Raw genomic sequence first — 60,948 nt, 5'->3', positions numbered from 1 at the left:
GAATGTCCAGTTATTTATGGTCTCCACAAATTTATAGACTACATTTTTGTTTATTTTCCTTTTTTGCTGTTTTCTTTTGTGATGTTGATTCCAGATGTATCTCCTAGTAAGGATAGTGAAGGGCACAGTGGGATGTTGTGATTTAGAAAATGAAATAGTTCCTAAGTGATTTTAGTCCAGAAGTGTGTAACTGTTATGCAGTCCCATGGGGCATATATGTAATCATCTTGCGCATTTTGCGTGCACTGCATGCAGATGTTGGTTTAAAATGGCTAAATAACTCAAACTAACATAATAATATTTAATCATGAATCCTACCTGTCTCAATGAATCAGGACATTGAGACAGTGAAATGTGAGAGTGGCACATTCTGTCTGAGAGTCTGTCTCTCTGTGAGGTATCCCATCACCTCTTCAGAGTGGTACATCTTTTTTTTTTTCTTTGGTCTAACAGTGTTCTCCCCTGGTCTAATACCACATAAACACCCTTGATTGTGAGAAAGAGACACTGGAGGCAGAGGTGGTGACTTGCAGAACTTTTTATTTTATATTATATCTTAAATTAAATGAGTGCTTTACCTGACCAGCAAAGCCAATATCTGACAAATTACAAATGCAAAATTGCAAGACCAAAAGGTTGAAAGCATTGTTAGTTCACTTTCTTGAGGGGGGCTCATTCTTATATTTTCAGGTTGTCCATCCATCTATCTGACCATATACCTGTCTAAGATTCTCGTTAGTGAGATCATTCAAGAACAAGTGTTTGGTTCATAGGATTTATACTTATTGTTGTCATCAGCAGATAGACTGATTCGCTTTTGAAATTGAGCTTAACAGGGTCAAGGTCACAGCAAGGTCTTGTGTTTCATCAGCACATGGCTTTGTCCTGACTACTGTGATTAAGGCACTTGTGCAATTACAATCTGTTTTCTTACAAGCTAATAAAGTTGGCAGGCATTCAATGTTGGCACAGATGGGTTAACTTATTTATAGTCTTTCAGGTCACAGTAGTTTTTTTTTTTTTCCCCCTTATCATCAAGAAATTCAAATTTGTTTCATGTAGCAGTAAACTGTTTCATAATTTGCACAGAATAAACATGTTCCATCAGACAGAGTCCTGGTCATTCAGAGTATTATTTGTCTTCTATTTATAAAATTAGCAAATATATTTTTTTCCATTTGTATGTGAAAAGACAATGGCACTATTTGTTCAATATTGTATAGTTTATGTTCCTGAGTGCTGCTAACTTTGTCAAACAGCTGATGTCATTAACTGCCTTTTAGTTCTCTGCTTCTGGGTCAAAGGTAAGTTGCTTGGAGGACTGCAAAGTTGACACCAGCGCTGTGGAAAGAAGCAAAGTGTTGTTTTATTTTTATGTAGTAATTCGCTACATCATTCCAGAAACAGAGTAATAAAATATCCCTTGCGAACAGATCTGCACACCTATTCAACCAAGAATCATGCACAACTCATCCAAGCAGCACACAACATACACACACACACACTTTTTTTCTCTACCCAAAAATAAAGTGAACCTAAATTTTCACTGAACATACTGTAGTTTATTCTGCTTTTTGTACCAGTTACACACTGGTCAAAACCATGCACCAGAGTTTTTTTTTTTTTAACCTTTTTCTCCTGGTCAGTGTTACGGTGGCCCTCTGCCAACTACCACCTTGTTGTTGTGGAGGGCCTTGTGTGTCTTGATAAAACTGAGAGCTATTGCTCCTGGTAGGGTCACCCAAGCCAGACAGGTCAAAGGGAAGAGGCCAGATGAAGGAGTAGTCCAAGCTTACCCCTGTCCATGACAGCTGGCCAGGACACCCCATGGCTGGGTATTAAGGTGGCAGCCCCACCACCTGTCTAGTCTGCGTCGGGTTAACACCCCAGCCAGATGAACCTTCCCTGTTATGACACCTACCAGAGATAACAGGACTGAGCTTCAACAGAATCAACCCTTGTCTCTTAACAACAGACTACAATTCATGGATCTACGACACACCATCCGCATCGCAACTTTGAACATCTTCAGCCTTCTCCATACTGGTGCAGCCACCCTTCTATTCCATGAGCTCTCCATCTACATCACCACCTTTGCCGGTCTCTGTGAGGTTCACTGGACGGATAGCGACGAGTGTACAGCTGGTGACCACATCTTCCTCTGGAGCGGACCACTCGATGGGAGGGGACATGGCGGAGTAACACTGGCCCTACCTAGAACTGCACACCACTCCCTGATTAGCTGGGAGCCTATGAATGACTGTTGTCATCACTGTTGCCTATGCTCTAACCAACACTGCAGATGACCAGGAGAAGGACACCTTCTACAATCAACTTCACTCCATTCTTGAGTGTGTTCCTCCACATGACTTCTCCATTCTCCTCACTGACACCAATGCTACCCTTGGCTCTCACACTTGAAATTACTCCTCCACTGTTGGTACCAACTTTGTGGACCCTGCCACCAATGCCTCCAGCTCTTCACTGACACTAACATGTCTGTTGCATACTCATGGTTCCCAAGGAAGTGTATACACCACTGAACTTGGTATAGCAATGACAGAGTGATGCGACAAGCTCTGGACCACGTCCTGATCAGTCACTGTTGGCAATCCAGCATTACCATCTGTCGCATTTATTGTGGCACTCAGCCCGGCAACACTGATCACTGCCTCCTTGTTGCCCATCTGAGATCACACCTGAAGGCCAACCCTGTCAATAGGCACCAACCTTGAGCCAACTCATCCTGGCTTCATGGCCCAACCATTCATATTCAGTACAACTGCTCCATTTCCAACAGATACATCGCGTTGGCTGCTGAAGTTATTACTGACTGGTCTAGCTTACTCAGTTAACAAGGTGACCACCATGAACACTGGCTGCCCTACCACCACTGCTCAGCGGCCCTGGATCTCCAACAACACCCTCATCATCATTGAAGAACATAATGCTGCCCGTCTTCATGGTGATCAGCCCGAGTATCATTGACTGAACATGACCCATAACATTGCCATAAAGATCGACCGTGAGAGATACTGGAACATCAAGGGGGCAAGGCTGGAAGATGCCACCCACTGCAATGATCAGAGATTGGTCTACCATTTCCTTCATGATGCTTGTAGTGGTCCTCGCAAGAAGGTCACCCATATGAAGTCCAAAGATGATGACATCATGACTATTGAACATGTCTGTCTTGCCCAGTGGGTTGAGCACTTTCAGGAGCACTTCCAGCAACCTCTTCCACCACCCCATCCAGACCTTCACGCTGCTGCTGCCTCCACTACCAATTATAGCCATGACTGCCACACCAACCTGGTCTGCAGACACGAGGTAGTGAAGGCCCTCCACAAGCTCAAGAACAATAAAGCCCCAGGTATCTGCAGCATCACTGCTGAATTCCTCAAGGAGAGCGGGGAATGCATGATCAACTGGCTGGTCACTATCAACAACCATGTGTGGGTGATGGAGGAGCTGCCAGACAACTGGCAGCATGGTGCTATCCTCCCATTTTGGAAGAGGAAAGGTGACCCTCTCGTATACAACCACCACAGAGGAATCAATTTACTTTTTGAGGGTATTTTCTGGCATTCTAATGATTTTGGCATCCATACCCGCCCATAGCCCTCCCACCAAAGCTAATCACACTCTTCATGATGCTCTATGACGGCACTGAGAACTGTGTTCAGATCAACGGTAAGGATTCTGACTGGTTCCCAATTTCTGCCGGAGTTCACCAGGGCAGTGTGGCCGCCCCCTGACTTGTTCAACTGCATCATATACCACCTGATGACTGTAGTCTACAACTGCTTCCCAGGTGTCCAGCTCAGAGACTACCGCCTGACGGACTTGGATTATGCCAATGACACAACGTTGTTCTGCTGCTCGTTGGCAGAATTGAATGGAGCACTTCATGCTTTCAGTGAGGAGGCATCCAGGCTTGGGCTACGTGTCAACTGGTCCAAGACCAAGCTGATGCATATAGGTGACAGTTCTGACCCACCATCCATAGTCATTGGCACCGATCACATTGCATTCGTCACGTCATTTTCTTTTTTTTTTTACCTGCAATCGGAAGTCGCTAACAATGGCAACCTTCTCACTGAGATCAATAGGCGATGTGGACTGCATCATGAGAAGCCTTTGGAAACCACTCTGGAGACGACGTGATATCTCCTGACACACCAAGCTACGGGTCTACAATGCTGCAGTTTTGTCTGTGCTGCTCTACGGCACTGAAACTTGGCCTCTCAGCAAGACCATGGCCACCCATGTTCTCGGTGTCGAGACCCATGCCCTCAGGACCATTGAGGGGGTCCGTTGGTATGACCGTGTCTCCGACAAGGAGCTCCACCGGAGGACTAACCAATCAAATATCCTCTGTACCATCTCACAGCACCATGTTCGTTGGCTCAGACATGTCCTGTGCTGCACAGATGACCACCCCACAAGAGCCATTTATGAGTTTGATCCGCCAATGGTGGGATGGAGATGCCCTCGCAGCTGACCACACACCCATTGTAATGATGCCATTTGCCAAGACCTTCAGCAGATTAATTTGAGGCTGGAGGACATCCTGGCACTCAGGCAAAACCATAAGAGATGGCAGAGTTCATGGCACTAAGGGGCTCAACGCCATGCTGGCATGAGGATTAGGAGGGAGGAGTGTTATGGTGGATCTGGAGATTCTCTCAAGAAAACTGGAAAAAGTCAAGAATACAGTTCACTGCTGAGCAGCATGCAAATACACACATTCACACACACATTCAGAGCTTGGAGCAATTTAGCCAATTTATCTACTGGGATGTTTTATGAGGTAGAAGGAAAATAGAGAACCCATAGAAAACCAAAATAGACACTGTAAAACTGTGAGACAGCAACACTATGATATACAATACACAACTAAGATGATGTGAACTATAACATGAAAGCAAAAAGCATAATACCAGACTCATCATAATATTTTTGCAATCTAGGTGCTGTGTTTCACTACAAACAATGGGCTATGCAATATGTTAAATTTGCATCCAATAATTCTGGGTAAAATTAGTGAGAATTTTCTCCAGGCCTGAAAAACTGATTTTTTTTCCCTTCTCAAAATATATAGTCAATGCCAAACAGGGTAAAGGTGTAAGTTGCTTGAACTTTACAGGCCTGAGGAAAGTGTAAAATTCAAGTGGTGAGCAACATATAAGGAAGGGAAGAGAAGTTATGTGGCTATTCTCACCTGCCTGAGGTTGCCTTTTGCTTTCCATAAGCAGCCCAATGCCCATGCAGGAACCAGCAGGATGGAGGAGAGGACCATCAGCCAGCCCAACCCATATGCCCAGGCTGGGTACACATACCAGCGGTTAAACGTCAGAGGCTGGTACTCCACCAAAGAATATATGAAAGATACCTTGGGTAAAAGGAAGAGAGAGTGTTAGTCAACAGTAAAGCCCACAAATAGTAGCAGGTAGCAGCAATGTTGTATTTGTGTGAAGAGGACACATTTTTCATTCACGAGGAAAGGACATGAAAATGAGTTCTGTAACTGATATGTGGAGAAAATACTATGAGATATCCAATCCAATATCCAATAATTGTTTAGGTTCTTCTCTAATAATTAAATCAATTATTATTTGCATTATTCAGATTATCTGAAATGACTTTATCTACTGGTCATTTGAGGCACTATAAAATATTAGTTAATCTAATAAGAGTAAGGTTCTTTTTGTTAAAGACAATAGTGTAAAAACCAAACAGAAGCTTACCAGAAAAAGAAATGGGGTAATGTATTTCCAGCACAGCCTAAAGATGACATGGGGGTATGATCCTGTCATGTCTTCAATGACTTCAGACATTCGTTCAGCCCCTGAAAAAGTAGTGTAGGCATGTATTAAAGTTTTAATGAGGTCTTTAATGGAAATTTAATGGGTTCCTACAGTACCAATCAAAAGTTTGGACACCCCTACTTATTCATAGGTCTTTTTTTCCTGTATTTTGACTAGTTTCTCCATTGTAGAACAATACTGAAGAAATCAAAGCTATGAAATAACATATGGAACCATGTAGTAAACAAAAATTGTTAAAGATAAATGTTTCATATTTTAGATTCTTCAAAGTATTCACTGTTTACCTTAATGATGTTTTGCACACAATTGGCATTATCTTAACCAGCTTCATGAGGTAGTCACCTGGAATACTTTTCAATTTGTGGGTGTGCCTCGTCAAAAGCTGATTAGTGCAATTTCTGGCCTTCTTAATGTGTTTAAGATCAAACAGTAAATAGTAACTAGCCCTATTCCACAATTGTACTAATCCATATTATGTCAAGAACCACTCAACTAAGTAAAGAGAAATGACAGTCCATTATTACTTTAAGACATGAAGTGACCTTTAATTAAAGCAAAACCATTGAATCAGAGGGTGTGTCCAAAATCTTGAGTTGTATTGTGTTTACCTATAGAAAATAATTTACAGGGCATCATGGCTCAGGTGGATAAGGCGCCATACCATAAATCTGGGGACCTGGGTTTGATTCCGATCTGAGGTCATTTCCTGATTTCTCCCACTCATTTCTTGTCTCTACACTGTCCTATCCAATAAAGGTGGAAAAAGCCCAACAAAATATCTTTAAAAAGAAAATAATTTACATTTACCGATACGCTCAGCTAAGGGTCCCAGGCTTAAAGGCATAATATAGTAAATTTGTCTCCACTTCTCAATGTGAGGCAGGATGCTATATTTATAATGCAATGAGTGAATAACTATACAAGATAATCTTACTTATTTTGTTTTTTGACTCTGTACTCCAGCATTTTAAAGGAATTTATATCAAAACTGTTTGCAACATGAAGGAATCACAGCCATTATTATAGATAGTTGTTCTTAATGCAGGACACCTTAATATTCAGACAAATCAACATGATCGTAATTAAAATGATCATCTTCGGTACAACTGTAATAACCAGCCTGGACATTCCCACTCCAGACCACCAGTGGGTACCCTCCTGAGTTTTGAACCTCTTTTTTTTTTATTTGCAGTTTCTGTTTATCCATCATATAGAAGCGCATGGATGTATGGTAGAAGTGAGTAGCTAACTATCCAATTAACTATAGTCTCCTAAAATGTGTGGACTACGTATAAGCAGATTGTGAATACAAATTTACAAATGAATTTGAGAATGCAGTTAATATGTGAGGTGTTTGTGACCCACCAAAGGCCCAGCCCACAGCCAGAGACTGAAACACAGAAAGGAAGAAGATGCAGGCTCCATTACAGGCATAGTAGTCAAACAGCTGAAACACGTACATACCACCCTGCAAGATAGAATCACAAATTAAATTTCAGATCCAAGTAAAAATAATGATGCTTTCCTAGTTTCAAAACTGGAAGAAAAAAAACAGGCTTTGGGAGAGAAAGGTGTAGTCGCACATTATAAAACCGATGGATGTGTTGGAGGGACTTGATGTCCCTGTCAATATTGTACAATTTCCTGAGACCTTGATGTACAAAGCTTTGAAATAATTCAATAAACTCTGCTTTCAAAGGAAAGAAACCCAGTGAACCTTGCTTTTGTATTTGCTTATAGCCGTATTGTTCTCTCAAATAATATGTAAATCTATTAATGTAAATATTATGTCAATATATGAAACTCTTGCTTTATTTGTCCGCTGAATCTCGGAGTTAAAAAAGCCAAACTTCTAATGCTGTTCAGCAAACCCTGCCAGAAGAAAACCAGAAACCACACATCCTGACTTAACTGAGACTCAAATTAAACATTTCACAGCATTTTAGAGAAATTATTTCTGTTTCTCTTGTGTGTTCTCATTGCTTCATACTATGTTAAGATCCTACAAGGGCTATTACCAGCTTAGCGTCTTTTAACATACATGGTTTTGACTGCAGTGACTGGCAAGCTTCATCATTTCTACCCTCTTTTTTTTGTATTATCCCCACCTCTGTGACCATGATCAATTGACCGAAGAAGCAGACAATACAGAAAAGAAGCAGGAAGATTTCTCGGCATCCAGTTCTACGTAGCACTTTTGGAAACACGTCAGTCACTGATGTAACGATGACCTCCATTGCAAGAAACTGGAACACAATACAAGTACAGCAATATACTTAACAGTTTAACTGTTCAAACTTATTTCTAAAGATCAAAACAATTTAGGTTGGCTCTTTTGATATGATGAAATGGAAAAATCAAGCAAAAGTCACAAGGTAAAGGAGAGGTGGCCAAGAAACCAAAGAGGTACAAGACAATGCGTCACTGAAGAGACATGCACAAACATCACTGACCATGTCTTCATTCATGACAAGACAATAACACAATTCAAAGCACCATGATAGAGATCACTGGCATCTATAATGCATGACAACCATTCTTACCTATGGCACTCACACTGCAGATTTGTGCCTATGGCTAAAATTACAGCCATGCCGATATTCAGTATAACCACACTCTTGCTTGAGCGATACTGCTTAATTATTTCAGCTATTATTTTAAAACCCTAAACAGTGTCTCTGGGTGTGTGTACATGCACCTGTGTATCCAGACCAAGCAGAATAATCATAATGAAGAAGCACACAGCCCACAGCTGAGGCAAAGGCATCAACGCCACAGCTTGAGGATAAGCTACAAAAGCTAGGCCAGGACCTGGGGGGGATGAAATTGGAATAAGAAATTTATATACACAAGGTGTAGTTATTGAATAATAAGACTAATGCTGTAATTCAATTTTAATGAAGAAAAATTACATTTAAATTCCTTCCCCCTTTAATATATTCCCCCTTCTGCAACTACGCACCACTGCATTCCGGTCTTCCACTGATCATAGCGGTATCCAGTTATTTAGCACAAAAGTCTTTCAGCACAAATCCAAAGTGTTTTAGCACACATTCTAAAGTCTCTTAGCACAACTCTGGATTATGGTCACAATAATCGGAAAAAAACCCTCATTGATATAGGAAGGTGTTTATTATAATTGATTAGGGACTGGAAGCTGGAATTTCTACTGCTGTGCATGTTAAGGATCAGTTGTTGATCCCTGAAACGTGGACTGAAAATCCAATTCTTTGGTGTCTTTGGATATTTTTAGTTAAGCCATAACAAACCTTGAATTGTGGGTACCTTCATAGATAACTTCAGTCACTTCTGATCATATCACAAATTCAACTGACTGTCAATAATTACGCTTTTGCTGCATTAATTAACTGGGGGATTATGTCTCTTGCCGTGCTTGACAACATGTGTTTTGCCAACTAAGAAGTAACCAACGGTTGCGATATGTAAACAAATGAAAGAAACTTCCACTAAAGTATCCTAGAATGAGATCGGAATCTCAGTAACTTTCATTAAAAAAATCCATCAAAAGTACATGAGCACATGAGTAAGTATTCATAATAAACATTGTGTTCTTGGAGCTTATGCTAGAGAACAGAGTTGTGCTAAGAGACTTTAGAACTTGTGCTAAAAGACTTTTGTGCTAAATAACCGTAAACCATCAAAGCAGTGCAGTAGGTCTTCTTCTGTTAGTGGTCTCAGAAATGCCATCCTTTTCTTCTTCACTTTTTGAACAGCCTCAAACCAGGTTCCCTTGAGTGCAGGCTTGATTTTAGGGGAAAGAACAAATTCAAGCAGTCAAGTACTGCAATGTGTTTCTCGGCCAAAAACTACTTCACTGAGAACACAATGTACAAGAAAACACCCTTCTCACCCAAGATGAAGAAAGCCCAACAAAGCAAGCCCAAGTTCCAGACCATGTTCATTGTTTTCTTTGACATTAAGGGCATAATTATGGAGAATTGGGTTCCATATTGAGTAACAGTGAACTAACACTACAAATGGATTCTAGAAACTTTGCAAGAAATGGTCAGAAGAAAGAGGCCACAACTGTGGGATCATAGTTCTATCCTTCATCAGGACAATGCATGAGCATACCCAGTACTCTTAATGAAGTTGAAATCCATTGCAGTACATTTTTTTCTTTTCCCTACAAATCAAGTCTGCACTCAAGGGAAAGTGTTTCAAGTCTGTTCAAGAAGTTTTTAAGAAAAAAAATGGAGTTTCTGAGACAACTAATGGAATAAGACCTACTGCACTGCTTTGATTAGTAGAAGACCAGAATGCAGCAATGTGTAGTTGCAGAAGGTGAATATATTAAAGGGGAAAGGAATTGAAATGTATATTTTCTTCATTAAAATTAGTATGAAATATTGGCCATTTTGGGACAATATGACTGATCATGCAGATTTTTTTTTTTAGAGGACAGTGGTCAGGTGAAGCCATTTATCACATAATTGTGTGTGCCCTTTTTATTTATCATTATTATTTAAAATCAACCAAATGGGCCAAATCAAAAGTTGATATACTATTGAATGTTTTGCCTCATAATATACACACAAATTAACATGCACAGGTTTAAAAGGCTATAAGAATGTGCGTCTTTTCCCTGGTTTCCACACCTGTGACTTGTTTGTTTGTCATTAGTGTGTATGTATAAATAGTCAGTGACTTTCATAGCGGGTGGCACGGTGGTGTAGTGGTTAGCGCTGCCGCCTCACAGCAAGAAGGTCCGAGTTCGAGTGTGTGGAGTTTCTTTCTGTGTGGAGTTTGCATGTTCTCCCCGTGTCCGCGTGGGTTTCCTCCGGGTGCTCCGGTTTCCCCCACAGTCCAAAGACATGCAGGTTAGGTTAACTGGTGACTCTAAATTGACCGTAGGTGTGAATGTGAGTGTGAATGGTTGTCTGTGTCTAGACAACCTTAGAGGTGTGTGTGTGTGTGTGCGCGCGCGCGCGTGTGTCTTTTCCCTGGTTTACAAAGTTCAGCAACCTTTTATTGCCTTTTCACAATTTTTTCGTCTTTCCCCACAGCTCACTAACAGTCAGTGCAGACCTGGATGAAATGTGCAGTGTCTTTCAAGAGATAATAAACTCATTAACAATACACAGACACAAATTAATCAGTCAAGTCACAGATGTGGAAACTGGCACTTAATAGCCATTTAAACATGTGGGTCAACTTCTGTGTGCATGTTATCAGGCCAAATATTCAAGGGCATGTAAACTTTTTTTATGAAAAGGGACATTTGGGTGATTTCAGTAATCATTGTGATTTAAAAAGGAAACACACTTGGGTGATGATAAACGAATTCACCTGAACACTATCTCTAAATCAAAAAGGTTATCTGCTTAGTTGTTTTCCAAAAAATGGCCAATAATTCACAAATTCTGCCAGAGTATGTCAACTTAAGTAAATCTCACCCTCTCTATATACAACCCCGATTCCAAAAAAGTTGGGACAAAGTACAAATTGTAAATAAAAATGGAATGCAATAATTTACAAATCTCAAAAACTGATCTTGTATTCACAATAGACCATAGACAAGATATCAAATATCGAAAGTGAGACATTTTGAAATTTCATGCCAAATACTGGCTCATTTGAAATTTCATGACAGCAACACCTCAAAAAAGTTGGGACAGGGGCAATAAGAGGCTGGAAAAGTTAAAGGTACAAAAAAGGAACAGCTGAAGGACCAAATTGCAGCTCATTAGGTCAATTGGCAATAGGTGATTAACATGACTGGGTATAAAAAGAGCATCTTGGAGTGGCAGCAGCTCTCAGAAGTAAAGATGGGAAGAGGATCACCAATCCCCCTAATTCTGCGCTGACAAATAGTGGAGCAATATCAGAAAGGAGTTCGACAGTGTAAAATTGCAAAGAGTTTGAACATAATCATCATCTACAGTGCATAATATCATCAAAAGATTCAGAGAATCTGGAAGAATCTCTGTGTGTAAGGGTCAAGGCCAGAAAACCATACTGGGTGCCCGTGATCTTCGGGCCCTTAGACGGCACTGCATCACATACAGACATGCTTCTGTATTGGAAATCACAAAATGGGCTCAGGAATATGGCCCAGACGTCTTCTCTGGGCCAAGGCTCATTTAAAATGGACTGTGGCAAAGTGGAAAACTGTTCTGTGGTCAGACGAATCAAAATTTGAAGTTCTTTATGGAAATCAGGGATGCCGTGTCATTCAGACTAAAGAGGAGAAGGACAACCCAGGTTATCAGTGCTCAGTTCAGAAGCCTGCATCTCTAATGGTATGGGGTTGCATTAGTGCATGTGGCATGGGCAGCTTACACATCTGGAAAGACACCATCAATGCTGAAAGGTATATCCAGGTTCTAGAGCAACATATGCTCCCATCCAGACGACATCTCTTTCAGGGAAGACCTTGCATTTTCCAACATGACAATGCCAAACCACATATTGCATCAATTACAGCATCATGGCTGCGTAGAAGAAGGGTCCGGGTACTGAACTGGCCAGCCTGCAGTCCAGATCTTTCACCCATAGAAAACATTTGGCGCATCATAAAACGGAAGATACGACAAAAAAGACCTAAGACAGTTGAGCAACTAGAATCCTACATTAGACAAGAATGGGTTAACATTCCTATCCCTAAACTTGAGCAACTTGTCTCCTCAGTCCCCAGACATTTACAGACTGTTGTAAAGAGAAAAGGGGATGTCTCACAGTGGTAAACATGGCTTTGTCCCAACTTTTTTGAGAATGTGTTGTCATGAAATTTAAAATCACCTAATTTTTCTCTTTAAATGATAAATTTTCTCAGTTTAAACATTTGATATGTCATCTGTGTTCTATTCTGAATAAAATATGGAATTTTGAAACTTCCACATCACTGCATTCTGTTTTTATTTACAATTTGTACTTTGTCCCAACTTTTTTGGAATCGGGGTTGTATATATACATATAAAGAAGGTGAGATATATGAATGACACTTTATCCATTCTTTTTCATTTTTCACACAAGTTATACCTGACTCTGCCACATCCTCAATCGGAACACCTTGCACATGAGCCATGAAACCCAGAACTGAGAACACTGCAAAGCCTGCTACAAAACTGGTACCACTGTTTAGCAGACACAGCCAAAAGCAGTCCCTAAAACACATTTACATAATTACATTACACTCAAATGAGGCATAATATCTATGATATTCTTGCTGAAATCTTATTTTCATTGCAACTATGAGACCATTTTTGGATCAAATAATGGTTAACATTATTTTATTGATTCTTCTACTTTCAGAAGGTTTATGCCCAGTGACTACCTAGGTGTGGTTGAGAAGTTCCTTATGACCAGATAGGGTTTTTTGTTTGTTTTCTTTTTCCCACATGACAGCAGCATTGCTGCTGTGAAAATGCAATAAATTTGCCTTGTTTTGACTAAGGTATGATTTGCAAGACAAATGCACTACTCAGAGCAAGCAACTGAGGTCTTTTAATGGTTTTGTCTAGATTAATCACATTGTTCTTGTGATGACCACAAAAGTGTCGCATTTGTGTTTTGAGAAATGAGAATATTCAGACTTATTGTCTTTTATTTGAATACAATTTAATGTACTTTATTTTGGAAAAATGTATCCCCAAGGTTTTTGCATTCCAATATGGTCTTCCTCCTTTGAAGTGAATTGTGCACGGGCGATTGCTCTAAGACAACGAGGGAGGCTCAGCCTCCTCTAAAAATGACAAACATCGTGTAGGATGAATTGCGCTAGGCTTATGTTATAGCCGACCTTATAACATTGCTATTTCAGATCCAGAATCATAGAAATATATGTGCTCAACCCAACTACAGTGCGAAATCATTCCGTTATAACTTTCCCCAGTTCGCCTAATGTGTGCGTGAGTTTTTCCCCCTCGTGACAGCGCGATGCAGCCCAGCCTCAGTGGATTGGGAGCTCTGTGCTTGTCAATCTCAAAATGCAAGACAATTATTGGACAAATACTGTGAAAATGCCCGCCCACGGAGTCTCATGGACTCCCAGCCTCAGTGGACTTCAACGGCATTTGGGAGCTATGCACTTTTCAATCTCAAAATGCAAGACGGTTATTGGACAAATACTGCGAAAATGCCCGCCCACGGACTCCGAGCCTCACATGGGAGGGACATGGCAGTTTCCGCGAGGAGACTGGTGATTGGTGAAAGCGGCCGGATATTTTCTTTGATTGACAGCTCGTTTCAACTATAGACAGGCAGCGGTACAGTGTTGCCAGATTGGATGGTTTTAAGTGCATTTTGGCGGGTTTTGAACATATTTTGGGCTGGATAACATCAGCAGTATCTGGCAACATCAGTTCAGTCCCATGGGATTCACAAGTGCTGTGGTGTATTGTAAGAGATCGGCTTACATTTCGATTTCATTCATTACATACGGTTTCTACCAGCGTTTTTAGTTTGTATATATTTTCATTGTAAATAAAGTGTAAATAGTGTTGTCAAGTTTGCTATCTTAGTTCCAGAAATTTCGTTTATTTGAGTGACTGAACTTGAATTTGAGGGGGCTAGTCAGCTAGCAAGAAAGCTGCGCATGGATGACAAGCATTGCTGATTTAATTTTGGTGAAGCCATTTGCCAGTCTTCCTTTCAAGGAAAAAATTAAAATTAAAGAGGAGGGTAGACCAACACCTCAAATTGACTTGGTGAAAAAGGTAGGGAATAATACTCATTCCTTTCAGCTCTCCTGGTACGAGAAAGTGAATTGGCTAACAGCAAGTGACCCACATCAACAACAGTAAATAGGCTACTTTAGTAATATGTCATGGATGGACCAAAAATATAGAATCTATTTAAAATGTTTATGCTGAGTATATTATATTGGAATATATGTTTTTCTGGATATGAATTAAACACAGCTACAATTTGGAAAACATTTTTAAACAAAAACACAGCCGAGGTAAATTTTTAAACAACATGCCACAATTTTAAAATATAAAATGTTAAAATATACCCCCCCCCCAACACCACCATCATGTATATTGGACAGTAGGCTAATGGGCCAAAAGAACCTGTTATTTCACAGTTTGTGACCCTGCCAACAATCAGCCAGATCAGAGGCAAGAGTATGGGCAAAACTGATGTGTTTTTTCTTTTAAAATCTGGAAATATCGTAACCGACCAGCCTCCCGTTTGAAAGACTACCAGCCGCCACTGGAATTGTGGTGTATTTGCTCCGGGCCAGCAGGGGGCAGGATCGGGTGGCGGGTTTAGCTGTGTGCATTGTTGGTTTTCCTCATTGCTGCAGACAGCTTGAACCTGACACGCTGTCTCCTCATTTCCCTCCTGTATTACAGGAGTATATCTGTTCACGCACAGTGCCATTGCCACGGTACCCGTTACATTATTCTCTTTTGCATAGCTGAATGCAAGATAGCTTAGGGTTGAATATGTGTATCACTCTCAAAGGAAGTGTAGATTTGTATAAATAATTTAGCAGTGATTTTCATTAAAGGGTACAGGACACTAACGTTTGCTGCATGGGCTTTAGCATTAACACAATTTTATAGATAAGGCAGTAGCCTAATTAACCCGCATGGCAGCACTGTGGCGCCATCTGTTCTTTTGGTAAACCTGATGTTTGTCCATCACGGGACACTGTAGTTGTGCAGGATGCCATCTTGGTTAAATGTTTTTATATATGGATCTGAAAGGGTGACGGAGCCAGCAGCCAATAAAGTGTCAACAAGTCTCAGCCACAATCCAGGACCTCTGTCTCCGGTGCTTCATTCTCTTCTCAATCATCACCCCATCACAACAACAAAACACAACGTAGAGTGTGTTTTAGCCTCCCTAACCTGGGTGTGTAGGGAGGCTTCAGCACGTCAGAGAGGGTTACATCTTTGGTGCCGTGACCCAGATTGTGGTGCGTTGAGACCAAAGAGATAAAGAAAGTGAGGGCAGCATCCCTAACTACGCTGCTGTATTGAACTGTGTTGCTGTCAGTGAGTGGACAGTGTGTTGGACTGACCTACTATCACCTGCGCATCTGTGTTGGCAAGGTACTCACCTTCTCCAGCATATCCTTTTAAGACCGGAGTGAAACTTCTTGTATTGTGCTTTCATTTGAAGACTTTTCATGATACCCTGTCAAACTGAACTGCTAACTGAATTGAGTATATCTTGTGAGAGATTCTGGAACATGTTCAAAGACATGCGGTTAGGTTAATATGGGATGGCCTTGGGCTGAGGTGCCCTTGAGCAAGGCACCCAACTCCCAACTGCTCCCCGGGAGCTGTTAGCATGGCTGCCCACTGCTCTGGGTATGTGTGTGTGCTCATTGCTCACGCGTGTGTGCATGTTCACTGCTTCAGATGGGTAAAATGCAGAGAGGAAATTTCACAAGTGTGTGATGACTAAAGTTGCACTTTCTTTTTCTTTCACTGTGTTTGATATTAAGCTAGAGTTACTGATCATTCACAATCATGTTTTTTGGGGTTAGGCTAAGAGTTGTGTTTTGACAATGTGAATGTAATTTAAGTTTAATGTGAGTTTCATGTTGATCCATGTTTGTCATTGCACATTACTGAAAAAAGCACAGTTTTACACACACAGCCTAATGTATTACATCAACACATACTTGTACAAAACAATTGATACACACTGTTTTCCACTTTGTCACTCACTAACAGTTACACTAGTTAATGTAATTTTGAAAAAAAAATCAGAATGTTGAATGACTATGCAGATTATCAATTACAGCTAGAAGGTGCCTCTGCTACAATACCAGGCATCCAGCCCTACCCTGCACCTGCAACAGACCACAGCTATGAATCTCCAAACATGGCACAATCCCACCCTTTAAGAGAAGGAGCAACAGCTGACACCCGTCCAGTGAACCAACAGCAACCAGTGAGGCCAAAGCTTAAATATCTCTCCAGGCCCACCAGCACTCAACTGCAGAGCCCCACTCAAGACCACCACACTGGTGGGCAGCCCACCTACTCAGGACCAAATGCACAGTTCATCCCACCAGCCCCAATACAGCCATCTCACACTGACCACTGCTCTCCTCCAGCTCATGCATCCACCTTGCCAGGCTCTAGATCTCTAACACAGGCACCCTTGCTCTGTTTTGATGCCAGTCCAGTTGTGTTGCGAGACCAAGCCACCAGACCAACAAGTCCGACTACAGCCTTCAAGGTGAAGCCCCTCCAGATGTACAGACAACAGTGGTCTCTGCTCTTCCATTCCCAGCCAGTGTGAGCAGGCCCATGCACACCCTGCACTTTCAAAGCCTCCCATACCCCACCTTCCCAGAAATGCAAACTGCACAGCAGTTCCCCATGAATCAACCAGCCACACACACCCCCACCAAACCCCAGCCATCAAGTCTAGCCCCCAGGTTGACACCGATGATGCATATAGCTCCCCAGTGGGCCCAAGGCCCCATGCCAAGCACTCAACCACCACAAACAATGAGTATTATGAACAACTCTCCTTCTGTTAAGCAGACCTTCCCAGGTTCACAGTATGTGCCAACCTCCCGTGCACACATGGCACAAGCTGCTGTCCACTACTCCCAGGACATGATCAGTGGTACATTTGACCACATCATCATGGTACCCACCCCTCCGAGTATGCAGCTTCTGACCACACAGCCCCTGCCCATGGCCCTGCTCCAGTGCATGCCTCGGACCCTCAAGCCAGCATGCATGTCAATGCACACCCACAACCCACACCACTACCTCCATCCTCCACACCATATATACACTCACATTTGTATGAGCCACCACTAAAGACTCCTGTCAGAGCCATACCCAATACAACCCTTCCACTGGCTGCCTATGATGGCTTCATGCAAACTAATCAGGTAAAGAATGTCCAAGTTTTCACTGGCAGTGCAGACAGCAAAATGCTTGTGGAGGACTGGGTCTGCTATATGCAGTATCTCTTGGAGGCAATAAAGCTCCCCACACACCTCCGCTTTTCGACTGTCATGCCACACCTGAGTGGTGAGGCCAGGAAGCTGGTTCTAAATCTACCTCCCCATGACCAAACCCCTGAGAAGGCATTTGAGGAACTGAGAGCAGAATACGGTGACACACAAGGATCCTTAGATCCACTAGCTGACTTCTACGAATGCAGCCAGAGGTCGGGAGAGTCTGCCTGCTCTTGTACTATAGCACTGGAGGCAATATTGAGAGCCATGGAGGAAATTCAGAGAGGGGCCAGGCCCTTCCCTGATCACAACAGTAAACTCACCCAGCAGTTTTTAAGAGGCCTTAATGATGAGGGGGTGTATGCAAGGATTGCACCAATGAAGCCCAGGTTTTTGAGTTTCCAAGAACTGCAAGCTGAGCTCAGAAACCTCGCAAGAGAGACTCAAAAGTTCCAGTCACAGCAAAAGACAAAGAAAACCTTCTCCCAGGTGCATGTTACATCAGAGTGTGACACAAATATGAGGTCAGAAAGGATAAAACATTCTTCAGAGTGGTCATAGCTAAAAGAGATGGTCATGAAATTAGCTCTTAGCCAAGAGGAACAGATGATCAAGTTGACCCACCTTGAGTTGAGAATAGCTGCACCAACTCCTGTCTCCCCACCAAGGGTCCAGCCACCCCCTGGAACAACCACCCAAGGCTCGAGTGTGACATGATACCAGTGCAGGAAGCAGGGACATATAGCACTAGTCTGCAGAGCAGTGCTCCCAGAGCCCAATCTGCTCTGGACTCACCAATCCCAGCCAGTGACCCCAGCAGAGGGCAGCACACCCCACTCAGCTCAACCTTTAAATGCTTAGAGCCCATGGTAGCTGGGGCAACCATAGGCAAGCAGAAAGACCCCCCCCCCCCCTCCACTGCAGGTGAACAAAATTGATGATGAAGAAGAGTACACTCCCATAGTGGGTCCCAAGAATGAGGGGGAAGTGGAAGTCAATGGAAGAAAGTGCAGGGCTCTCATTGACTCAAGCTCTCAGGTTACCAGTATTACTCACATATACTGGTGCAACCACCCCGACCTCCAAAAACAAAAACTATGGTCCTCTAAAATACCCATAGAGGGTGCAGCAGGTCAGTGTGTGCCCTACTATGGCATCCTGCACATTGAGTTGAAAGTGCTGGGGAAAGAGTTCAAGACTGTATCAGCTTTTGCTGTCCCCGATTCTGAATATCGTTCTTCTGTCCCTCTGCTTGTGGGAACTAATGTTGTCTCTACTACCAGGAGTCACCTCCAAGCAGCCTATGACCAGCAGTTTCTCCAGCAGGTCAAGGAAAGCCATCCAAAGTGGTACACAGCTCTACTGGAGATTGGCAACACTGAACATGGAGGAGCAGATGATATGGTGGGCCCTGCTGTGTACACTGGCTGTAAAATATGCATCCCGGGGGAAAAGAGATGGATTTAAGGTGTAATATCAAAGCTGGCCCTCAAAGAAAGACTTATACAGCCTTGATTGAAGGCCACCCTTCCATCCAGCTCACCCAGGACCTCATGGTTGCCAAAGTCTTTGCTGATGTAGAGAGGGGCAATGCCCCGTCAGGGTGATGAACCTGTCCCAGCATTCTGTCATGATCAGGCCACACACACAGCTGGCCAGCGCCTTCCTGGTGGACAATGTGGTGGAACTTTCAGTCATAGAGCAGGGAGACCATCACATGAATGGGAGCAAAGAGACATGCCTGAGTCTGAATCAAGTGGTGGCATGGACTTGAGTGAAGCAGCAGTGAAGAATGAGCTCCAGTGCACCCTCCTTAAAGAGCTTGTGGAAAAGAATAGGAGTGTGTTCTCTCAGCATCCCATGGACTATGGTCACACAAAAACAGTGCAGCATGAAATCCCCCTGGTTGATTCAAAGCCCTTTAGACTCCCAAGATTCCCCCATCACAGTGGCAGGATGTGAGAAGGTTGTTGGAGGAGATGGAAACAGCAGGAGTCATCAGGCCTAGTAAGAGTCCATATGCTTCACCAGTAGTGATTTTTACCAAGAAAAATGGATCACTAAGGCTATGCATCGACTACAGAAAGCTGAAAGCATATACGCAGAACCATGGCCTCGCTTTCATTAAAAATGCCTTGAGACCTCAAGAATGGCACAGGAATAGTTTTAAGCATTAACAATAAATCTAATATAGTAATTTTTACAATTCAAGTGATTCATATAGGTAGCGGTCTGAGTGAATGACCTTGATGTCGGTAACGTCACAGCAGGAAGTTTATCGGTCTCATCGTCACTTCTGGTATACTAAAACACAGAGCTGACTGCAATCCCGATCCTCCATTTTGGGCTAATTTATCACCATGCCATGTAGATGTGCCAGCAACATGACAGAAGGTGGATTTACATTGCATTCATGGCCCAAGAATGTTCAAACTGCAAAGATTTGGAGGCATTTTGAGAGTTGTTCACGGGCACATTGAGCACCTATGAAGTGGTGTCTCCTCTGCTCTGCACATTTTACTGAAGACTCATATGAGATCTCTGATCTGTTGAGGAGCCTTGGCTATAAGCCCGTATTGAAAGAGGGTGCAGTACCAACAATTAAATAAAACTACAAGAAAAGGAAAGCACTCATTTTATTTATTTTTTGAAAAGAAAGTAAGTTCAGTTGCACCAGTTCTCCCGGAGTGTGAGCCAAGGGTTGTTGGTAAAACCCAGGATGGAACGAGACAGGACATATCGCTCGGGCAGTGACCTCACCATGGTTGTTGCTAAGACCGGTGATGTTATGTTCCATCCCGGGTTTCAGTAATTGCCTGAGCCGAGCAGTAATGGCAGAGTACTCAGTATGGAGAAAATGGAGAATGAGTGGAGCAGCCGTCTGATTTCTTCACTGGATATTGTTGCCATCTCGCCCTTATGTGGAAGAAGCGAATGAACGAAGAACTGAACAAACAACTGAAAGTCAGATTGTTTCAAAACAATCAGCCACAAGATCAGCCTTCAAGAAGTGAGAACACAGATGGGTAAGCTGCGACTCTCATTTGGATATAAAACAACAAAAACACATTGTTTACCTACATTTAGATAAATACATGTAACTTGTATTGTGTATTTAAGTTACCGGTATAAGATTGATTGATTAATTTGCTTCAGAATGTGATGGTCTCAGTTCATCTGATTATTTAATTAGCCTTTTACGTTTTATCAGTGAAAGTGCATGTATGTACATGTATGTTGCATAAGTTATAACACCTATCCTGCTTTAATGAGAGTCAACCCACAGTCAAAGCAGTCAAATCAGTCTTAGTTGAGCAAGTCGGTAACGGTATTTCTTACTTTCACCGTAAATTTTTATTTATATGACCTTGGTCTATAGCTGTCAAAGGCCTCAGCCTTAAAACCGGTTACCACTGTGACGTCATACACTCAGGGCTGGCTGGCTCAGCGGGGCAGCTCAAATGCCAACTTTGCGGTCAATTTTAACTCTCAAAAATATATTTTTTTTGTTCCCATTTATGCAGCATACAAGAGTCAAGGATGGAGATACTATCCACTCAGAAATTAATTTAAAATTAAAGGCTCTGCGTATCTGCTTTAACTCCTGCAGCACAAGAGATGCATTCCCACTGCCCAGAATAGAGGAGGCCCTCGAGGCTCTGGGGCAAGTGAAATATTTCTCAGCACTTGAGCTCACATCTGGGTATTGGCAGGTAGAGGTGGCAGAGCATGTTAGACACAAGACAGCATTCAGCACTTCTGTGGGGCTGTTTGAAGCCAACAAAATGCCCTTGGCCTGCAGAATGCTCTGTCCACCTTTCAGATACTCATGACCTGCTGTTTTGGGGACCTGAACTTCACCCACCTCTTGATTTATTTTGATAACCATCATTTTCTCAAAAACCTTTGATGAGCATCTTGAGAGGTTGCAGCTAGTGTTTGATTGGTTGAAGGAGCATGGGTTGAGGTTGAAGCCTTCCAAGTGCCAGCTCGTGGGAAAGGAGGTGCATTACTTGGGTCACTTGGTGTTCGCAGAGGGCATCAGCACAGACCCAGAGAAGATCAGCAGGGTTAAAGACTGGGAGAGGCCCACAAATTGAGAAGAATTTCTGTGGTTCCTGGGATTCACTGGATATTACAGATGGTATTGTCAGCGGCTACTCCACCTTAGCTGCTCTTTTATACCACCTCACTGCTGGTGACCCTCAAAAGAAAAAGAGAGGGGGGAAGAAAAGCCTGGGGCCTGACCCACCCTTTGTCTGGACTAATGAGTGTGAGATGGCCTTTCAGTCACTGAAAGAAAAATTGACAACTGCCCTGGCACTAGGCTATGCAGACTACAGCTTGCCTTTTGTGCTTCAGACTGATGCCTCAGAGGAAGGGCTCAGTGCTGTTCTGGCTCAGATCCAGGGTGGAGCAGAGAGAGTAATAGCCTATGTCAGCAGGGGCTTGAGCCCAGCAGAGATGAGGTACCCTGCACACAAACTAGAGTTCCTCACTCTGAAGTGGGCGGTGACAGAAAAGTTCTATGACCATTTCTATGGGTGTAGGTTCTCTGTCCTGACAGACAATAACCCCCTCAAGTGTGTCATGTCCTCTGTGAAGTTGGATGCTACATGCCAGTGGTGGGTGTGTCGGCTGTCTGCATTTGACATGCAGTATCACAGGGGACAGAGCAGTGCAAATGCTGATGCCCTCTCCCACATGTCTAACCAGGAGGTCACCCAAGTCTAACAAACCTGCCCTCAGCATGTGAGAGCCAGTGAACAGGGGTGCAAAGAGAACCAACCCACCCAACAACTGGAAAGCTCCCCAGGTGCTGACACTCCTGCCTCGGAGGAACCAGAGCCTCAAGAACCTCAGCTGTATATGCTCAGTGAGCTCTACAGGGACGTTGGGATAGCATCACTGCCCACCATGACAAAACAGGAGATTTGTGCAGGGCAAAAGGAGGATCCTGTAAATTGACCTTGTCTCGCACTTTAAAAATCTGAACCAAAAATCAAGCCACAGTGAGGATAAGTGGTGGTGGGCAGGTTTGCCTTCTCTTAAAAGAGTGAAGGAGGTTAGTGATGAGGGATGGCATCATGTACTGCCATTTCCAAGGCTGCAAAAGGGGAGTAGTGGAACATCTGGTACTGCTAGAGAGGTTTCACACACCAGTTAAGACTGCTCTCCATGATGACTCCGGGCACTTGGGGTTTGAGAGGACGCTGCAGATGATAAGGGAGAGGTTTTACTGGCCAAAGATGTTTCAGGAAATCAAGGCTTGGTGTGAGCAGTGTGAGACGTGCTGCCTAAGAAAGACTCCAAGTGCAGGGCTCCCCTGGTCAGTATCCACAGCAGTGCCCCCATGGAGCTTGTGTGTGTGTGTGTGTGTGTGTACTTTTTGACTCTAGAGAAATCAAAGCGTGGCATACAAGATGTGCTCATCGTCACTGCCCACTTTTCCCACTATGCCCAGGCCTATCCCACTAAAGACCAAAAAGCCAGAGTATGAGTATGTCCAGACCCTACATGACTGTCTGTCACAAGCCTCCATGCAGGCAAATCAGGCCTCCTGGAATGCTAATTGACAGCAGAAAAAAAAACTATGACCAAAAAGCAAAGAGTCAAGTGTTCAGCCCAGGGGACAGAGTTCTGGTCAAAGTATGTCATGTGGAAGGGCAGAAGAAACGGGGAGTCATGCCCACACATTGTGGTAAAGAACCAACCAGCATACCTATATATGTGGTGAGAACGGAGGATGGTGATACAGAGGGTGGTCCACTGCAACCTCCTTACACAGTGCATGTTTCTTCCAGTGGAGCACTCTGGTGCAGTGACAGCTGAGGGAGTTGAGTGAGACATGGAGGACTTGGGGGCGGCATGGTGGTGTAGTGGTTAGCGCTGTCACCTCACAGCAAGAAGGTCTGGGTTTGAGTCCCGTGGCCGGCAAGGGCCTTTCTGTGCGGAGTTTGCATGTTCTCCCCGTGTCCGCGTGGGTTTCCTCCGGGTGCTCTGGTTTCCCCCACAGTCCAAAGACATGCAGGTTAGGTTAACTGGTGACTCTAAATTGACCGTAGGTGTGAATGTGAGTGTGAATGGTTGTCTGTGTCTATGTGTCAGCCCTGTGATGACCTGGCGACTTGTCCAGGATGTACCCTGCCTTTCGCCCATAGTCAGCTGGGATAGGCTCCAGCTTGCCTGCGACCCTGTAGAACAGGATCAAGCAGCTAGAGATAATGAGATGAGATGAGATGGAGGACTTGGAGGTGGATGACATAGAGGAAATTGTGGAAGGAGACTTACCTGTGCCCACAAACAGGCTGGATGAACATGCAGAAGTGGAGGAATTGAAGATGGAGGTGGGACAAATGAGTCAAAGAGGGGAGGATGACACAGTCAGTGACACCAACTCACTTCAAGGGCCCAGCATTCCAAAGAGGAACACACTGAGAAATCGTCATCCCCCAAAGAGACTGTCCAAAGCAAAAAGAGCAGCAGGACACATTTAATAAAACAAAAGCTAGTTTATTCACTTTGATTGGAGTTTCGCATGCACACACACACACACACACTATGTCATACAGGACATTCATACATCACCTTCAGTGTAATTGTTCTAGTTTTGTGTTTCGAGGGTGTTTTCATTTTATTTTGTTTGGTCTGATGGCTGGGACGCCATCAATTAAAGAAGGGGTAGATGCAAGATAGTAGCCGAGTTAACCCACATGGCAGCACTGTGGCGCCATGTATTCCTTCAGTAAACCTGATGTTTGTCTGTTACAGGACACTGTAGTTCAGCAATTCCTGTTGTCCGGGATGCCGTCTTGGTTAAATGTTTTTGTATATGGATCTGAAAGGGTGATGGAGCCAGCAGCCAATAAAGTGTCAACAAGTCTCAGCCACAATCTAGAACCCCTGTCTCCGGTGCTTCATTCTCTCCCAACCCATCACAACAATAAAACACAACGCAGAGTACCTGGGTGTGTAGGGAGGCTTCAGCACATCAGAGAGGATTACACACACACACACAAATTATATATTTTATATATATAAATTAGTAGTAGTTCTCGCTGTCACCTGCATTATGATGTTCCAATCAATTCACATCCAATATTAATCACTACCCTAATTAATCACTTCGTGGTCACTAATTAGCAACATTTTTCACTTTGCATTTAATTACAGTGTCCTCCATGATTATTGGTACCCTTTGTAAAGATCAGTAAGAAGGGTGAGAAAAAAAGCCACCTTTTGTTGAACTAGCTTCATCTCACACTAAATAAAAGAGAGGGAGAGAAAGCCGATCATTAATTGAACAATTTATTCAGAGAAAAACAAATCTCTCAAGAAATTTTCAACAAAAACATGTCACTATTATTGGTACTCTTGCATTTAATACTTTGTGCAACCTATCTTTGCCAGTAAAACAGCACTGAGTCTTCTCCTTTTACATTTTAGAAGGTTGGAGAATACATCAGAGATCATTCCTCTTTACAGAATTTCTCCAGATCATCCAGGGTCCTTGACCCTGTCTTGTGCTCACTCCTCTTCAGCTCAACCCACAGGTTTTCACTGGGATTCAGGTCAGGGGATTGAGATTGCCATAGCAGAAGCTTGATTCTCCAAACCATTTTTGTGTTGATTTGGACATATGCTTCAGATCATTTTCCTGCTGGAAGATCCAATGATGGCCCAGCTTTAGTTTCCTGGCCGAGGCAGCCAGGCTTTGATTTAAAATGTTCTTGTATTTCATGGAGTCTATGATGCCATGCACCTTAACAAGGTTTCCAGGGCCTTTGGAGGAAATACAGCCCCAAAACATCACTAAACATCCACCATAGTTTACAGTTCGGATAGGGTTCTTTTCATTAAAGCCATCCTTCTTTTACTTCAAAACCCATCTTGAGTGTTTATTGTCAAAAAGCTCCATCAGGCCATCAGAGTTACAGTTAGGTCCATAAATATTTGGACAGAGGCAACATTTTTCTAATTTTGGTTCTGTACATTACCACAATGAATTGTGAACAAAACAATTCAGATGCAGTTGAAGTTCAGACTTTCAGCTTTAATTCAGTGGGTTGAACAAAATGATTGCATAAAAATGTGAGGAACTAAAGCATTTTTTTAAACACAATCCCTTCATTTCAGGGGCTCAAAAGTAATTGGACAAATTAAATAATTGTAAATAAAAATGTTCATTTCTAATACTTGGTTGAAAACCCTTTGTTGGCAATGACTGCCTGAAGTCTTGAACTCATGGACATTACCAGATGCTGTGTTTCCTCCTTTTTAATGCTCTGCCAGGCCTTTACTGCAGCGGTTTTCAGTTGCTGTTTGTTTGTGGGCCTTTCTGTCTGAATTTTAGTCTTTAACAAGTGAAATACATGCTCAATTGGGTTGAGATCAGGTAACTGACTTGGCCATTCAAGAATATTCCACATCTTTGCTTTAATAAACTCATGGGTTGCTTTGGCTTTACGTTTTGGGTCATTGTCCATCTGTATTATGAAACGCCAACCAATCAGTTTGGCTGGATTTGAGCACACAGTACGTCTCTGAATACCTCAGAATTCATCTGGCTGCTTCTGTCCAGTGTCACATCATCAATAAACACTAGTGACCCAGTGCCACTGGCAGCCATGCATGCCCAAGCCATCACACTGCCTCCGCCGTGTTTTACAGATGATATGGTATGCTTTGGATCATGAGCTGTACCACACCTTCACCATACTTTTTTCTTTCCATCATTCTAGTAGAGGTTGATCTTGGTTTCATCTGTCCAAAGAATGTTCTTCCAGAACTGTGCTGGCTTTTCTAGATGTTTTTTAGCAAAGTCCAATCTAGCCTTTTTATTCTAGAGGCTTATGAGTGGCTTGCACCGTGCAGTGAACCCTCTGTATTTACTTTCATGCAGTCTTCTCTTTATGGTAGATTTGGATATTGATACGCCTACCTCCTGCAGAGTGTTGTTCACTTGGTTGGCTGTTGTGAAGGGGTTTCTCTTAAACATGGAAATTATTCTGCGTTCATCCACTACTGTTGTCTTCTGTGAGCGTCCAGGTCTTTTTGCATTGATGAGTTCACCAGTGCTTTCTTTCTTTCTCAGGATGTACCAAACTGTAGATTTTGCCACTCCTAATATTGTAGCAGTTTCTCGGATGGGTTTTTTCTGTTTTTGCAGCTTAAGGATGGCTTGTTTCACCTGCATGGAGAGCTCCTTTGACCGCATGTTTTCTTCACAGCAAAATCTTCCAAATGCAAGCACCACACCTCAAATCAACTCCAGGCCTTTTATCTGCTTAATTGAGAATGACATAACGAAGGAATTTCACACACACCTGCCCATGAAATAGCCTTTGAGTCAATTGTCCAATTACTTTTGGTCCCTTTAAAAACAGGGTGGCACATGTTAAGGAGCTGAAACTCCTAAACCCTTCATCCAATTTTAATGTGGATACCCTCAAATGAAAGCTGAAAGTCTGGACTTATGTCCATTACTGTATATAACTATAACTTGAATATGTTTCAGTAAAGAGGTAAAAAAAACAAAATTTGTGTCAGTGTCCAAATATATATGGACCTAACTGTACATCAGACCACAGAACACGGTTCCAGTCAAAGTTGTCGTAGCGTTTTGCAAACTTCAGGTGCTTACGTTTGTGATTAACTGACAGAAAAATATTTTTTTCTGGCACACCTTCCAAATACAGTGCCTTGCAAAAGTATTCATACAGTACCCCTTGAACTTTTTCACATTTTTCCACCTTACAACCACGAACTTAAAAGTTTTTTATTGAGATTTTATGTGATAGACCAACACAGAGTAGCACATAATTGTGAAGTGAAATGAAAATGATAAATCGTCTTCAAAATTTTAAACAAATAAAAATCTGAAAAATGTGGTGTGCATTAGTATTCAGCCCCCTGTCCTCTGATACCTCTAAATACAGTCCAGTGCAATCAATTGCCTTCAGAAGTCATCTAATTAGTTAATAGAGTCCTACTGTGTGTAATTTACTCTCAGCATAAATACACTTGTTCTGTGAAGGCCTCAGTGGTTTGTTAGAGAACACTGAAGAACAAACAGCATCATGAAGACCAAAGAACTCACCAGACAGGTCAGGGATAAAGTTCTGGAGAAGTTTAAAGCAGGGTTAGGTTATAAAAAAAAAAATCCCAAGCTCTGAACATCTCAAGAAGCACTGTTCAATCCATCATTCAAAAATGGAAAAAGTATGGCACAACTGCAAACCTACCACGAAATGGCCGTCCACCTAAACGGACAGAGCGAGCTAGGAGAGCACTGGTCAGAGAAGCAGCCAAGAGGCCCATGATCACTCTGGAGGAGCTGCAGAAATCCACAGCTCAGGTGGGAGAATCTGTGCACAGGACAACTATAAGTCGTACACTCCACAAATCTGGCCTTTTTGGAAGAGTGACAAGAAGAAAGCCATTGTTGAAAGACAGGCATAAGAAGTCCCGTTTGCCAGAAGCCATGTAGGGGACACAGCAAATATGTTTCACCACTGTGAAACATGGTGGTGGCAGCATCATGCTATGGGGATGCTTTTCTTCAGCAGGGACAGGGAAGCTGGTCAGAGTTGATGGGAAGATGGATGAAGCTAAATACAGGGCAATCCTGGAAGAAAACCTGTTGGAGGCTGCAAAAGACTTGAGACTGGGAAGGAGATTCACTTTCCAGCAAGACAATGACCCTAAACATACAGCCAGAGCTACAATGGAATGGTTTAGATCAAAGAATATTCATGTGTTAGAATGGCCCAGTCAAAGTCCAGACCTAAATCCCATTGAGCATCTGTGGCAAGACTTGAAAATTGCTGTTCACAGATGCTCTCCATCCAATCTGGCTGAGCTTGAGCTATTTTGCAAAGAAGAATGGGCAAAAATTTCAGTGTCTAGATGTGCAAAGCTGGTAGAGACATACCACAAAAGACTTGCAGCTGTAATTGCAGCAAAAGGCGGCTCTACAAAGTATTGATGCAGGGGGGCTGAATACTAATGCACATCACATTTTTCAGATTTTTATTTGTTTAAAATTTTGAAGACCATTTATCATTTTCATTTCACTTCACAATTATGTGCTACTCTGTGTTGGTCTATCACATAAAATCTCAATTAAAAAAAAACTTTTAAGTTCGTGGTTGTAAGGTGGAAAAATGTGAAAAAGTTCAAGGGGTATGAATACTTTTGCAAGGCACTGTAATCTGTTGGCATGGAGGTGGCATCTGATGGTGGTTTTGGAGACTTGGAAACCCCAAGATTTTACTTTTTCATGTAATTCACCAAAAGTGATCCTTGGGTGGGTATGTATGTATGTATGTATGTATGTATGTATGTATGTATGTATGTATTTATGCATGCCTCTCTTACCCTCCTCCTCACTGTACATAGGGGCAAAATAAACTTGGGTCCTCTTCCAGGCGAGTTTGTAACAGTTCTATTTGGTGTCCACTATTTTATTGTCCCAACAGTAGAAATAGACATTTTCAGGTGAGTAGCTTTTTTTTTTTAATATCCATTCCCTGCCTTATGAAGGTCAACACACTTCTCCCTCATTTGGTTTGTGTGTCTTTCCCCTACTGATGGATGACTAAGGGAAATAGGCCTCTGTGTCACCTCATATTTGTGTCCCTGTTAATCAGGAAGTCATGGATTACAGCTTGAAAGTTCCTACACACTCAAATCAACTCAAAAATTTACATTTTAAATGGGAAATATGCTTTAGTTACATTGTGTTCACTATAATTTCTTGGGGTGCCAATAATAGTGGCATGTGTTGTTGGTTAAAACAATTATCTTGATGAGGGATTTGTTTTTCTCTGAATACATTTATTTCGATTCAAGGTTGGATTTTTCGCATTTTTTTCAGTGCGAAATGAAGCGACTTCACGAAAAGGTGGATTTTTTTCTTGACCCTTTTTACTGATCTTTACAAGGGGTCCCAATAATTATGGAGGCCACTGTAGGTTTCAGTATTTATACCCACTGACCTAATTATCACCATTATTGAATGTGTTGCAAATTAATTCATGTTAATTTATGGTGCCTTATATTTAGTCGTGTAAAAGCTATTTTAGTTTAGTGCAAAACATTATCATCATCATATAGCTGGATGGGAGAGAAATGTTGTTTTACAAAATGTTCAGGTCACCTGTAGCAGTTGTTGCTGCTTTGGTTGAAGCTGCCTAGCACAGTCAATATTCCCACACCTGTACTATAAGAGTAGATAATTTGACTGGCTGCCTCCATCCATACCTGCACACCCACACACAGAAAAATTTATAAAGGTTGTGAGTAACACACTACACTTACTTTGTTACCTGATTTTTGTTTATATGCCAAGAATTCTTAAACCATTTCCTTCAAAATATGCCAATAATAAAGTTATATTTTGAATAACAGTTATCCACTATAAATTTGCTTGTCAAATTTTGCTGAAAACTAACTTCTAAACATAAAAGTGTACAGAATGTTTCTTTAGACAGAAAATACTTTGTTTTTTATACAGAGAAAACATAAACAAAAAAAATCCCATTATGGGGGGGGGGTTTAATGTATTTTAATCATCATTGGTCTTTCAAAATAACCCTATAGAAATAGTCAATGAAAGTGTTAGCCCTGTGTCTGTGTGTGTTTACAGCACCTGAGGCTCCAACAGTCGCTGGAAGTCAGGATAGAGGTAAAAAATAACACCCTGCATGGCTCCAGGGAGAGTCAGTCCACGAATCAGCAACACCAGCAACATTACATAGGGGAATGTGGCTGTGAAATACACCACCTCAGAACAGTGGACGGAAAACACGTCATGTAAAATGAGTTCCAATGTTGAATTTAAGTGTTTATGACTTAATCATTCCTAGTGACTAATATGCAAAGCCAATTATGGAACCCAAGCACACATTCACCTTCCCAGTGGACTTGACTCCTTTCCATATAGAGAAATAGCATATGATCCACATTGCAATTAGACACAGAAGAATCTCCCAGTTGATGTTACCTACTTCATCAATACCTTTGGAGATAGAAAGCACTCTTCGCCTGTACAGTAATATCATGGAAATAAGTGATAGCATAATATTCTCTGTAACTTATGTGTAACTCCGTATGGATTTACTACATAGTCCATCTTGGTTAACACTAAATTTTTGTAACTACTGAAATGTTGATTAAAAGCTTTACTACATTTGCATGTATATGACACTTACTCCCAAAACTCAGTGGCTGCTGATGTTGAGTTGACCTGTCTGGTCCAGTTGGCATTATTTACAAGAGTAATACAGCTGTCTGAGGAAGAAGGAAAGGGAATATAGACAGTTTGGCACTAATCATCTCATTAAATGTATGTATACTCTATCAGTGTTTTTGTTTACAGTTATATATTTGGAAATGTGGCTTTTAACAGATATTAAGATATACATACATTTTGTAAACTGTAGCAGGTTATACTCTAATAAGTTACCCAGCAGAGGAGGATAATGGGGTGTGGGGAGACATAACCTCGAGGATGTCAGAGTGGGGGAGGTTTTGAAGGGATGGATGGATGGATGGATGGATGGATGGATGGATGGATGGATATTAAAGTATTGGAACAGCAAAGCCAATTCATTTGGGTTTGAGATAATTAGACGAATATGAGACAAAATTATTTTTTTTATTTAATTTCCTTATTTTCCATCTTGATGTTATAACTTAGACCATGATACATTTGTTTTTAATTGAGCAAAAGTATCTGAACAGATCGCCTTGAATTAAAATAAAGTCTCATCTCATTATCTCTAGCCGCTTTGAATGACATTATTTCCACATTCACTGAATATGAGCAATTATGATTGGCTACTCTACTACTAGGCTATCAGCTCATACATTGTGAGTCGAGAAAAACAAAATGAGAGAATGTTTTGCTGGACCAACCAAGGATGAAATAAAAACTCTACTTGAAAAAAAAAGTAAAAAAAATATGGAATGAAAGTATTTGATGGTAAGAACGTATCTTTATTTTTCAAGGATTATTTTAGCATTTTTCACAAATTCCTTCTGTCATTTTGCTGGTTTGTTTCCATTCTTCATCTTTAAGGATTAAAATTTGTTGAAATTATTTAGACTGGTTCAAAAGCTCAAAGAACTTTGAAAATTACATCACTGAAATGTCCAAGGAAGAATTAAATAAATGTCTAAAGCTATTCTATACGTCGGCATGACAGCAAGATGGTACTTTCTACAAAAAAAACAAAACTAAAGTCAATTTGTGTAGCCATTGATAGGTTTTTAAGAAGTCCGTTGAAGTGGAAATTACTTTGCTGGACGTTTTGTATAAAGATTTTATTGATCGAATTTGCAAAAAATAAAAACAAAAATGCTCTGTTTCACAAAATCCAGTGAATGTGGATATAATAAAACAATTATTCCACTCAATCTCGTTGTACATGTCTTATAGCCATTGGCTCATGTATGACTCGATTTCGTGGAATAATCATTCACTATCTATTGCTTGTAATAACTGCATCATACCAATGACCAACTGACATCACCAAACTACATTCTTCTGTTGTGATGTTTTTCCAGGTTTGTACCATAGCTTCTTTCAGTTATTGTTTTTTTGTTTTGGAAGGGTCTAGCGTAAATAAACAAATTTCATCTACCAAAAAATGTGAATTAATTCATATGAAAGAAAATGTTGTCCTGGATCGGGTAGCAGTCAAACGAGAACCTGTGCTGGGAACACTGGGTGCAAGGCAATCACTGGACATCACACAACCATTTACACCAGTGCACACTTTAGAAGAAGAAGAAACCTTTATTTGTCACATGCACACTTCAAGCACAGTGAAATTCATCCTCTGCATTTTACCCATCTGAAGCAGTGAACACACGCGCACACACCCAGAGCAGTGGGCAGCCACATTAGAGCGCCCGGGGAGCAGTCAGGGGTTAAGTACCTTGCTCAAGGGCACTTCAGCCCAAGGCCACCCCACATTAACCTAAATGCATGTCTTTGGACTGTGGGGGAAACCGGAGCACACCCATGCAGACATGGGGAGAACATGCAAACTCCACACAGAAAGGCCCTCACCGGACACTGGGTTCGAACCCAGAACCTTCTTGCTGTGAGGCGACTGTGCTAACCACTACACCACCATGCCGCCCACAATAGAGTAGTTAACCCACTTACTAAAACTTTTTTGGACAGGAGGAGAAATCTGAAGTGAAAAAATAAAACGTAGATACAGGAAGTAGAACAACACAGATGGAATCCTAAGTTCAGGTTTGAACCTCAATGTGCCACCCAAGCCATATTTTTCTGAAATATACAGAATTTCTCTAGGTAGGATTTCCCTAACTAGTCCTCAAATGAGCATCAGGTGTTGAAAGCAGAAAAAGCTCTTTAAGAAAATAGGAAAACAAGTAAATATAACTGTGGCAGTGGGGGCGTGGTCAAGCGTCGATCTATGACCGGAGGGCGGAGTCAGGGAAGGTAAGTGGCAGAATCACTACACCTGAGGTGAATTAACCTGTTTGTGTGTCTTCCCAGGAGCCGTGCCCTATTTAAAGGACATGGGACATGGATTTTTTTCTGGGTATAATTATGTATAAAGGACATAAGAAATGCCATCTAAATCACTGCAGGGCATCAAAAATGTGAAAATCACCACATTATTCAACTTTTTTATACATCAGCGTAAAACAATGATTCGTTAATTAGCTAAGCGGTCACGTGACCCGTGACGTCACAAAAACTTTTCAAGGAGCCAGCGCTTGGGTATCTAATGTAAACAGGTTACCGAAAGGGACACCATCGACAGTGACATTCCCGATGTTTCACAGAGATGTGAAGTTAGACCCTATCAATTCGAACCGATAGCTGGAAATTCACATGAACATAGATCTCGTCTTTACTCTGATGGGTCAGATGATTCTGAGAGTGAGAGTTCATTCAATCCCCATGAAACTGAAAGCGGTCGGCTCGATAACACATCCTGGTAAGTTAAAAACAATTCTGCTCAAAGGCTAATGATCTGCTGAAAGAAGTATTATTTTTGTATCATATATTGAAAGTTCATCATAGATCTAGCTAAAGTCCGTTGCAAGCTAGTTTTTTTTTGCTGATATTTTTCGAGATTGATTGAGATACAATGCTTCCAGAGTCCGAGATGAAAACATTCAAAATGGCGAAACGAGTCAGAATTATGATAATCAATAATTGACACACCCAAAATTATAATACTAATCCTTACCGCATGAGGCCCATGGTAAAACCACACTTCCAGGAGGGGCTGCCGTCTGCCTCCCAAGCCGGCCGAGAGCGCTCATCGTCGGGCACGGCCAGGCGGGCGAATGCCCTGGTCCGTCCGCCCTGTCTAGAAAATAATGGTACAACTCCGAGTGAAGGTATCAATGCACTGTCGAAGCGCGCAGAAGGTGTTAGTACGCCTGTCATTATAGTGCGGACTTTCCATAGCATAGAAAATCGCCACGTTTCAATTTGTGTAACTGAACTTTGTTTCATGTCACTGGTCATATAAACCTATGTAAACAGGAAAAACGTGGAAGAGTTTGGTCGCATCTAACTACAGCCCCAAAAAATACCATTGGCCATGCTGAGCCTAGCTACATTGCTAACAGGAGTAACAGCGCGTCTGACTGACTGGGAGGTCGCAATACACCATGATGTTCAATGTACGTTAAACACTCTAAAAACGAAAAATTTTCTTGTCATCTAAGACACAAAAAAATATTTTGTCGCATTCGTCATCATCACGATTCACACTTCTCCATATTCATCTACCCGCTTGTGCTGTACCCGAAAGTTTTTGTGACGTATGATCACGTGACAGCGGCTCTTCCGGTTGTAAAATATGCATATCGGAGCTCGAGCAGAAATGCCATATAATCACCACGAATATAATGATTTTGCTGAATTTAATAGATAATTTTGTATTTGTTGATGCAATTATTTCATATTTTTAATGGAAAGAAACTGATATAGCGTGCATTTATGTTTCATGTCCCATGTCCTTTAAGGAAGAGAGCGAGAGCAGAGCGGGCTCTCTCCCGACCAGAACACGTGTGTGTGGCGTGTGTGTGCGTCCATGTCTAAGTAAACGTGTAGAAGCTGAAAAGCTAATAATAAAAGAGTTAGTGAGAACTCAGTACTGGCCTGCCATGCTTCTGTGCTCCACCCACCTAAACACTTGCTACAGTAACATTGCTTATATAGCAAGGCTAGATGATCTGTTTCATCAATTTAAGGCACTCTTGTTCCCATTTCATACTTGTGTTCCAGATGTTGTCACAGCTGGCCCAGGGAAGCTGAGACTTGAAGGATGAGACCAAATAGAGCAATGCCCAGGCCAGGATTATGATGTAACACATGCAGCCATACAGTTGAATCACTTGGCCTGCATAGCCAACACCTGAAAGAGGACATAAAGCCAGTAAGTAATAGACCACAGGGAATAAAGTTCCTAATGTTGCATAGGACAAGTACACTGTGTGGCCTAAAGTATGTGAACACCTGAAATTTAAACCCATATATGAGCCTTCCCTCAACTGTGGCCCCAGAGTTTGAATCATACAATTGTTTGGAACGTCTTTATATGCAGTTACATTACATTTTCCCTTCAATGGAACTAAGGCTACATCCACACGACAACGGTAACGAGATGTTATTTAAAAATATATCGCGTCCAAATGGGCAACGATCAGTAAAATATCAGGTCCATATGGCAACGCAACGCTTGCTGAAAACGATGCAATACACATGCCACACCTCTAGGGGCGCTGTAAGACGGTCCCTTCGGAGACACTTGAACAATAGAAGAAGTAAGGACGCATGCGCATAAACTATTATGCGCGAGACTTCATATTAGCCACAAAGTCAGGAAAATCTGTTCGTAAAATTACATTATAATGACCAAATACAATGAAAAGTATTTTTCCAGTCTCACCTGTGAAAGGTAATCCCATGTGATGTCGTTTGGACGGCAAACTTGTTGGTACAGTTAAACGCAGCTAATCTTTATTCTCTGCTTTGACCTATCCAATATGGCGGCGAGGATGACGTATGATTCTACGCGGAAGGCGGCGTCTTTAATGGTCCGGAATAAATTGAATACTACACGTTGATGGATTAATTTGTTGTTTCTCACCTGTGAAAGGTAATCCCGTGTGATCTTGTTTGGACGGTAAACCTGTTGGTACAGTTAAAGGCAGCGCATGAATCTTTATTCTCCGTTTTGACCTATCCAATATGGCGGCGAGGATGACGTATGATTCTACGCGGAAGGCGGCGTCTTTAATGGTCCGGAATAAATTGAATGCTACACGTTGATGGATTAATTTGCTCCTCTACGCCCTTTTTGAGGAATGTATTGTCGGACTTAAACCAACATCTGAAGAGGTGAGATCGCTCCTTTTTTTCCCTATTTTTGCTGGCGGGATTGACTCTGCCCTAAGGGCAGAGTCTCTCTCTCTCTCTCTCTCTCTCTCTCTCTCACTTTGCACCATTACACAATAAATATTCACAGTGAAAATATTTTGTAAGCGCGTTTCATGAACCAAGTTATAGGTTTTGTTGACAACTCGCATCGCATCGCAATGAGAAGATCATTGGCACTACTGGTGTTAAGAATCAGACCATTTCATAAATGAATATTTTGCTGTAGAGCTGCAGTGTTTGTACAATTGCATGTTTTTGCTTCACTATTACTGTCACTATTCTGCTTCTTGCATTACTACTGTGAACTAACACTGAACATAATAATGATAATAATAATAATAATAATATCCAAGCTCGTGTTTCACTCTCACTAGTGCTCTGTAAGGCTTTTTCCTGGTGATATCCTGGTGATATTCGTTACACTTCTACCCGGCGTGAAGCACTCACAGTCATGTGGTTGTGAGGTCATCGTAAACAAATCCGTTCTACTCATCCAGACGATTTCACAATGGCAACGTTGCCAGATCTTTCCACTCTGGAACCCGTTCTCAAAAAGATTGCGTTTTGGGCACCCAAAACGCCGGTGCCGTGTGGACGCCAGGCCTAAACGATAAGCAATTGTATCGGAGTCACCTGAATCCGTTGCCGTGTGGACAGGGCCTAAGAGGCCCAAACCTGTTCCAGTATGACCATCCCCCTGTGCACAAAGCTAGCTCCATAAAGTTAAGGTTCACCAAGTTTGGTGTGGATGAACTCGAGTGGCCTGCACAGAGCCTGGAACTCAACCCCACTGAACACCATTGGAATGAACTAGAACTTTGTGTGTGTGTTTTTTTTTCAGGGTCTCAGAATCCATTGTAATATCATTATCCTTGTTACAGTTTAAATGTTATAAGAGAGTATTTTGTTATGATAAACCAGAGTGAGAGTGAGTGAAGGGTTTTTGTTTTCTTTTTTTTTTGGGGGGGGGGGGCATTCAGAGAGTGCGTCTTGGACAAACAGGTGTACATACATGAAACTTCTTAAATAAAATCTTCCTCTGTCTGTGTATGCGCCTGTTTGCAATCTTTATTAAATGAGAAAACAGGAAATTTACTTCAAAATCTAACACAACTTACCTCAAGAATTTTGCTCTAGCTTTCACTGCCATGAATTCTCTCCCCATTAAAATGGCAGTTAGCAAAGATTTTGTGAAAGAATAAAATCTATATTTAAGCTGAAGACAGAGCTAGCATTACGGTAACATGACTTGAGTAACCCAATTAATTAAAAATCACCCACTGAAATCCCTCACCTGAGTTACTATCATTCCACCAATTTTCAGGAGGTTGTAATCAGGGTTGTTCAATCTTATCCGCAAAGGGCCGGTGTATTACACTGTGAGTAGTAAGAAAGTACTGACTAGTTTCTAATTAGCTGGCATTAGCAGTGTTGTTCACATCATCTCTGAGAAGCAATGAGGATGTTCAGAGGTGTTTAGTGATTTACATAGTGAAGAGATTGTAATATAAAATATATTTTATGTACAACATAAATGCCTGGTGTTAGCAGTGTTGTTTACGTTGTCTCTGAGAAATAGAGAGGATGTTCAGAGGCATCCAGTGACCAACATAACTGCAGGCTTTTTATTTTTAGTGTTTTCATGATTCACGTGGTGAAGTGATTAAAATAATATTTTATGTTCAACAGTATACAATAAAATTAAAACAACATGGCAAATTGATGTCATTGTCAGACGACGGGCAGGGTGCTGTTCAGCTCATGCATTAAAAAAAATGATACTGAATATGTGTAGAGCAGATCGGTCTACACATACTGTGTTGAATGTTGTGCACAAATTCACAGACTGTGTTAATTTTAAATCTACACAAAACTATGTGTAAAAAAGCTGAATTCTTCCAGTGCAATTTTATTTAATATTGACAAATTTATACATGCCTCTTTTTTCAACCCATCTGGATTACTCTAAGCCTCTCTTCACTGGTTTACCAAAAAGCTTTATCAATAGTTTCTAGAGAGTGAAAAATGCTGCTGCATGAATCTTGGTGTACAAGAATGCAAGGTCACTATACATCTGTAAACAGCTACATTGTCTAGCACTGACTTAGAATTGATTTTAAGATGTGTAGTGATATTTAAATTCCTTTTGTCTTGCTTCCACTGTACCTCGTGAATTAATTGTTCCAATGTCCCAGATCAATTAACAAATATCCTGGCCATACCCACTATCCTGCAAAAGGGTAATGAGGCAGCCGTTTGTTTATGGCCCCAAACTTTGCAATTCCCTCTGTGATTACCCAAGAGCTGTCAATCATCCGGAAACATTTAAAAGGAGACTAAAGACATCCATTTGTCAGCAGTTGAACCCAGTTACATTCCACGTCAATGCATGCATAAACTAACACAACCTATCCACCCATCATCTGTACCACTTATTTGTCACAAGCGGATCTTGAATACAGATTCAGTTTATGAACATAACACACCATTGTCACTTACCCTTAGCCAGTGGGCAGATATGTTGCCAGCATGTGATAGCCCCCTCTTGTGTGTATTGTCCCATAGCAGTTTCCAGAAGGAATAGGGGCAAACCACAAGTCACAGCAAACACAAAGTAGGGCACCAAAAACACCCCTAATAACATGCAAACAATGCCAACCTCCAAATTAATGACAAAATACAAAAAAAGAGTTTTACTTGGTTTCTCCAAATAGAGAAACACAGCAGCCAGTTGTTAAAGACAAAATACTTGTAAATACTAAAATACGGTTCCTCTACTTCAGGGTTTCATGAACTTAAGTCAGGGAAAGCACATTAACCATGAACCAACAATTCATGCAAACACACAATATACAAAGAGACAACAGACAATATAAAACCTCTTTCAGTACTCTTACCTCCTCCATTCCTGTAGCAGAGGTAGGGGAATCTCCAAACATTGCCCAGACCCACAATATCTCCTGCTACAGCCAGAAGGAATTCAATTTTACTCTCCCAGCGTCCCCTTGCCTCTAGTTTTCGGTTTTTCAACATCTTTACATGAATTTCTCTCTCCTGCTGTGCTGCCTGAATAACACCTCTTTGCATCTCTTTGATTCCTAGCACCACAGCCAAGTTTACCTTGAGCAATCACCTATGTTTTCCTAGACTTAACAAAAGACAGAAGCAAAGAGTTGGTGTTTATATATAAAACACACAAGTCACCTTGAAGCTATTGAACACATAAATATTTAAACTGTACTGAGGTGTGGTCAAAACAGAACTGAAAACACAGACACGTACATTTTTCTAGAATACTTACATTAGATTTCATGTATTATCATGAATGTACACAACAGATGGGTACGGAAGCCGCGAGAGGCCCTTCATATAATCTTTTTTTATTCACCTTGTTATCCCGAGATAACGACATAATTAATTCAGGATCTCGAGAAAACAACACAACTAATTCGAGATCTCGAGAAAACAAAACCGTAGTCAACCCCTGACCAAAATATTGCCTTATTAGGTGATCGATTATTCCAGACATTCTAATGACCAAAGTTGCGTCTATACAGAATGAGAAATAGCCCCACAGTCAGCATATCACAAGTCTCTTGGGGCACCTGAATGAACCATTTCTCAGCTGTTTACTCGAGATCATGAAATAATTGTTCTATTTCGTTTCTCCTGACTGCCAGAGGCGGTGCTTTCAGCACATGGATATCCATCACACGAACGTGCAGGTCAAGTAATAGTAACAACAAAGTCACGTGTGACCTGGGTGACATCACCCCGTGACCCCGGCACAAAAGACCGGTGAACCCAGGAAGTGACCTCTTGCATCTTCTCGCGTTTTGCAGGTTGCGAGTTGGTTTGGAATTTGGATTTTGGACAAAGCGCCGTGTTAGTTTCGTTACCCGTGGGGTTGGGGCTGTGCTTATGCATCCCCCAAGAAACCGCGTTAAGTCCATCAATTCCTTTTTTTCTCTTGTCGTTGTATTCGTATTGTTTTGTTACTCCGTCAGCTGAGTGCTCTTGCTCGGTGGAGTCAGCTGACTAGCCCTCCGAGGCGGTGTCCTCGCCGCTGGAGGCCGGCTTGTTTTCGTTCAGGTAAGTGGTTTTCATTTCATTTGAATTAAAGCGGTGTTTCTCGCCGCTGTTTTGTTATCAGTTCTGTGGCGCACGGCGCCTATTTTTGTTAGTATTATCGACCGCCTTGTTTTGTGTAGCCTTGCCTCCGGCCTGTTCACGGGCTGGCTGTCTTGTGTGTTTTAGCGGTGTATGATGTCTTCTCACGCTAGTGAGTGACTGTTTAGTTGCGGCTGTCTTTTAAACCCGCAGCAGTAGGCTCGCGGGTCGCGAGGTCCGGGTGCTCCCGCTTAGGCCCTCACACCATTTTTTTCCGACCATGGGTGTGTCCGCCCGGTCGTTTTTCGTTGCCGCCTGATTGTTTATTTTGGGTTACTTACTATTGGGGTGTTCTCGCCCTATTTTTTAAATTCCCTTCTGCCAGCCCTGCCAGGCTGGCTCGGATGGATCCTCCGTCTGACATCCCCCGGGCCTCGGGGGGACAGGACATGATGCCGGCTGCAGCAGCGGGGCCCAGCAAGCGCCGTGGGGCTCCCCCACGCGTCTCCGCTTCCAAGGCGAAAAAGAAGCGCTCGGGCGATTTGGCTCGGAAGGTGGAGGTGATGTCCGCCGAGCTGGAGGAGATGAAGGCCCTGCTGGCGAATCTCCAGCCTCCGCCACAGGGCAGCAGTGTTCCCGCAGCCACCCCATCTGCCTGGCAGCCCGACCGTTCGCCATCACCACCGCTTCTGTCACTGGCCGTTGATGCACGCAGCCTGGATGAGCTGTCGATCCAAGCGTTGGAGAGCTTTGACTGCGGTGGGTCTGACGGTCACGACTCCACCTCTCCGGCCGGTTCCCAGGCCACCAGCCATGGCACCGTGGCAGCGTCGGAAGGCGGACGCTCATCCATCCAGCCAACGCTGAGGGCTGCATTGGCCCGTCTGGGGTTGGACACGCCCCCGGTGGCCCAGCATCAGAGCGCTTTTTTCAGAGGCTCCACACAGCCTTCCTCGTTGTCTGTTCCGCCCTCGGCCCCATACATCGAGGAGTTACAGAGGTGCTGGGCGGACCCCAGATGCCTTTCCCACCTCCCTAGTGACTGCAGGGCCCTGGCAGCAATGCAGGACGCCCCCACCTACGGCCTCCAGCAGATGCCCAACATTGAGCCCTCCGTGGCTGCCCTCGTCCTTTCGCCCAACGAGGCTCTGCGGCCTGACGCCCGATGCCCCCGCACTCAATGCCGTGTGACCGACGACCTCATCATGCGGGGATACGACACGGCGGCACGAATGGGTCGTATCAACAATTCCATGTCCCACCTGCTGCTGGCCCTCGCCCAGACGCTGGAGGGGACGAGCGTGGCATCACGGGAGCTGTGCGACGCGACTCTCCAGGCCTTTGCCTACTCGTCGCGGGAACTGGGCCGGCTGATGTCATATCTCACCCTCACCTGCCGGCAGATATGGCTGGCGCAGTCCCCTCTGGCCGAGCCCGACCGGCGTGTGCTGCGCTCTCTCCCTGTTGCCCCCGGGGAGCTATTTGGCGAGGCCGCTCAACAAGCCCTGGACCGGAGTGCCCAGGTCGTCCAGGCGCGACAGCAGTTCGCTGGCCTCCGCCAGGTCTACCACCACGGCAACGCTGCCCAGTCCTTCAGGGGGCCCACACCGACTCTGTCTCGGCCACGCACCCGCCAGGAGACCAGACGGGTTGATGACTTTCGTCGCCCCACCACTTCCCGGACCCGCGGCGCCACCCCCTACACCCAGTCCGCTCCTCGTCGCCCCCCTGGTGACCGACGGGGGCGGTCTGGGCGGCGCTGACATCAGCGCGCCGGCGGTTGGCCGCTTTTCCAGTGAACAGCTCCAACGCTGGAGAGCGTTGACCCCAGACCCCTGGGTGCTGGTGACCCTCACCGAGGGTTATCGCATCCAGTTCTGCTGCCAACTGCCGCGTTTTCATGGGGTCAAACACCACCGTGAGCCATCCGGGAAGTCCCTCGTCCTCCGGCAGGAAATCGCCACCCTCCTGGAGAAAGGAGCAATCTCTCCCGTCGACAGGCAGAGACAGCAAGGTGGGTTCTACCCCAGGTATTTTCTGGTTCCGAAGAAGGACGGCGGTATCCGCCCGATCCTCGACCTGAGGTCCCTCAACTCCCACTTGAAGACCATGAGATTCTGCATGCTGCGTACAGTGGATGTCTTACACCACATCCAGGTGGGCGACTGGTTTGCCACCATCGACCTGAAAGACGCCTACTTCCATGTTCCCATTGCGCCACATCACAGGCAGTTCCTGCAGTTTGCCTTCGAGGGCCAGGCTTTCGAGTTCAATGTTCTGCCCTTCGGGATATCGCTGGCACCCCGTGTGTTCACCAGGTGTGTGGCAGCGGCATTGGCACCACTTCAGGCACGGGGTTTGCGTGTCCTGCCTTACCTGGACGACTGGCTCGTCTGTTCACAGTCAGCATCTCAGGCCCACACCGACATCGCGACTGTGCTCTCACATGTCGCAGAGCTGGGGCTCAAGGTGAATTACAAGAAGAGCTCACTGGTGCCCAGCCAGGAGACTATTTTCTTGGGCATGCACCTGGATTCGAGGTCATTGATAGCAACCCCCTCCCAGACCAGGATCCACAACATCCGCCTGCTGCTTGGCCGCTTCGGACGGGGCAGGTCACTCGCCCTGAAGACCTTTCAGCGCCTGCTGGGCAGCGACAGCAGCACATCAACGTGCTGGAGCTACGGGCTGTGTTCCTCGGCCTACAGCACTTCCTCCCAGGCCTGGCCGGCAGACACGTTCTGGTGCGGACGGACAACGCTACGGTAGTGTACTACATCAACCACCAGGGAGGCACCAAGTCCCTCCAGTGCTTGGAAGTGGCCGGCCAACTTCTGCGGTGGGCCCATCGACATCTCTTGAGCCTGCGTGCCATGTACTTGCCAGGCACTGCCAACAGGGCAGCGGATCTGCTGTCCTACCAGGACCCCGATCCCGGGGAATGGAGACTCAACCCAGCGGTGGTTCTCGCCATCTGGGAACATTTTGGCAGGGCAGAGGTGGACCTCTTTGCCTGCCAGGAGTCGACACACTGCCCTCTGTGGTTCAGCCTCCACGGCCCCAGCTCCCTGGGCCAGGACGCGCTGGCGCATGCTTGGCCGAGGCAACTGCTGTATGCCTTCCCCCCCTTTGCTGCTGATCGTGCCAACCCTACACAGGGTTGCGATGGACCACCATGGGCTGCTGCTTGTCACCCCTCGGTGGCCGGGCCGAGTGTGGTTTCCCAAGTTGCTACAACTTCTGAACGGCGACCCCTGGTGCCTGCCAGTGAGGACGGACCTGCTATCACAGCTGGGAGGGCAGATCTGGCACCCGGATCCAGCCCGTCTGCAGCTCTGGGTGTGGCTGCTGAAGGGCCGGACCCCCTGCTAGGTCTTTGTGAGCCGGCAGTGGTCAACACCATTGCAAGCTCTCGGGCACCCTCCACCAATGCCCTCTACGCCAACAGATGGAGGCTTTTCTCCAACTGGTGCTTGACTCGGGGGGAGGAGCCTACATGCTGCCCCCTGCCGACCATTCTACTGTTCCTCCAGTCTCTGTTTGACAAGGGTCTTACTCCTTCCACCATCAAGGTCTATGCAGCTGCCATCTCTGCTCGGCATGCCAGAGTTGAGGGAAGGACCGTGGGGTCCCACCCCTTGGTGGCACGTTTCTTGAAGGGTGCTCTCCGGTTGAGACCCCCCCGACGGAGCCGGGTACCCACATGGGATCTTCACTTGGTGCTGCAGGCTCTCTGCGATGCACCGTTTGAGCCCCTGCTCACGGCAGACATTTCATGGCTCTCCCTGAAGACTGCTTTTCTTCTGGCCATTACATCGACGAGGCGCGTCGGGGAATTACACGCGCTGTCAGTCAGTGGGGAGTGCCTGCAGTGGCACTCCGGCGACAGTGGGGTCACTCTGTGGCCTAACCCCTCTTTCCTCCCGAAGACCCTCTCTGCTACCTTCGTCAACCAGCCCCTTAGCCTTGCGGCATTCGAGGCGGGCCATGGTGAGAGGTCGGAACTTTTGTGCCCAGTTCGCGCCCTCAGGGTGTACGTGTCCCGTACGGAGGGCTTCCGTAGGAGTGACGCCCTGTCTCTGTGCCACACAGGGCCGAGGAGGGGTCTGGCGCTCTCTAAACAGGGGCTATCCAAGTGGATAGTCGAGGCCATATTACATGCCTACAGGCACAGTGGCTCCCCGATTACTCAGGCTGTCAGGGCGCACTCTGCACGGGGCGTGGCGGCCTCATGGGCATCACTGAAGGGCGTACCCCTTTCAGACATATGCAGCGCAGCCTCCTGGGCGTCCAGCTGCACCTTCACCAGGTTTTACTGTCTTTAATGTCGTCCCACATAATCCTGTGGCGACGGCCGTCATTCCAGACCAGTCGCAGCAGCACTGAGTACGGGTAGGCACTCCTCATGACCTGGTTGGTATTAGTCATCCATGTGCTGAAAGCACCGCCTCTGGCGGTCAGGAGAAACGAAATAGAACGAGGGTTATGTATATAACCGCGGTTCTATGAGTTTCGGATGACCGCCAGAGCTTGGCAGTCACTCGGAGTGTACACGAGAAGATTTGCCAAGAGGTCACTTCCTGGGTTCACCGGTCTTTTGTGCCAGGGTCACGGGGTGATGTCACCCAGGTCACACGTGACTTTGTTGTTACTATTACTCGACCTGCACATTCGTGTGATGGATATCCATGTGCTGAAAGCACCGCCTCTGGCGGTCATCCGAAACTCATAGAACCGCGGTTATATACATAACCCTCATTTTGTTTTCTCGAGATCACAGAATAATTGTTTTGTTTTCTCAAGATCTCGAAATAACGGTTTTGTTTTCTCGAGATCCTGAATTAATTATCTTTCAATTACGTTAATTATGTCATATATTAAATATAGTTAGTTTTTTTCTTTTTTATCAGACATCTAGTTTTTAGGTTTGTTTACCTGACATGTTTCGACGTACAACTGTCATCTTCCTCAGTGTGTCACCGGATGTTATTGGTGACTCATCTTTTATCAGCTGATGTTTCCGAAGGCGTGGCCTTCCTGTCTGGTTTGACAGGTCGGTCAGGCCTTCTACTGTCTGTTCGTCCCCTGCAAGATGGCACTCCAGGTATGGGAGAGCATGTATGCTCCCTCATCCCGGTTGATGATCCTCGGACTTCGCTTATGGATCTCCATGGCCTCCCTGATCCAGCGCTGATGTTTATTATCTTCTGTGCGGATGACTCTGGCATTCCCCCAGTCCATAATATGATTTTCCCTTTTGCAGTGATCTGTTATGGCTGACTTATAATTTTCCTGTTGTGCCTTTTCTTTTATTGTTCGGGTTTGTCTTGTAGCTGTCTCCTTTTCGCACCCTTTATCTTCATTTTTTCTTGTGTTGAAACTCCTTCCTGTCTCCCCGATGTAAATTTTATTGCATAATTGGCATGGAATCTCATATATGGTGTTGCATTTGCTTTCCGGATGTATTCTGTCTTTGGGATGAACCAGGATCTGACGGAGTGTTGTGTGTGGTTTGACAGGTGTGTTAATGTTGTGTTTCCTCATTGCTCTTTGAATGCGTTCCGTTATTCCCCTGATGTATGGTAATGTCACTACTCCCGTTTTCTTGTTTGTTGGTTTGTTTTTTCTCTTTCTTCTGTGTTTTATTGTTCTTAACCTGTTCCACCCCTTTTGATATTGCCCATTGTGGATATTGACATGCCTTCAGTGCATGTTGTCCAGGTTCTTCCTGTTCTTTGTCCTGTGGATCTGTAATTATTGCTGCGCATTCATGTAATGTTCTGACTACTGATATTTTGTGCATTATGGGGTGTTCGGAAGTCCAGTTTAAATATTGGTCGGTGTGTGTGGGCTCAGCCCAAAGAGGTGACGTGGGCCCGACCTCCTGTGGGTTCACCACCCACAGAGGTAGCAGTAGGGGTTTGGTGCAGTGTGGATTGGGTGGCAGTCGAAGGCAGGGGCCTCGACGACCTGATCCCCGGACACAGCGGCTGGCTGTTGGGACATGGAATGTCACTTCGCTGGGGGGGAAAGAGCCTGAGCTTGTGCGGGAGGTTGAGAGGTACCGGCTAGAGATAGTCGGGCTCACCTCCATGCACAGCTTGGGCTCTGGAACCCAGCTCCTTGAGAGGGGCTGGACTTTCCACTTCTCTGGAGTCGCCCGTGGTGAGCGGCGGCGGGCTGGCGTGGGCTTGCTTATAGCTCCCCAGCTTAGCGCCATGTGTTGGAGTTTACCCCAGTGAACGAGAGGGTCGCCTCTCTGCGCCTTCGGATTGGGGAGAGGGCTCTTGCTGTTGTTTGTGCCTACGGGCCAAATAGCAGTATAGAGTATCCGGCCTTCTTGGAGTCCCTGGGAGAGGTACTGAGGGGTGCTCAGACTGGGGACTTCATTGTGCTACTGGGGGACTTCAATGCTCACGTGGGCGACGACAGTGACACCTGGAGGGGCGTGGTTGGGAGGAACAGCCTCCCCGATCTGAACCCGAGTGGTGTTTTGTTATTGGACTTCTGTGCTAGTCACGGTTTGTCCATAATGAACACCATGTTTGAGCATAGGGGTGTCCATAAGTGCACGTGGCACCAGGACACCTTAGGTCAGAGGTCGATGATCGACTTTGTAGTCGTTTCATCTGATCTCCGGCCCTATGTCTTGGACACTCGGGTGAAGAGAGGGGCTGAGCTGTCAACTGATCACCACCTGGTGGTGAGTTGGATCCGCTGGCGGAGGAGGAAGCTGGACAGACCTGGCAGGCCCAAACGTATGGTGAGGGTCTGCTGGGAACGTCTGGCTGAGCACTCTGTTGGGGAGGTCTTTAACTCCCACCTCCGGGAGAGCTTTTCCCAGCTTCCGAGGGAGACGGGGACATTGAGTCTGAGTGGACCATGTTCTCTACCTCCATTGTGGACGCAGCTGTTCGGAGCTGTGGCCGCAAGGTCTCCGGTGCCTGTTGTGGCGGCAATCCCCGAACCCGGTGGTGGACACCGGAAGTAAGGGATGCCGTCAAGCTGAAGGAGTCCTATCGGGCCATGTTGACCTCTGGGACTCCTGAGGCAGCCGACGGGTATCGGCAGGCCAGGCGTGCTGCAGCTCGGGCAGTTGCGGAGGCAAAAACTCGGAACTGGGAGGAGTTCGGGGAGGCCATGGAGAAGGACTATCGGTCGGCCTCGAAGAAATTCTGGCAAACCGTCCAGCGCCTCAGGAGGGGGAAGCAGTACTCTGCCAACACTGTTTACAGTGCGGGTGGGGAGCTGTTGACCTCGACTGGGGACATTGTCGGGCGGTGGAAGGAATACTTTGAGGATCTCCTCAATCCCACTGTCATGTCTTCCACTGAGGAGACTGAGGCTGATGACTCAGAGGTGGACTCGTCCATTACCCAAGCCGAAGTCACTGAGGTGGTTTGCAAGCTCCTCGGTGGCAAGGCACCGGGGGTGGATGAGATCTGCCCTGAGTACATCAAGTCTCTGGATGTTGTGGGGCTGTCTTGGTTGACATGCCTCTGCAACATGGCGTGGCGGTCAGGGACAGTGCCTCTGGAGTGGCAGACTGGGGTGGTGGGTCCCTCTTTTTAAGAAAGGGGACCGGAGAGTGTGCTCCAATTATAGGGGAATCACACTTCTCAGCCTCCCAGGGAAAGTTTACTCCAGGGTACTGGAGAGGAGAATTCGACCAATAGTCGAACCTCGGATCCAGGAGGAACAATGCGGTTTTCGTCCTGGTCGCGGAACACTGGACCAGCTCTATACCCTTCATAGGGTGCTCGAGGGTTCATGGGAGTTTGCCCAACCAGTCCACATGTGCTTTGTGGATCTGGAGAAGGCATTCGACCGTGTCCCCCGTGGTATTCTGTGGGGGGTGCTTCGGGAGCATGGGGTTCGGGGCTCTTTGCTAAGGGCTGTCCGGTCCCTGTATGAACAGAGCAGGAGTCTGGGTCGCATTTCCGGCAGTAAGTCAGACCTGTTCCCAGTGCATGTTGGACTCCAGCAGGGCTGCCCTTTGTCACCGGTTCTGTTCATAATTTTTATGGACAGAATTTCTAGGCGCAGCCAGGGGCCGGAAGGAATCCTGTTTGGGAACCACAGGATTTCATCTCTGCTTTTTGCGGATGATGTTGTCCTGTTGGCTTCTTCAAACCAGGACCTTCAGCATGCACTGGGGCGGTTTGCAGTCGAGTGTGAAGCGGCTGGGATGAGAATCAGCACCTCCAAGTCCGAGGCCATGGTTCTCGACCGGAAAAGGGTGGCTTGCCCTCTCCAGGTTGGTGGAGAAGTCCTGCCTCAAGTGGAGGAGTTTAAGTATCTCGGGATCTTGTTCACGAGTGAGGGAAGGATGGAGCGTGAGATCGACAGGCGGATCGGTGCAGCCTCCGCAGTGATGCGGTCGCTTTACCGGTCCGTCGTAGTGAAGAAGGAGCTGAGCCAAAAGGCGAAGCTCTCAATTTACCGGTCGATCTACGTTCCGACTCTCACCTATGGTCATGAGCTTTGGGTAATGACCGAAAGAACAAGATCGCGGATACAAGCGGCTGAAATGAGTTTCCTTCGCAGGGTGGCTGGGCGCTCCCTTAGAGATAGGGTGAGAAGCACAGTCACTCGGGAGGAGCTCGGAGTAGAGTCGCTGCTCTTCCACATCGAGAGGAACCAGCTGAGGTGGCTCGGGCATCTTTTTTGGATGTCTCCTGGACGCCTCCCTGGGGAGGTGTTCCAGGGAAGACCCAGGACACGCTGGAGGGACTATGTCTCTCGGCTGGCCTGGGAACGCCTCAGTGTTCTTCCTGAGGAGCTGGCCGAGGTGTCTGGGGAAAGGGAAGTTTGGGCTTCCATGCTTAGACTGCTGCCTCCGCGACCCGGTCCTGGATAAGCGGAAGAAGACGAGACGAGACGGTGTGTGTGGGTTTCCTGTGTACTTTTATTTTGATGTCCCCATCTTCTGTGTGATGTATTTTTAAGTCCAAAAATGTTATTGACTGCTCTGTTTCCTCTTCATGTGTGAATTTTATATTACCGGTATTGTCTATGGTGTTGAGATGGTCGGTAAGTTGTTGAGTGTGTCCCCTCTTCACTTTTTCCAGTATGTCAGCCACGTAACGTTTCCAGAGTGCTGGCCTGTATTCTGCTGGTATTGTAGTGAGTACTTTCTGCTCCAGATCTTCCATGAAAAAGCCGCACATGATGGCTGATAGTGGGTCTCCCATGGCAAAACCTTCCTTTTGTCTGTAAATTGTGTTCCTGAACTGAAAGTATGTGGATGTGGCAATGAATTGAAGGAGCTGAGTGATGTCTTGTGCAGTGAGGTTTGTGCGTTTCTTGAGCATCCTATCTGTTTTTAATTTTTCTTGTACTACCTGTATGGTGGCTTCCGTAGGTGTTCTGGTGAAAAGAGATGAGTTTACAATGACGTCACAACCACATGACTAGAACAAGCAGCACTCTCGCGCGCATCATTCGTAACAACAGAAATTGAAATAGAGGGCTCCGAGATGATGCTAAAAATAGTAACACTGCGCGTACGCGGCCATCTTGGAAGTCACTCGCGCCAGAGCACGCATAGAGTACACATCATAGGCTACATTCACACGACAACAGCAACGAGATGTTATTTAAAAATATATCGCGTCCAAATGGGCAACGATCAGTAAAATATCAGGTCCATATGGCAACGCAACGCTTGCTGAAAACGATGCAATACACATGCCACACCTCCAGGGGTGCTGTAAGACGGTCCCTTCAGAGACACCAGAACAATAGAAGAAGGACGCATGCGCATCAACTATTATGCGCGAGACTTCATATTAGCCACAAAGTCAGGAAAATCTGTTCGTAAAATTACATTATAATGACCAAATACAATGAAAAGTATTTTTCCAGTCTCACCTGTGAAAGGTAATCCCATGTGATCTCGTTTGGACGGCAAACCTGTTGGTACAGTTAAACGCAGCTAATCTTTATTCTCTGCTTTGACCTATCCAATATGGCGGCGAGGATGACGTATGATTCTACACGGAAGGCGGCGTCTTTAATGGTCCGGAATAAACTGAATACTACACGTTGATGGATTAATTTGTTGTTTCTCACCTGTGAAAGGTAATCCCATGTGATCTCGTTTGGACGGTAAACCTGTTGGTACAGTTAAAGGCAGCGCATGAATCTTTATTCTCCATTTTGACCTATCCAATATGGCGGCGAGGATGACGTATGATTCTACGCGGAAGGCGGCATCTTTAATGGTCCGGAATAAATTGAATGCTACACGTTGATGGATTAATTTGCTCCTTTACGCCCTTTTTGAGGAATGTATTGTCGGACTTAAACCAACATCTGAAGAGGTGAGATTGCTCCTTTTTTTCCCTATTTTTGCTGGCGGGATTGACTCTGCCCTAAGGGCAGAGTCTCTCTCTCTCTCTCTCTCTCTCTCTCTCACTTTGCACCATTACACAAATATTCACAGTGAAAATATTTTGTAAGCGCGTTTCATGAACCAAGTTATAGGATTTGTTGACAACTCGCATCGCATCACAATGAGAAGATCATTGGCACTACTGGTGTTAAGAATCAGACCATTTCATAAATTAATATTTTGCTGTAGAGCTGCAGTGTTTGTACAATTGCATGTTTTTGCTTCACTATTACTGTCACTATTCTGCTTCTTGCATTACTACTGTGAACTAACACTGAACATAATAATAATAATAATAATAATAATAATAATATCCAAGCTCGTGTTTCACTCTCACTAGTGCTCTGTAAGGCTTCTTCCTGGTGATATCCTGGTGATATTCATTACACTTCTACCCGGCGTGAAGCACTCACAGTCATGTGGTTGTGACGTCATCGTAAACAAATCCGTTCTACTCATCCAGACAACTTCACAACGGCAACGTTGCCAGATCTTTCCACTCTGGAACCCGTTCTCAAAAAGATTGCGTTTTGGGCACCCAAAACGCCGGTGCCGTGTGGATGCCAGGCCTAAACAATAAGCAATTGTATCGGAGTCACCTGAATCCGTTGCCGTGTGGACAGGGCCATAGAGTACACATCCACCGATTCGTTTCCGCGTTAGAGGGCTTAGAAGCTTGGATTTTTTAAGAATTTAGACATCTGAAATGATGGAGCACTACTGTGAAAGTTTGGATAAGCAGGCACGGGAGCGTTATGCTGAGAAGGTATGTTTCATTGGGAATGTAGATCCATACACTGTTAGTGAGAAGGAATGGAAAGCTGACCCCAGCTTGTTGCCACATTTAACATACATAGATCTTGTGAACTATCTAGTGTTTCACCCAAGTCCATTTTGTGAACTAAAGGATTTCCAGAACTACAAGAGCATGGAAGCATACGATAGATTTGTGTCCGGTTGGGTCCGCGATGTGTCGGTGTTTACTGCTGAAGACGGAGAGACAAAAGTGATCAGAGGGAAAATGTTACACTCGCAGAGACTATCCCAGCCTAGTCTAGACCCCTGGATAATAGTTGACAAGAGACATGCTATTTTGTGTGCACATTGCAACTGCATTGCTGGACTTGGGGAATGTTGCTTCCCTGTTGTTTTATGTTGAAGCGGCCACGAGACTGAGGGAAAGAACGACGGTCACACAACAGCCGGCATACTGGATGCTACCGGTAACTATGAAATTAAAATAACTATTTTAGTAACTATGAAATTCAAGACAATATTAACCTACCTGTCACAAAGTGATCAGAACAAATCCGGATACAGTCCAGTTGTCCTAAATTTGATCGGTTAATGGCAGCCAGCTACTGTCATCTCCTCCGCTCGCTTTTCTCCTGTGCTGCAATTCCCTGGTTTGTCACGACTTTAGGGAGTCTGTGGAAGCTTTTGCCACCCTTTTCCCCCTGGCTACTACAGCCAACAATGACGTACGTATTCGGCATTGTCACCCATTTTTGCTTCGCTGGATAACAATAATGCACTGACACAGTGACCTTTGACTTCCAATATGGCCACCGCCGGGTGCACGCTGACCTCGAAGCACTCTATTGTTTACACATTAACCTGCCTGACCTGCCAGACAGACAGTTTACACCTGCTTTGATGAACAGAAAGTACAGCCTTCCACACAAAGCAACAGTTACCTGACTATAATGGAGGCAGAGGGGAAAAGGGTCAGAAGACCCTTCAACAGACTGTTTTGTATGAACCACTGCATTGCATTCACTTTTGTATACAGCTTTTCTTTTAAATAAACAAGTAACTGAACCATTTCTTGAATTTCTTTTTTTTAATTGGATAAGACTGCTTTTCAAAATGTTCACACACATTGGCACTTACATTTCCAAAACGAACTGAAAGAGGCCAGCACCTCGTTCCCATAACTACCTGCGCTCTTAAAGGGCCAGCGCAGAATTTCCCCACCACTACACACAATGGCAAGTGGAAAAAAATAAACCCATTACATGCGCATGTGTCCTACTTCTTCTTCTATTGTTCTGGTATCTCCGATGGGACCGTCTTACAGCGCACGTAGTGGTGTGGCATGTGTATTGCATCGTTTTCAGCAAGCGTTGCGTTGCCATATGGACTTGATATTTTACTGATCCATTGCCCATGTGGACGCGATATTTTAAAAAAAAAAATCTCGTTGCCGTTGTTGTGTGGATGTAGCCTTATTCACACACTTGGGGGGGATTTCATTGCAGACTAAAGTCTGCACTTTGGGCCTTCTAGTTTAATTAGTGTGGCTGAGTGACAGTGCAGTGATTGAATTCAGGTGTGTGCGAGATTATAATTCCTGAGCCTGAGAGCGGTTAGGTGCAGGATGGTTATTGTAGTCCATGGCGGCCATATTCAAAGGCCACTGTGAATTCTGGGAAGTGAAGTCTTGAATGCAAGCAGGTGGAGACATGACATATATATCCATCCATCCATCCATCCATCCATCCATCCATCATCTGTAGTTGCTTATGCTGTACAGGGTCACAGGCAAGCTGGAACCTATCCCAGCTGACTATGGGCGAGAGGCAGGGACAGAAGACCTGGACAGGTCACCAGATCAATGCAGGGCTGACACATAGACACAAACAACCATTCACACTCACATTCACACCTATGGTCAATTTAGAGCCACCAGTTAACCTAACCTGCATGTCTTTGGACTGTATGGGAAACCAGAGCACCCGGAGGAAACCCATGCAGACACGGGGAGAACACGCAAACTCCACACAGAAAGGCCCCCGTCAGCCACTAGGCTCAAACCCAGAACATCCTTGCTGTGAGGCGACAGTACTAACCACTACACCACCGTGACCACCAGCTCTTCCTCAGCCTCCTCAGATCCCAGGTACAACACGCCCAGGACTGTCTGCAGTTTGCATACCGGGCAGGTGTTGGTGTGGAAGATGCTATCCTCTACCTGCTACACCGAGCCCACTCGCATCTGGATAAGGGAAATGGCACAGTGAGGATCCTCTTTGTGGACTTCTTGAGTGCCTTCAATACCATCCAGCCCCTTATGCTTCAGGACAAACTGAACAGGATGCAAGTGGACCCCTGCCTGGTCACCTGGATCTCCAGCTACCTCACTGACGGGCTGCAGTACGTCAGGCTGAAGGACATCACATCTGACACTGTGATTAGCAGCACAGGAGCACCCCAGGGTACGGTGCTGGCCCCTCTTCTCTTCACCCTGTACACTGCGGACTTCTGCTACAACTCGGAGCTGTGTCACATTCAGAAGTTTGCTGATGGCACAGCCATAGTGGGGTGTATCAGGGACAACAGAGAGGAAGAGTATAGGAGCCTGGTGAGGGACTTTGCTGTTTGGTGCAATAGGAACCATCTGCAGCTCAACACCTCGAAGACCAACACCTCCAGCCAGTTACCGATTCTTTTGGCACATGCGCAGTCTGTGCTATGCACTTCCTGGTTCCTGAGTTGTTTGCGATGAGTCCTTTTTTCCCGCGAGTGTTGGTGTTAATTACTAATCTTTTAAAAAAAATTTCTACAAATAATTTTCCATTATCATCTTCATTTTTATTGTACTGTCGCTTTCCTTTTTGTACTTTCCACTTTCGCTTTCCTTTTTCTGTTTTTTTTTTCTTTTTTCAGAAGAACGCCAAGACCGGAAGCTTGCTTTCTTTTTTTTCTCCTCCTGCATAAAGACCACAAGTGGAGGCCATCCACATTGGATCTGCTTTAATATCAACAGATCTTTGATTAAGGGTACGTGAATCTTTTCATCATGGCACACCTTCAGCCTGTTCAGTGTGCTGAGTGCAGGATGTTTAGTCATTCTTCCTCCATCGCTAGCGATAGCTTCATTTGTGATAAGTGCAGATTAGTTAGCTCTCTGATGGAGAAGATTATAGTGCTAGCAGCACATGTCCAGGCTTTAGAGAAGGCCAGTGAGCGTGAGAACAGTGTAGTTTTTGTAGAGGAAAGTCTGGATGCCCTAGGTGGAGTTAGTAATCCCCCAACTCCGGCACTAGAGCCCTTACAGCGGGGCGAATGGGTGACGGCTCGGCGGCATAAGCGTAGAGCCAAAGCTACCTCTGAGGCTCGCCCATGGGAGCACCACTCCTCTCCGCATCACGTGTCGAACAGGTTTGCTCTCCTTAGTGATGCACCCGCTGAGAAACCTGAAAGAGCTCTGGTTATAGGGGACTCTATCATACGGCATGTGAAATTAGCTCAGCCTTTAGGGGCACAAGCAGCTTTAGTCAGGTGTATACCGGGAGCCAGGGTACCAGACATAGCAGGTAATCTTAGGGTCCTAGGCAAGCACAGGTTCTCAAAGATAGTTATCCATGCAGAAGCTAATGATATACGCCTTTGTCAGTCTGAGGTTACTAAGAGTAACTTTGTAGAGGTGTTTAAATTAGCGAAGGCAATGTCCGATGCTGTAGTATGCTCTGGCCCCATCCCAATGCGGTGTGGCGATATAGCTTACAGCAGGTTATGGTCACTGAACTGCTGGCTGTCCAGGTGCTGCTCTGAAAACAGTGTGGGCTTTATAGATAATTGGGCTAATTTTGAGGGCACTACTGGCCTGTTAGGGCGGGACGGTATCCATCCCACTCGGGAAAGTGCTGCTCTCATTTCCTGCAGCATAGGTCACAGTCTCAGAACAGGCCTAGTTAATTTCTGACAATCCAAAGCCAAGGCCAGGGAGCAGATGAACAGGCTAAACCGACTGTCTGCTAGCTGCACAGAGTCATCACTCAGGGTCCACTACATCAAGACTGTGTCTGTTCCCTGAGCTCAACAAAAAGGTAGAAATATTCAGAGAGCTTGTTTCAGTAACCTAATCAATATAAAATTAGATCATACTGACTGTACAGCTGCTGCCAGCACCTTTGATCTAAAGGTGGGGCTATTAAATATTAGATCTCTTACATCTAAAGTGCTAATGGTTAATGAACTCATTACTGGTCAGGAGTTTAATGTACTTTGTTGAACTGAAATATGGATTAAGCCAAATGAATATATGGCATTAAATAAAGTGAGTCCTCTTGGATACAGTTATATACACCAGCCTCATCTAGCAGCATTGAGGGTTGTTATTGCAGTTGGATAAAAACCGTGTCTGAGTCTATTTGTCCTTGGGTGTATTGATCTGTACAGTCTGCCTGAAGGCAGCAATTCAAACAGGGAGTGACCAGGATGGTAGGTGTCTTTTATAATGTTCTGGGCTTTTTTGAGACAACGAGAACTATGTAGTTCCTCCAGTATGGGAAGAGAGCAGCCGATGATCTTTTAGGCGGTGTTGATGACCCTCTGGAGCGCTTTCCTCTGAGCCACTGTGCAGCTGGTGTACCATACACACATGCAGTATGTCAGTATGCTCTCAATGGAGGCACGGTAGAAGGATACCAGCAGTCTTTGTGTGATGTTGTCCCTCCTGAGTATTCTCAGGAAATACAGTCTCTGCAGGGCCTTTTTCAGCAGCTCAAAGGTGTTCATGCTCCAGGATAGGCTCTCCTCAATGTGGACTCCCAGGAATCGGAAGTCTACCACCCTCTCCACACAGTCCCGTTGATGATTAGTGGTGGTACCTCTGTTTTCTTTCTCCTGAAGTCTATGATGAGTTCTTTGGTCTTTGAGGTGTTGAGGAGCAGGTTGTTGGCTCTACATCACGTTGACAGCTGCTCCACCTCATCTCTGTAGGCACACTCATCCCCCCCGGGGATGAGCCCCATCACTGTGGTGTCATCCGCAAACTTCACCATGGTGTTGCTGTGATGGACAGTCATGTGTGTAGAGGGAGTAGAGCAAAGGACTCAGCACACAGCCCTGGGGGGAGCTGGTACTGAGGCTTAGGGTCGTGGATGTGTGGTGGCCCACTCTGACCCTCTGTCTGCGATCAGAGAGGAAGCTATTGATCCACATGCAGGTGGTGTGTGGAAGCCCCAGGTCCCCCAGTTTGACCACTAGCTTGTGAGGGAGGATGGTGTTGAATGCAGAGCTATAATCCACAAAGAGCATCCGCACATAGCTCCCCTGCTGCTCCAGGTGTGATAGTGCAGTATGGAGTGCTATGGCGTCCTCCGTGGATCGATTCGCTCTGTAGGCAAACTGGTGGGGGGTCAAGGCTGCGGGGCAGAGCTGCTGTGATGTGACTACGGCCCAGTTTTTCAAAGCATTTCATCATCGCTGGGGTGAGTGCCACTGGTCAGTAGTCATTGAGGCTAGAAATGTGAGGTTTCTTGGGCAGGGGGACTATAATTGAGGATTTAACGTAGGGTGGGACAGTGGACTGTGCCAGGGACTGGTTGAAGATCTTTGTGAAGATTCCAGCCAGCTGATCTGCACAGCCCTTCAGCACGCATCCCAGGACACCATCAGGACCAACCGCCTTCCTCGGGTTGACGGCCCGCAGCGTGCGCCTCACCTCATGCTCTCCAATTATGAGGTTTACGCTGCTGTGTGCCGTGTGGTGTAGCAGTGCCGACTCTGGTGCTGTGACCTCGAAGCAGGCAAAGAAGGTATTCAGCTCCTCTGCCAGTGTGAGGTCACCTTCAGCAGCTCCAAGGTTGGTCCTGTAGTTGGTCAGATGCTGGACTCCCTGCCACACCTGCCTGCTGTTGTTACTGCTCAGGTGGTCCTCTATCCTCCTCCTGTAGTCTGCCTTGGCCTCTCTGATGCCCCTCTTTAGGTTGGTTCGAGCTGTGCTGTAGAGGTCTTTGTTGCTGGACCACCAGGCAGTGTTCCTCTCTTTTAGCAGCTGCTGGACCTCCCGTGTCATCCAGGGCTTCTGGTTGGGGTAGACCCGGATGTGTTTGTCCACCATGACAGTGTCTATAGAGATCTTGCATGTGACGTCACAGCCGATCCAGATTGTGACAGACGCCATCGTGTTGGTCAAACGCCATATTCCGCCTTCTACTTCTACTTCTGGTTCTACTTCTGCTTTTACTTCTACCTTTTCTTCTGGAAAACCCTACTATATACAATTCTACTACAATGGCTGTGGCTACAAGCTCTCCCTACCTGTGCACGGTTTTTATGTTTTTTGTGTGTATTTTTGCGTGTTGTTCGTCTGTACCGGACTTCAATATCCACTACAAACGTATGGACTTACTGGACATTGGTTTCCAGCAGAAAATGACGGTTTGTAGCAATTTCCATCGCATGCACAACATTCCGGACGAGAAAAAAAAAACAAAACAAAACATTCCAGACGAGACCAGATTGCGAGACCAGCGGGGTCTCCGTGGATTGTTATCGGAAGCAAAGCGAAGGAGGCAGCGCCGGGAGCCAAAGCAAAAGCGAGGCTACAGGCAGAGCCGGCCTGTTGACTAAGCTCAGAAAACAGCCACTCAAATCTCCACTGCCAAGCCTCTACCTCTCCAACGCCAGATCCATGTAAACAACACGGACAATTTGGAATTACCTTATTCTATTCTATAATCGGCTGGACTTACCCATCCAGTGAGGATCATTTTCTTGTTTACAAGATGCCACATCTGAGTCGCTGACAAATCCTGAATTTCGGTAAAGATAACTGTCCAGAGATTTATAAGCACGCAGTGCTTCACCACTGAACAGCGAGGGAAAGTTGATGAGGTAATTATACACGTCTGGGTATTCCGCTGGCAGTTCAAAATCCGGTCGTGAAAACTCCGTCCGGAAAGCCATAAGGGTCACAAATCTGTAGCTCGTTTATTTTAGACATATATCTAGTTATCTGTTCATTAGAAAAATGAGCCGTGTAGTCCGTCAGTTGAAATTGATCCATTCTGTACACGAGTGCAGCAGTATTCAGCTGTGTTTTTGACCGACACGATGGCGGTTGTGTACTTTCCGGTCACGTGACTGCAAGATCTCTATACAGTTCTTAATGTAGCATAGGACACTGTCTGTGAACACCTCCAGGTCCTGATGTTCAAAGACCCCCCCCGAGTTGGTCCTCTTGAAGCAATCCTGCAGCTGCTGGGAGGCACCCTCCGGCCATGTGGCAACAGTCTTAGTGATAGCAGGAGCAGTTTTCCTGAGGGGGGCATATGCGGGGATTAAAAGCAATGACAGGTGGTCAGACTGGCCAAGGTGTGGTAGTGGTCTGGCCCTGCAGCCCAGTTTGATGTTAGAGTAAACCTTGTCCAGGGTGTTATCTCCCCTTGTAGCACACCTAACATGCTGGTAGAATTTCGGGAGTGCTGCCTTTAAGTATGCATGATTAAAATCCCCTGCTATTATATTCATGGTGTCAGGATACGTGTTCTGCTTGTTGGTGATGTTTCCATGCAAAAGTCTGATAGCTGAGCTAGCATTAGCATCCAGTGGTATGTAAACAGCCATTATTAAGACCACAGTGAACTCCCTTGGGAGATAAAAGGGCCAGCATTTAACAGTCAGATATTCTAACTCTGGAGAGCAGTGACTGTCTACAATCACTGTGTTGGTACACCAGCTGTTGTTCACGTACACACAGAGCCCCCCTCCTCTGCTCTTCTGCTGTTCTGTCATGGTGCTGTGTGGTGTAGCCTCCTAGCTCAATGGCAGAATCCGGGATGGATTGGTGAAGCCAGGTCTCCATGATGAGCAGAATGCACACATCCTTCACGGTGTTGTTCGCTGCAGTCTGTAGCCTCAGTTCATCCATTTTGTTCATGAGGGATCTGGCATTCATAAGAAATAGGCTGGGAAGCGGTGGTTTGAATGGCTGCCTCCATAGCCTGACTAGCCCACCAGCCTCACTTTTGCCTCCTCTCTCTACACCGCCTGTGACTCCTCCCTACTGGGATGGTAATCCATAGACAGCCGGGGCTCCTCACTAACTCCACCGGAATCTTGTGTGTGGAGGAACTCTCTTGTTATGCATCGTTCATAAAGTCCGATCTTGAGGAGATCATGCCGGCTGTAGATGTTATTTGCCCAACAGAACATAGACAAAACAATAAACGTCACGTACAAAAACAGCCATACATGGCACCGACCGCAAAGACACTGAGCTACTGCAACTGTGTGCGCCACCATCTCCCATATCCCAGAATCGTTGTCTTGCTGCATGACCCACCTTCTCTTGAGATTCAGTTCATGGACAGATGTCCTGATATTTTCCTTTAGAATTCGCTGGTATAATTCAGAATTCATTGTTCCATCAATGATGGCAAGCCATCCTGGCCCAGATGCAGCAAAACGGGCCCAAACCATGATACTACCACCAGCATGTTTCACAGATGGGATAAGGTTCTTATGCTGGAATGCAGTGTTTTCCTTTCTCCAAACATAGCACTTCTCATTTAAACCAAAAAGTTCTATTTTGGTCTCATCCATCCACAGAACATTTTTCCAATAGCCTTCTGGCTTGTCCACGTGATCTTTAGCAAACTGCAGATGAGCAGCAATGTTCTTTTTGGAGAGCAGTGGCTTTCTCCTTGCAACCCTGCCATGCACATTATCGTGTACAGTGTTTTCCTGATGGTGGACCCATGAACATTAACATTAGCCAATGTGAGAGAGGACTTCACAGTTGTGCAGAAGTTACCCTGGGGTCCTTTGTGACCTCGCCAACTATTACACACCTTGCTCTTGGAGTGATCTTTGTTGGTCGACCACTCCTGGGGAGGGTAACAATGGTCTTGAATTTCCTCCATTTGTACACAATCTGTCTGACTGTGGATGGGTGGAGTCCAAACTCTTTAGAGATGGTTTTGTAACCTTTTCCAGCCTGATGAGCATCAACAACGCTTTTTCTGAGGTCCTCAGAAATCTCCTTTGTTCGTGCCATGATACATTTCCACAAACATGCGTTGTGAAGATCAGACTTTGCTAGATCCCTGTTCTTTAAATAAAACAGGGTACCCACTCTCACCTGATTGAAATCCCATTGATTGAAAACACCTGACTCTAATTTCACCTTCAAATTAACTTCTAATCCTAGAGGTTCACATACTTTTGCCATTCACAAATATGTAAAATTAGATAATTTTCCTCAATAAATAAATGACCAAGTATAATATTTTTGTCTCATTTGTTTAACTAGGTTCTCTTTATCTACTTTTAGGACTTGTGTGAAAATCTGATGATGTTTTAGGTCATATTTATGCAGAAATATAGAAAATTCTAAAGGGTTCACAAATTTTCAAGCACCACTGTATATGGTTGGTTTGTTTCCTTGGCTGTTTGACTATGAGTACTTCAACAGCATATTACACTAGGTATTATTGTTACTTATTCACTTGGCACTAGAACTTTCTGA

At 44.9% G+C, this 60,948-nt stretch overlaps 1 protein-coding gene across 4 annotated transcripts; it reads right to left on the bottom strand.

The window, feature by feature from the left end:
• Positions 1-520: 520 nt before the first annotated feature.
• On the bottom strand, positions 521-39,317 carry LOC132888100 (sodium- and chloride-dependent GABA transporter 2-like). 4 transcript variants are annotated; one of them, XM_060924092.1, is made up of 14 exons: positions 39,079-39,317; positions 38,681-38,815; positions 35,016-35,156; positions 30,951-31,029; positions 30,651-30,783; positions 30,389-30,523; positions 29,897-30,000; positions 12,834-12,958; positions 8,530-8,642; positions 7,940-8,077; positions 7,197-7,299; positions 5,751-5,851; positions 5,225-5,395; positions 521-1,341 (listed from the first exon to the last, which is right to left on the bottom strand). In XM_060924092.1, the coding sequence occupies exons 1-14, from the start codon at positions 39,266-39,268 to the stop codon at positions 1,252-1,254; spliced, it is 1,758 nt and encodes a 585-aa protein (XP_060780075.1). In that variant the 5' UTR covers positions 39,269-39,317; the 3' UTR covers positions 521-1,251. The 4 variants fall into 4 exon arrangements, with proteins under 4 accessions (XP_060780075.1, XP_060780076.1, XP_060780077.1 ...); XM_060924093.1 differs by having other exon boundaries at positions 38,681-38,725; XM_060924094.1 differs by lacking the exons at positions 35,016-35,156; positions 38,681-38,815.
• Between the last annotated feature and the right edge of the window lie 21,631 nt (positions 39,318-60,948).

The sequence above is a fragment of the Neoarius graeffei genome, chromosome 6 (assembly GCF_027579695.1).
Source record: "Neoarius graeffei isolate fNeoGra1 chromosome 6, fNeoGra1.pri, whole genome shotgun sequence".
In the NCBI taxonomy this organism is placed as follows: Eukaryota; Metazoa; Chordata; class Actinopteri; order Siluriformes; family Ariidae; genus Neoarius; species Neoarius graeffei.
Note: the sequence above shows the minus strand (reverse complement) of the source record. Positions and strands in the feature narration are given on the sequence as shown.

Bases quoted from the DNA above. Each gene is read 5' to 3' on its own strand.
- LOC132888100 (XM_060924092.1), bottom strand. From the start codon at position 39,268: ATGCAAAGAGGTGTTATTCAGGCAGCACAGCAGGAGAGAGAAATTCAT. The intron at 30,524-30,650 runs GTGAATGTGTGC...CACTGTTCTGAG, and splicing joins GAGTCAAGTCCACTGGGAAG to GTGGTGTATTTCACAGCCAC. The intron at 5,396-5,750 runs GTAAGCTTCTGT...CTTTTACCCAAG, and splicing joins TTACCCCATTTCTTTTTCTG to GTATCTTTCATATATTCTTT.